Source organism: Schistocerca serialis, chromosome 3 (assembly GCF_023864345.2).
Source record: "Schistocerca serialis cubense isolate TAMUIC-IGC-003099 chromosome 3, iqSchSeri2.2, whole genome shotgun sequence".
NCBI lineage: Eukaryota > Metazoa > Arthropoda > Insecta > Orthoptera > Acrididae > Schistocerca > Schistocerca serialis.
The window spans coordinates 488,023,781-488,095,869 of NC_064640.1; the positions used below are offsets into that span (position 1 = coordinate 488,023,781).

Genomic DNA, 72,089 nt, shown 5'->3' on the forward strand with positions numbered 1-72,089 from the left:
TCCTAGAGTCATCACCTTCTTGAAACATGGTAAGCAGGCTTTATCGAGATAGTTTGAGCCTATCTTTAAGCATTCCAGTTCATTTCTTCGGCATCTCTATGAGAATATCACACGGGTCAAACAAACCTGTGACCTCTTGTGCTATCCTCTCTGCTTACGTTCAGTATCCAATGTTAGTCCTGCTTAATACAGGTCCCAGACACTTTAGCAATATTCTAGGATGGACGCAAGAGTGATTTTCAGACAATCTCCTTTGTGGACTGATTGCATTTCCCTAGTACTCTACCAACAAACCGATACCTTCCACTGTTTTTACGAAGGAGTGAGCCAATGTGATCGTTCCATTTCACATCCCTGCAAATTGCGTCACCTAGGCATTTGTATGAGTTGACCGATTCCAACAGTGACTCGTTGATACTACGTTTTTTCGGTTTACATATCTGAAGACTTAAAGCAAGTTGGCAAACTTTCCACCACTTTGAAACATTACCAACATCTTAAAGAATATTTGTGCAACTTTTTTCAGGCAGTACTTCATTATATATAACTGCAACATCTGCGAAACGTCTGAGGGTAACATTAATATTGTCTTAAAGACCATTAACATACAAGATGGACAGCACAGATCCCAGCATACTTCTTGTACACACCTGAAGTTACTTCTACACCTGTCGATAACAGTCCATCCAAGATAATATGCTGTGTCCTTCCCATCAAGAAATTCTCAGTCCAGTCACAACTGACACCTGATGTTCCTTGTAATAGTACTTCTGATAATAAACGTATGTGTGGTACTGAGGTAGTGCCTTTCGGAAACCGAGGAACACTGCGTCTCTGATTGCATTGATTCATGTTTCTCAGGATGCAATGTGAGAAAAGTGCGATTTTGGATTCTCGTGATAGATGCTTTCGGAATCCACCCTGGTTGGCATGGAGACGTAATTTTGTTGTAGACACGCGACTACGTTTGAGCTCAGTTCCTCTCATGTAGAGATAAAATTCTAATTGTCATTGACGCGTGATAATAGGAATATGGTGATTCATATTATTACTTTGGTGGAAAATGTGGAATTATGATTTCGTTCACATGATTAAGTAACAAATGGGAATATACGATTTGGATACTCCATTTATATGTAAATATACCCTAGTCTCATTGCTTTGCCACTTCCACTGGTTTCACTCCTGTGTCAAATATTTCGCAGTTTTCCTTTTAGCTTAAACAATGAACGCCAACAATGATTGTGGAGATATGACACTGAATGTATGATAACCCGGAAATAGGTATAAGCCCTAAACTGGCTGCCATTTAAATAAATCAACTTCAGTTGTGAATGGTAGTGGATTTTATTCAGCATTACCCAACAAAATACATAGCTTGAGATGGTTTTTACCTGCTAGCATGCTGATAGTGAAATGTATGTTTAACAGATTTTTTTTCATTTTGTTGGATCTTTGGGTGCATAACGTTTTCTGACAATAAGTTTTTACTCTTTCTTAATTACCGTTTAATTCTTACTTGTTAAAACACACAGTACGTCGTAAAAGTAATAGTTACTTCAAGACTATTTTGTGTTTGACTTTATGCTAGTGTGTTTTTATAAGACTCTGGAAGAGATGCAGGGCTATAATACTGATAAGAAATTTGCCTCTGTGTTAGGCGCGAGCAGCATCGTCAATCAATGTGTCAATGACATGAGACGGCCAGCATACGAATTTCAGATTAACCGACCGGTAATAAGAAATATACTTGATAGGATGTGGTGCACTGCCATCACTGCATGTGCGGAAGACAACAAAGGCTTGTCGTTTCCTTTGTGGCCTTGTGTGCTCTAAACATCATTAAGTTGACTCCTTATCACATCCCAACAGATAAAGCATCGCACGTCTGTCTAGAAGATTTTGTATATCTCAGCCAACATCCATACACGGAAATCCTACTACTCGCATCTCAGTCATGAAGCTTGATGTATAAAATGGTTGAAATTTTACAACTTTTCAATTATCATAACTGCGATAACTGTAGGCTGCGTGTGACTCAAGTAATAGTAATACAAGGAAATGTGCAAGCTGTAATATACACCGTATTCGATAATAATCACATTCCCTTTGCGTAAATTGCATTTTACTTTAGAAATGATAGAACAATATTTTCTCATTTGCACTACACGGATCAGACCGTAGAGACAGAAACTAAACACTCCTAAATTAATCTATTCATTTTACACCTTAACATACACCACCGACGTATTGATCCTCGTTACTAAACAGTTATTAATTTGCGTCGATTTGACAGGTAATACATCCAAAATACTATCAGAAAGCGTAAACCAAAGTCATCCATAAAAAAATCGACAGGAGAGAAGTTTCCGAAAGGTGTCCTCCGTTTGTGCATTGCAACTTCCACTGTCTATACAACGATAAAGTTCTCCAAAAATGTTGTTCAGACGAAAGTTTTATGGTTATTGGGAAAACACACGTGTGGTAGACGAAGACGGACAGTCATGGCTTTGATTGGCTCTCAACCCAAAAGGAAAGCAAAAATTTTGATTCATATAGCTTAAAACAATTATTATGTCTACCTGGAGAGTTTGAGAGAAAATAAGTTCAAGAATTCATTTAATGTTTATACAGAGGGTTAGTTGATAAAAGAGATCAACCTTACGAAAAAAAAATTCAGGAAACATATTCCACAATGATTGAAATGTTGCGGGGGATAGGCGTGCTTCAGAAATGTGTTCAACTATTTACAATTTGGAAACACTTATTCCTAGAAGATTTGCTTTATTCCTTCCAATGAACAAGTGTGCTGCGTAACTCTGAGCAGATGATTTATTTTATCCGGCTATGCGAAAGAGTAGCATATGGACTGCGTTTCATTACATCCTATGTATGAGTCCAAAATTAAATGTATTGCCTGAAAAAAGGATAATAAGCATCGAAACTTAGTACGCAAGCGAGACGCTTTACCCAAGGGACTCGGGACTCGTACTGGAGGGGAGCGAGACACAAATGTCCCCGTGGCCATACAGCTTTAGGTTTACATGGTTTCACTAAATCCCTTTAGGAAAATGCAAATTCTCGCCCACATTAGTTGCTCAGTTTCGCACTAAACAGTAGTGCTCCGTCTCTAGTCGACAGCCTTCCTTTTCGTTTTGTTATTGGTAACGGTGCAGAGAGGCGTAAAGTCATACTCTACGAAAATGCAACATGATTAACTAGATAATCAAGTTAGGTATTATTTATAATTCTTAGCCGTGGCAGAAATCTGAACGATTAACCTTCATCAAAATCTCAGAACTGAGTATCTATTGGCGAGCGTTTTCTAGGAGATTCTGATTAAATGAGATTTGTGACGTCAATCACTTCTCGCTCTTTACACATATTTTTAAAAATTGGATACTCCATTTGCTTATTCGAAATTTACTAACGGTAAAATAATGAATTTGTTAAAAATGTCGTTTAGAAACATCGACTACTATCAAAAGTAAAGAAATAAGTTGTAAAAGGACGGTGACAGACTCTGTTTTGTGTGTCACTGTTGTACTGTGGAGATTTGACACAGGAAAGGAGCTGTTTAAGTCAGCTTGAAACGAATTAAAATATTTTATGGTGTCACAAGTTCAAAATAGGTAATAACTATCCACATAGTCTGAAAAGAAGAGACAGAGAATCGAATCGATGAGGCCAGTGCCCTGCTATGATAATCACATTAGAAAATGAGATACTGAAGTACGATTCATTTGCCAAAAAGAAGGTAATACCGATGGTAAAACTTCGAAATTTCAACTAAAATCTCTAAATTACACTGTTGGGCTCAAGTAACGGGAAAAAGAACGACAGAAGAATCCATACAAAAAAGGAAATTGAGAGAAGATATGGAAACAGTGGATGGCATTAGAAGTACCTTAAAATGCAGCAGACAACATGATTAATACAGTTCCAAGGCTACATTCGACAAATAAAATCCGCAGCAACGGCGAATGAAATAATATCTTCAAGGAAGCTCATAATAAACGCCAATGTTTGCATTTTGAGATTCATCCCCAAAATTACTATGTATATTTGGATATAAGTAGAATCTCCTACCTATCGAAAATAGATGAATGAATCTTGCGACAAATTTTTCAACTGCGCTTTACTGTTAATAAATTGTGATTTATTTAAATTTCATAAAGTTGTTCAGATTATTCACGCTGACCAGTTTAGCCTATATAAAAATTAATACTGTGGTGAATACAGTATGAGGTATAGATGCGACGCGCTATGGACGACGTAGCTAGAACACTTATCTCAAAGTAGCAAACTAAAAAGTGCCGGAGATCCACTCTCTAAGGCTGTTAATAATTGACTGTGGCTCAATGGCCTGGTGCAAGTCTTCCCATTAGACGCCAATTTGGCAACTTCCGGGGCCCTTATCTACCCCAGATGTCAAACCTGGGAAAAGGGTCCTATAGTTTAACTTAGAATCTGTACTATGTGTCGTTCCTGGCGGCTCCTCACATCGTTGAGAGATGAGGGCTATACAGAATGACTATCTGAAAATTTCCGTGGACCGCCGACAGTCGATATCGCGACATCTCTGTTAGCATATTTTACCACTAGACCACGTGGCCCGACCTCTATAAGACATGAAGAGTGTGAACCGATCAGATCAGATAAATTAACATTTCGTGAGTGTCATTGCCCGTAAGGATACAGGAGACTCAAATGAAAATTATACCATAAATAATATACATGAAAATGCACAAACAATTATGTTCAGAGAACTGTAGATGGTTGCTACTGTGAGAATTCAATTTTGCGCAAAGCCCCCCCCCCCCCCCCCCTCTAAATGTGACTAATTATCAGAGGGATGCCCTTATGTTTCTGCGGAATCTCACACCATACAATTTATGTAAGAATCCGCTGTGATTTTGGGTTGGTGGAGGACGATAGCGAAAATTTGCCGACCAACCATTTTCCAAATATGTTCTACTGTCATCATATTTCTTACTTGTAAAGGCCTGAGTAGTCCAGGAATTCGTTATTCGTCGCAGAAAGCTTGAGTATTCCTCGCCGCATGTATCTAGATATCGCTCTGGTGAGATGTGAAATGTCAAGTTTCGTGACTAAAGTAAATAAACAGGAGTAGCGAGCGACGTCTCTGCGGGACAAGTTGAAGTACAGGTCCCCGGGTTAACCTATCCATTGGTACTCTGCTCGACGGAGTCTACGTACCTATCGCAATCTTGAGCCAAACTCAACGCACACGACCTATAACCACCTATAACCATTAGCTCAGTGGTGCAGTGTCGACTTCATATTTCATTCGAAGCTTCACGACCCGTTGCGACCAAGTGGACCAAATAGCGGTAATCCTGTGCTAAGTTGTGATAATATAGTGCAGTAACTGCTCGTTACTACGTATAAACCTCTTATATTCATTAGTTTCACATATGCGTCAAACATCAATATAGTTCAAATGGTAACGTCATATCTTGTTCCTGGCAATGGGTTAAGGGAGCGACAATGGAGCAATACCCTCTCAAATTTTTCTCTACCAGCCTTGGCATATCAACTGTTACGAATTCTAGAACCGCCTCCACACTTCGCAATATTGAAGACATCGTCCAACGCGAGTACCTATGCTAACTACTCGTCACAAATTATCCATATTATCGTGATGGTAGGGAAGTCGTCTATGAAAAATAAGCTGTCGCAAACAGTTGTCTCCTCCCGTCTAAGTCCTTGATACCATGTCAGTCTTATGAGATGGTAAAACCAACGTAGTTCCATGTAATCGTATTAGAAATTAAACAGACTAAACAACGTTAAGAGAAGAAAACACTAAGACGAGAACACCAAAAATGGTTGCCATAGTTGAAGTAACTGATAGGTGATCTTTCCATGTCGAATTGGAAGAAGTTCGTCCAAATCAAGTATTCGATTTAAATGCCGTAGCTCAGTGCTATAAAGCGTTGTTTTTTTTTTTTGTATGTGGTTGGGGGGGGGGGGGGGGGGAGAGACAGGGTGGAGGAGGGGCGTAGAGTAGAAAAATATCTCGCAAGATATGTAATAAACATCGGTTGACGAATCGTAGGATCAAAACAGGATTTGTAGATATTATGTTATCGTATATTGCAACTGTGACGCTTACTCCACAGACGAATTTGTATCTGAAACGGAGAGAATGATGAACTTACGTAACACTTGCATGTACACAGGAGATAAACAAAACTGAACGGCTTCCGTAATCATCAGTACCATTTAAGACTCCTTGAGTGGTGTGGTGTGATTTTCCATCTAACTGACTCGACCATGCGTGTTATTCTATCGACTGACTAGATAAATGTTTTTACGTTTTTGAGGAAAATTTTGACATTACTATTTGACAATTTATCTCTAGCTGTTTCATATATTATAACGTGTCAACATACTTTTGTTCTGCAGGAATCTCACTTTTTAAGTAACACCTTCCGAAGAGGTCCATTGTGTCGGACTGTTCGATTCCTCTGCTTAATGCCATAGACTTTTGGTTGTGGGGACAAATAAAATACGTGGTTAACAAAAGGTTCAAATGGCTGTGAGCACTATGGGACTTAACGTCTGAGGTCATCAGTCCCCTACAACTTAGAACTACTTAAACCTAACTAACCTAAGGACATCACACACATCCATGTCCGAGTCAGCATTCGAACCTGCGACCGTAGCGGTCACACGGTTCCAGACTGTAGCGCCTAGAACCGCTCGGCCACTCCGGCCGGCACGTGGTTAACACCAACATCCTTTAACCAAATATTCATAACGCTTGAAATTGGTCGACAGAGCACAGATATCATAGAGTGGCTTCGCGGATACTTGTCCGGGTGTTGTCACGCACTCATTGCTGGCCGAGATGTCACTATGAGCATCTCATGTTAGGTGGCTACCAACGCCACAGTATATAATCCAGTAACAACACATTGTACGAATTATATTCACAGTAACACTGTGTCTTCTTTAGATCCCAGAATTTTCGACCCTGAAGACTTTTTAACATTGTATATAACGAACATAAAGTACATGAAAGTAAAGCCGCAAAGTGGAAGTGCTGCAGAATTACCAAGTCATATTGGGCTTTCTACGAGATGTTGCATAAAATTGAGAGTAAAGGTATGTGCATAAATCAGGATACTGAATCTGCTTTCATCACAGTCACTCAGTCACTGTCTATGGATGCAGGGAACCAAAATACAGTAATCTTCTCCTAAATGAATCCTGGCCAGCGCTGACGTTACAGCAGTTACGTAACCGAAAACTTCTTTACCTTTAGTTAAGGATTTTGAAGAACCGTGCAACGCGAGTAAGTATGCTAACTGTACGTTGCAGACAACAGAGATTGGTACGAGCACACTTTGGTCGTCAGCGACTACTATTAACCTGAAAATCTGACTGAGATATGGCAATACATCTTTATATACATCGATGGCAGGTAGAGAGTGCACTGAATTTTCATGTAGAGACGAATCTCTCACGCAAGTCAATCGATACTGGGGGCTGCTTACGTGGGTTTGAATGGGATCTTCAGTTCGTCTAAAGCCATTCGTTCAAGTGCACTGTAGATCAAATGGTTCAAATGGCTCTGAGCACTATGGGACTTAACATCTGAGGTCATCAGTCCCCTAGAACTACTTAAACCTAACTAACCTAAAGACATCACACACATCCAAGCCCCAGGCAGGATTCGAACCAGCGACCGTAGCAGTCGCGCGGTTCCGGACTGAAGCGCCTAGAACCGCTCGGCCACCGCGGCCGGCGGAGGAACAAGACTTCCAGGCAGATGAGTAAAATTCTGTAAATACAAAACCAGTTAGGGTAAATGCAACAAAAGTCACCAATGTTTTGGGGGGATATATCTACCCAAAAGAGTTCTCATATAATAATAGTCCCGTGAGAGGCGCTGACGCTATTTAAACATCGTAATGTAGTTCAACGGTTCCCGTTGCTTCTTGGTTTCAAACTTACACCGGGTCTGGTCTTGCTAATCCTCTTCCCGTGCTCCTCTTATAGCGATCGCATCGCGAATATTTCCAGACCAGCTTCACACCTTCTAGGTGAACAACTACGTCCCCTTCTCTGGAAGACTCCACTACATACTTTTTCGGTAATTTCATTTTATTCACTCTTTAAAGTTCTCCTTACCAAAGTAGGTGATTCATTTCAATTCTTTCTATATTGTCACCTACATTCCATGTTAGTCTTACGTTTTAGTTCCACACCTAACCCTTACTAGAAAAGGAACTACTTTCGCTTCTTAAGTTCTTGTAGACCGGTTAATGAAGAGGTCGGTGCGAGGTGATGTATGAAACTTTTGTCCTTACCGATATTGTTAATTTTACCAGTTCATATACCGAACGTTGACGAGACGATTCAAATATTCTTAACGCTCTGCAGGCTTCAGATCTCTCAGCTTCGAACCGTTGCTTCATTGTTTTCTACCTGCTGATATTCTGTTTTCTCCTTATTGATTAGCAGAGTAATTTACTACACTCATCTCTCGGCTTATATCTTCCATCTTCCGTACCACCAACTGCAATTACTAGCCGGCGAAGAGAAGAGTGAAAAGGATCTAGTCAGCCAGCGGTATCCCCACATTACATTTCCTTCAGCGGGTATTAGGGTTATATTGGATTGGAGTCCATGCTTCATTCGGCCCCTTTCCGTTCTCAAGTAGAGTTGATCTACAAGAATTTAATTACTAAACGGAAATGTAAAATTTCATCGTGATATACCAGGAATGTTTTTGGGCTAATTCATTTGTCCCTAACTGTTTTCGTTTACTGCTCTGAGTCGTGCACAAACTAGGGCTCAAGGTGCCAAATCATAGCAAGGAAACACGAGCACCATTGCTGGAGATATTCACACGGCAAGATACTGGCGTATGAAACAGTGTAAGCCTCGGAGTAAGCTTTACGTTCCATGGTAGGCGTGGCACCGGATGCAGTACGGATTTTCTGTCTCGATAGCACGACGATGCTGCCGCATTGAGACTTCTAGTAAACCGCGAATTTATTTCTTAGCGTATCTGTGATAACATCCCCTGTGTACGAAAAGAAGGAAGGAAACTAAGAGCTTAAGGTCCTGTCCACAACGAGGTCATTAGCGACGGAACACATGCTTGATATGGGGGAGGATTGTGAACAAGGTTGGTCATGCATTCTTTAAAAGAAACCATCCTGGCTTTTGCCTTGAGCGCCCCAGGGGAAGAACTGAAAACTTAATTATGGATGGGCAGATGGGGGTGTGAACCGTAGTGAATGTGACTGTAGTGTCGTTCCACGGCTCCACCTCAGTCTGTTCATTAGGTACTTGAATTCAGTGGTCTATCTAGCCCAACGGGAAGGACACACGTAACAGTGCACTACTGTTTTTATATTTTTTGAGCGCACAGTTGGAAGATGACAAACAAGACAAATTGCATTACGGTGTTTGCACAAACAACTCGTGAACAACTGCCGCACCATGCAAGAAGATTAAACTTATTACTTCCTTACTACTAAGTCTACGCGCAACACTTTTTGCGAACAATATCCACAGACGTTGCTGAACGTACTTATAAAAATATGTCACTGTACGACACACTGTTCAAGAGTATGACGTCAAATACTGAGAAGCGCGAAAACTGAGGCATCATCCATGATGTTTTAACTTATTACTTATGTACTGCTAACTTAGCCCGCCCGGTTAGCCGTGCCGCCTAACGCACTGCTTTCCGGGCGGGAAGGCGTGCCGGTCCCCGGCACGAATCCGACCGGCGGATTAATGTCGAAGTCCGGTGTGCCGGCTAGTCTGTTGATGGTTATTAAGGCGGTTTTCCATCTGCCTCGGCGAATGCGGGGTGGTTCCCCTTATAGTCACCTTTCAATAAAAGTTCTGCATTATACAGGGTGGTCCATTGATAGTGATCGGGCCAAATATCTCACGAAATAAGCATCAAACGAAAAGACTACAAAGAACGAAACTCGTCTAGCTTCAAGGGGAAAACCAGATGGCGCTATGGTTGGCCCGCTAGATGGTGCTGTCATAGGTCAAACGGATATCAACCGCGTTTTTTTTTTTAGATAGGAATCCCCATTTTTATTACATATTCGTGTAGTACGTAAAGAAATATGAATGTTTAAGTTGGACCACTTTTTTCGCTTTGTGATAGATCGCGCTGTAATAGTCACAAACGTATGGTTCACTATTTTAGCCGAACAGTTGGTAACAGGTAGGTTTTTTAAATTAAAATACAGAACCTAGGTACGTTTGAACATTTTATTTCGGTTGTTCCAATGTGATACAAATTCCTACAAGGCCATGGTTTTATGAGGAAAACGTTTTGACCCATCGATGATTTTCACCATCATTCGACTCCGCATTAACCACGCTTCTTTTCCTCTGCAATTACATAGAATCAGAATTTACGGTTCTCGGAGTGTGATTCTGAGTTTGAAGCTGATGTAACTCGCATCTTATTATCGTGTCCCAAATTTCACTGTGAAAGATCAGAATTTTTGAAGACGTTGGTGAGTATGGCCTAGCATCTTCGCAGCATCTTGGTGTGAGGTCTTAAGGATTTTAATTTAGTGTGTCTTGGAAACAGTTCGAGACGCCTCCATAAAATCGTTAAAAATCTTCACTTAGAGTTCTATAAATCACTTCTCTCATAATGATACATATTTAACTTTGTGGAACAGCATAGTCCTCATTCTTTGAACCCAAAAATCCCAGGTGTGCAATAATTCCAGCAATGCTTCTCTCCATAAGATTTCCCAATGCTATTAAAGCACTATATAAAAAAAATTCGAAATTACCTAGCAAACTGTATCTTAGAAACAGCCAGCTAACGTAAAAGCCAGAATGAGAGCACTGCTGTAGTCTTTGTGCATAAGCACTGTAGGAAAGAAGTATAATCGATGCCTTGACTGATCAAGCAGTGTAAGTGAAACACAAATAGTAATATTTCACTACGCCCTTTATACATCTAACACCAAAATCAAGACTCTAATTCGTTATGGAGAAGTAGTACCAAACGTCTTTCTCATGAAACTATAATCGCAACAGAAACTATCAGAGACAGTCTATCGCTACATGTCCAAGTTCGAGATGTTCTGGCAGCACCAGTTCCTCGACACGGCTCCACCACTCTGTTGTGACTGTGATTCTGACAACTGTAGCTAGACGCTCTTCGGCTACAACAGCAGACAGAAAGAGACTTCGCGATTACAGCAGGAAGTGGTGTTAGGAGACGAAATACCAACGAACTCATGTCCAGGCTCGAATACCCGTACGTCTTAGTGTTATTGTGCGAAATAAGAGCATAAATAATATCTTTGCTGAATGTTTCAGCATATGACGACCATATGTCAAATTAACACCACCCGAATAAAGTACTGAAATAAGAGCGTTGCTGCGTTTCGTAATATAGTGGCCTTTATGATAATATTTTCGGTGGTATAATAAACTTATTTGATGCTCTCAGTGCCACCGTACATGTATGTATGTGTTTAACTTATGGCGGCTGATTTTATGGGTAATTTCCAGTAACTACTCACATAAAAACCAAACGTATGTAATGTAACGTCCTGAGCAATTCGGATGCAATAATTCGTTACTATATGATTACATGCTGAAACTACTACAGCCTTCCTATAGCTAGGTATACGTCCGAAACAAATCAAGGTGCAAGGACCAAATACAGCTAGTTAGCAACTACTCGTATAATTCATCACTGAAGGAGGTTTCGTGCAAAACCTTCGGTCGACTGGTTTTTGAGTAGTGTTCGTGAGTCGGAATTATTGAAGAATGGATACTAAAGATGCGAACCATTCATAGAGGAAATGCCAGTTTTCTCATTGATTAATTAATTTATTAGGAGAGCATCACAAAAATGGTCGACGACACACAGTGTCAGATGCCAGAAGGCACAACATGAGAATGATCAGTGCTGAGATTCCGAAATCATGTACGCTAAGTCAAGTCAGGCCAAGTATGGCGTCCTTCCATTTACGCATGAAATTTCAATGCTGATGATATCTCAGAAAGAAGAATTTATGTAACAGTTTACCGACAGTCTTTCATTCACATTTCGTGATTGGGATAATAAGGGCGTTACAGGAACTACGGGCAAAGACAGCTGAACACGAATTATGCTGACACCCAGCACACGATGGTTTATGACGTGTAGATGTTACTGTAGGCGTAGTAGTTAATACTGAACTTCCTCATTCTTTGAAATACGCTACTTTAAATGTGTAACTGGCATCTTTAAATGGTATTACATAGTACGGCGCTCGCAAGAGGGCGCAGTCGTCTGTGTATGATTATCAGTGGGTGGGAGTCATTTCAACCATTTATAATATGCTACCGCATATGACAGTCACTTACGTTACATTAGCAGTAGCCTGCTTCTTATTTTGTGTAGTAAGATGAAGAAGAACAACAAGAAGAAGAAAAGACACACTGCTTCCTCTTTCGAGGTGATGAATTTTAAAGTTTCGTCCCTTGGGTGTTTTCAAATTTCTCATGTGCACAAAATAATTGAAACTTATTTCTTAATTGCAATAAATTACTAATATACGACGATGTAGATGCAACAGGTCCTTCTCTGGAGAGTGATGAAGTGATGGTGGTGGCATTTTTATGGGAGGCTGGCTGGGGCTCTTTAGTACGTCAGGTCAGGTCTCGCTGAGCCGAGGATCAACGTGTCTCCGCGTGACATATATATCACCTAGCTAAGACACCGTGCTCGGAATTTATGGGAGGGATATGATATTTCTATGGCTACAACGTGCATGGGTCACAAATAAAATCCTTCCCCGAAGATGAATGTAGCCCTTTATGCCATCGTCAGGAAAACTAAAATTTAACTTCGTAACCTGCCACAAAACGTGATTCACGTTTGTCCTGTCGTATTCCTTAATGATTTTTCATTACGTTATTTGTAAAACGAAGTCACGCAGTTACTTTTTTATGAATGTAGGATGAATTCATTACATAGATATTTTAGCATCATAAAGCTGTACTTTCGTACGTAATTTCATTTTCTTTTAAGTATGAGAACTCACCAAGCCTAATTAAAGTTTCTCGAGTTCAAACTCCTTAATACGACTTATTTATGGAATGAGTACAAGAGCTTTCTACAGAACCATACTGAAACCAAATCGTATATTAATCTGAGGTACTGAGCATGTATTCTCCTTAATGAAACTTCTTGTAAATAGCATACTCGTATTTCGAGCCCACCCTTAGATTTTGAAGTCAATACTAGGAATAAAAATAATCTACGTTGCAGTACTTAAAAGCACCTACTTTGGGCTATAAGACGCTCTTCATTATTAACAGACACACATTTTCAGTAATTTGCCAGCAGCCATAAAAAAGTTTAGCTACAGACAAAACACAGTTTGTCGATTCTGAAGGACTCAGTAGTAACCAACTACCTCGAATCTCTCGAAGTATTTGTCAGCAGAGCTAAAATACGAGAACTACTTTTTAAAGCTCCGATCAGTCGCGAAAAGGAAACCGCTGTGAAAATCGGAAATGTTTTATTTCGAACATTTAGCTACACCTTCCAGCAACTTCTCTACTTAGTCGCTGCTCCGACTTAGACATTTGACTTACACATTTGTTGTAGCATGGTGCCAATTTTCCAGTACCCTCATCACAGAAGGCAGCTGCCTGTCCGTTAGGCCAATTATCTTCGATGGTTTGCAGCTCGTTGTCTGTGCTGAAATGCTGTCCTCGTAGCCAGCGGTTCATGTGAGCAAAGAGATGAAAGTAGAGGGAGGCAAGTCCGTGCCGTATGGTGGGTGATGAAACACTCCCCATCGAAAACGCTGTAGAATCGTCTTTGTTGCAGCTGCAGTGCGAGGCCGAGCATTTTCATACGGACAATGCCTGATGACAACACTCCTCTTCGCCTGTTCTGAATTGTTCTCCGTAGATGGTTTTCTAGAATTGCCTGATCCACTCGCTGAGCAGGATCGTCGGTTGCTCATTCCGTTCCTTGACGCCTGCGTTAGCAACGTCTGAATGTCCTGCTTCAATGTGCCTGCTCACTGCTGCACATTGCCGTCATACGAGACAGTTGCTTTGCGTGGGCCGCATGAAATCGGGCCGAAACCCTCAGCATGAAAAAATCGAATGATAGCGTGAATTTCACTCTTGCTGGGAGACTCTGCTGTAGTTGTCATCTCTACGTATTCACTGTGCTCTCAGAACTGAAACGTTCGATGTGACGCCATCGACGGAAAAATATGAAGACACTGCACAACACATCTGTCGAAAGCGCCATCGGATTTTTACTGGCTTTTAATTTCGTGGCCGATCGGACCTTGGAAACGAAATAGCTCTCGTATCAAATAACGTGAGGGACTAATGAAAATCGACTTCTGCGCATCAGAAGCACAGAAAATGATCAGTAAAACGTAGTTTCTTTCACTATTATCACCTGAAATACTTGTCTATAAAAGCAAATGAATTACCTTTATGTACTTTAGTGGGCATGTATTTGCTTGAATATCGCAGATGTTATATTACGTTATCATCTTAAATGACTTTTTTTACTTGTTCGGCATATCTGAGAATTTACTGAATAAACATTAAATCTGAGAATATGAAAGTCTTTGAATTGCATTATGAGGAAGCATTTTAATTAGCTGAGTTTGAAAGTACGATTTAAAGCTTTACCTACAGTTAGCAGTGTATGATATATTAGGAGATGTAATATGTTGTATTGGCAGCTATGGACGGTCATTTGATGGCCTAATGTGTTTGCTGGATAACTGCGAGAGATTTCAATTTTTGGTGAACATGAACTGATTTTTCCACCGTGTATACAGTAAGCACTTGGGTGTTCAGACCGGATCCAACAGCAGGAAGTACTGCACATGTCGCTTTTAAGCGCTTGCCTCGGATCAAATAGAGGACACTTCCTGACAGTATCTGCACACTTAGCCACCGAAATGTTCACAGTAGTAAAACATAGGCTAACTTTGCAGATAAGTAATTAATTTGATCGTAACAGATTAAAGTCGTACAGACTTACTTTGTAATGGTACTAACGCCGTGACTACTGTATCTGACTATCAGCTTAATAATTGGAAATAATTTCAGTTACTATTAAAATTATGAACGTAGGGCATAGATGAGACTCGTAATTAGGTTAGAAGGATTTCATTGTGCTGATCAGGAAGATGTAACTTGTTAATGACTGCCGTCGACACTCATGATCTGGTTTTTTTTTTCGATAGCACGCTTCGAGAACAGCAGAATTACTATCACAGATCTGGTTCTGAGCTGCGAGGCGTTAATGCAAATTCCTTTTGTCATTTGGAGCCCGAGTAATGACAAATTGAGTACAGTTGGATGTCTCTTATTTCGTAATTGTTTTAATTTTTTCATAATTTTTCTTGAGCTACTGCACGGATGAATTCTAATTTCACAGTTACGATGGTTCAGGGGGTTGAGGGGTTATAGATCCGTAGCCAGCCGTGTAAGTAGAGGGCCAGAGTGAGCCGAGCTGTAGCACTTGCATGAAATAATCGCCAATTTGGTAATGGAGGGGTTATTGAGGAGGAACAAAAATTGTAGAGTGGTATCAAGGTTAGACTACAGTACGTTCAAATTAATGTTGGATCAAGTAGTTATATAGACATATAGACGCTTGCATAGGAGAATTAGCGTGGAGAGCTCCATCGAAGCAGTCTTAAGACTGTAGACCAAAACAACAACAACGACAACGACAACAACAACAACACCGACAACAAGGATCAAAAGCAATATATGCTTACAACTGAACTAAGTATCTTCATTAATATAAAATGCAAAAAAAAAAGATATTTCGTCAAAGAATAAGTGTTTTTGTCAGAAAATGAAATTTTGTCTTTATATTTACCTATGAAACACCTAACGTGGTAGTGTTATGGAGCGTTTTAACTATTACATTAACACCAACAATCAGGTTCAAAATAATAAAGATATTGGTTAACCACATATAGTTCTAGAATATTTTCGACATAAATGTATGAGATTTTTACGTGATTTTTCGTTTTTCGATACACAGCGTTCGAGGGGTATTTATGTCCCATTTTCTAATCAGTCAAAGTATAGAAAAAAGGTATTTTTTCCTTCAGTACAACCAAACTGGGAAGTTAGACAGTGAACAAACTAATTTTGAACCATAACGGGCACCATATGGTATTGATTTATGGGCTCATCTAGATTTTGTTACCAATGGTGGTTGGTTGATGATGCGCGATCAAAATGTTTCCATTCGAAGGCCCCACCAGCAACTTGCCAGCATGTCGGTGCTCATACAATCCCATCGGAATTGCGCTGGGTTGCATATATGCTGCACAGCGCCCTCAAACTGAAACTTTGATGGCTCCCTTACAATAATGAATAACTATTCACTGTCACGTTACGGAAACGGGTGAGCTGTTGAGATTAGTGAACGTGATCACACTTAATCAAGCTTCGTTATATTGTTTATTCGAGCCAGCAGCTTTCTTGAGCTATGGCGTAAGAGTGTGTGGTTTAAGGTTTTCGGGCGCTAAACGGCGTGGTCATCAGCGCCCAATGGCGTAAGAGTAGTGACAGCTGTTTTACTTCTTACGGCAGGCCTCCATTATGTTTCACGGTGCAGGTGTGTAGCCATAACACAGTACATTGATGTGGAAAGGCAACCAACAGCACTTGTATCCTGTTTCGTCAGAAATCTTGCACGTCATCATGGATAAACTGCAGGTCTGTGGCAAGAAGGGTGTATTTAACTTAGTCTGGTGTAATTTCTAACATTCGAAGGTAACTAAATGCAGTTAAATTTATCTCACAAAATGTATTTTCCCTTTACCTCTAGGTAAAATGAACGTCACTTCTCCTTCTTCTCTTTCATGCGTCAGCATAAGACCTGATTTGTCAATATTGTTTCTTTCATCAGACTGCAGATATTGGTCCCTTAATTGTCAAGTTTATAGCAATATACCTTGAAGTGAATGTACTCAAAGTCTAATAGCCCTTGCTGACAGTTGACAAATTCCTACTACCCTAGTGGTTCCCAACCTGAAGGTATTTACCCCCTGAGGGATAGAATGAAATTTTCCGAGGGGTAATAATTAAGCGATTCCATTCTGTTTCAGTCACGAAATTAAATTATTTTTAAAAGATCATCACAATTATGACAGTTTAGTAAGACTCTAATACTGATTATATAAATTACCAGTAATTACTTTTTCTCGATTAGTAGCATTAATGCAGTGGAGGTTACAGGTTCCTCAGATCGTCCACCCACTACACACAAATGTTGTGGTTGGTTAGTCCCGTACATTGCTGATAATAAAAGTGAGACATACACATAACAAATGCTGACTATCTCACGAAAATATCTTCTCCAAGTTGTAGATAGTACCTGCAGTAGGCCAGAAATTGCCACATTACTCGCATCGAAATAGATAACTGAATTAATTGAGAACATGACACAGCAGTAACTAAATAAGGGCTACTATAGTGCTGTACACAGTATTATTATTATTATTATTCCTACTATTACTGGCTGTGGTCAGATGCAAAACATTAACAGCCTGAAGTATTCCAATTTCTACCAGTTCGGAAGTAAGGAGTGCAGTGATCATGCGATTTACGAACAGTAAGTATAGAGCACACGTTTTAACTTGGTTGAATTTAAATTTGGTTCCAGTGTGCAGGTCAAGCAAGTGCTGCGGTCGAGAGGGGTAATGCAGGATAAGTATTTTTGTAAGAAGTTTGTATCCGCACTGTGGACAGTTAGATTTCTTACCTGAGAAGGAGTTTTGAGTAGCTTTTGCTATGCACCACGAATTCCTTCTTCATTGATTTTAACATACTCACTCGCACATACACACACACACACACACACACACACACACACACACACACACACACACAGGCGCGCTCGCTCGCACACGCACAAACTAAATATCATTCATCTTTCACAATTTTAAAAATAAAGGTGTTCCAAGAAAAGTCTTTCGTTCCACAATTTAAAGGTGGTAAAGTTGGTGATAATGTCGGGGAGGGGTGGGGGCAACAGGCAGTAGAGGCGGGAAGGACGGGGGAGTGTATTGTGTGTGTGTTTGTGTATTAAACCGGGGACCTAGAAATGATGTAGAGGCTTCGTGCCGTCGTAGCCCTAAGTGGTTCAGAACCCTACAACAGGCCACAGCAGGCAACCCACCCCACCGCCGCCCCAAACCGAACACAGGGTTATTGTGTGGTTGCCCCCCCCCCCTCCACCCAGAGAACGTCTCATACCAGACGAGCGCCACCCCATCCGTATTCGCCGAGGCAGATGGAAAACCGCCTTAAAAACCACTAACAGGCTGGCCGGCACATCGGACTCGACATTAATCCGGCACGCCGTCCCGCTCGGGAAAGCAGCGCGTTAGCCCTCGCGGCTTGCCGGACGGGTGAGGACGGGGGTAATAGCTAATGTCAAATTGCACTCACGGATAATGGTCTACGAAAGGTTAGGAACTACTGTAATAGCCGATGTTCTTTTTGCTGGAAGTATTGGAGTTGTAATTAGCTCAGAAAAGTAGAAACGAGGGAATGATAATTTGGCTGTCTTGTTTTGCTATTAGCGCTTGATCTACACCGCTTTTACGATTCAGTAGAATACCTCTTTCAACTGTGGCTCAGGAACTGGGGACAGAGAGAAATGACAGTCGTAGGGCACTGATCTGGTATTCGGGAGGAGATGCTTCTAATCTCTATCAGGTCATTAAGATTTAGGTTTTAGGTTTTCCACAAATTCTCTAAATCATCTAAGTCAAATGCCGAGATGATTCACTTGATATGGGACAGCCGCTTTCCCTGCCCGATCCCAGCTTGTGCCCCGTCTTAATGTGATGGTAAACACCAGGCTTTCTTACTTCTCTTCGGCTCTGTATATCGTAGGTAATAGTCGTGTTCAGATCTTTTTGTTAAAGATACAGCGTTTCTCAGGAAAGGTAAGTATACAGTCTACGTTCTGTGGGTCTAAAATTTACCGCAGAGTGGCGTTCATCCACAGAAATGTAAGACAAATATTAAGAAATTAATGTCATCAGTATTTAGTTCTAATCAGCTACTATCGGTGATGGACTCTGTTAAATATGTATCCACATCACCTTTATGTGGGATGAAGGTCTCAGATTACAAGCTATCCGACATCCCATTCATCTACTACAGCGAAAAACGGTTTCAATCACTACTCAAACTCAGAGATCTCAGTGCACTTAAGACTTTGATAGAATACTGGTGGCTTGCAATATTTTTCTTGCATATTTCCGTAATTACAAGGGAAAGAATTCAATAAATTCCAGACTAACTGAACTATTTCATTTTATTTTATCTGTACATTTTTCTGTCTCTTGCATGCGATCATCAGTAATCGGTTATTACCTATAAAAATTTCACTGATGTTAATTACATATTTTCAAAGGAATTAGAAATATTCTTCGAATATTTTAATAATTTCTCTAGACCCAAGTCAAACCGATTATATTTATAGTGTTCTATGGATGCGCAGGATGAACCCTCAAACTTTCAGAGATCATTCAGGGGTACCAGCTGAATATTTTGGTGTAAAGGATCCACGGTCTCCTGCGGCTCGTAACAGATTAATAATGTAATAATTATTTGTTCGGTTTGTTTCCGTAGCAATCCTTGTTTCTGTGAAAATATCGTCACAACACTGAATTAGCCTGCAACATGCGATAATCACAACGTACAACACAAAACACAGAGTTATACAACCGCCAACTGCAAAAGCGATGTGACGCGTTTGCCATCGCTGCGGTTAACAAATGGTTCAAATGGCTCTGAGCGCTATGGGACTTAACATCTCAGGTCATCAGTCCCCTAGAACTTAGAACTACTTAAACCTAACTAACCTAGACACCACACACATCCATGCCCGAGGCAGGATTCGAACCTGCGACCGTAGTGGTCGCGCGGTTCCAGACTGAAGCGCCTAGAACCGCTCAGCCACCAGGGGCCGGCTGCGGTTAACAGCTGAGCGTAGTGTCGTTGAGTCGTTCTTCCATTGCGTTCAGTGAACCCATAAACGAGGTGTGTATCAGTCAACTCTTCATCAGTGAACCTACCCGTATCGCTGTTAACTCACAACCGACACTGCCAGAAGACAGAATCCTATACCGAACCAAGCGGTTCAAATGGCTCTGAGCACTATGGGACTTAACTTCTGAGGTCACCAGTCCCGTAGCAATTAGAACTACTTAAACTTAACGAACCTAAGGACATCACACACATCCATGCCCGAGGCAGGATTCTAACCTGCGACCGTAGCGGTCGCGCGGTTCCAGACTGTAGCGCCTTGAACCGCTCGGCCACCCCGGCCGGCCAAGCGGTTCCGAATAAAAATTTGAGTCAAGTGAGCTGTCAACAGTAGGTACCGTAAACGAATGGAAATAAATACACGTATCGCATACCTGCGAAACCGTGGATCCCTTATACCAAAACTGAACGTTTATCGATCGAGTTCTGGTTCACTCCGTGTGATAGGTCATATGTGAATGAAATATTTTTGTTAGAAAAGGCATTTTCAAACTAAGTGACTCCCCGAAAATGTTCATTTAATAGTATAAAGAACTTACTGGGAGTAGATCCGGTTGTTTAGCTGTTGCACTACGAGTTATTTATTTATTTCCTTCTGCACTGTCATTCTCCCTTTCTCCATATTCAACGTCTAATGTGTTTTCAGCCATTTAGTAGCGTCTTATGGTAAACGTAGAATGGTCAATAAGACGTTCCATTGTTAAATAGCCTCAGAAAGTTTCGATAGCTACTGCACATTTTTGATTTTACGAGTAATTTTCAGGTATAGACTGTGAATATTACCTAAGCTATAAATCTGAATAATGTGCGGAACCACTGAAGAAAGCACCCAGTATCCATGATTTTCAGCTGCACTACATTGAAACTAATGAATGTTGCAATTCTTGTCCTTGATAACGAGAAAATTCAACATATTACTTGAGGTAAGTCCCATAGTAAACCACCATCATATTGCTGCACAGAATGACGTAACGAAGGTCATACCTGGAAAAACACAAATGAAATTTGGAACAATTTGAAGTGCAATGTGTGCAGTGGTTTTTTGTTCCTTATTGTTCCATCTTTCTTGTTCAAAGACAAGAGTACAATGGAATATAATATGTTCAGGTTCATGCTGTGTACTTTATTACCTCCGATTACGCAATTACGTTCTTTCGAAGCACAACATGACACAGGACATCCTTGTTTCTCAGACACATACTTTGCTTGGCCATCTGTAAACCTTTCCAGGAAAGATCTCGGTTCTCTAGAAGGTAAAAAAGTTGTCAGCATTCAAAATACACCTAATTACTGCCTATTATTTATTAATTGTCTGGTTTTCATTTCCTCAGTAGTTCTGAAAATATTTCACGTAAACTACTTACGAGATTGGTTCTGGAAACTGCTTAAGAGACTCATTCTGCCTGGTCTCTTCTTTACTACGAACACTTGTTTGCAGTTGCCTTAAAAGAGAATGCAGTGGCTAAAGCCTGTCCTATGTGGGAAGAAAGTTAAATTCTTTACTGATATAAACATTGCTATCATTGTCAATACACCTAATTACTGGCAAATATTAAACATACATCTTAGTTAATTTCCTTAATCGTTCTGGTAATATTTGCTGTTAACCGTGTATCAGACTCCTTTGGTCTGTCTCTGCTAGGAAATGCATGTTTGCAATGATCTGAAAAGAACGTTAAGTGTGTATCGAAATGTCACGGCAGCATTTAATACCTCATGAAAAACTAAATTTCGTTTTTGTCTTTTGTTTTTGGGAACGTTTCTGAAATTCTTTCACTTTCCCTTCCATAAAAGCCGAATCGCTGCGTTTCAGGAAGCTGAAGTGGGAACATAAGCACTTAACAGCAAAATGGAAGCAAATGGAATACTTAAAACAGAATTCTCATGCCTAGAAAACCATTCAGACTAATTGTTAGCGCTATTGATTGATCTATGCGACTGCCAAACATCTAGTCACTCTCCTACAATGATTTATAGAAAAATCTGACACTTACATTAAAAATTCTGGTCAATTTATCGAAAAACTCAAATCCTTCAGGGTGAGTTCAAGTGCTATTATGGTCTGTTCTGATGTCGTATCACTATTCAGTGTGCCTCTTTTTAATGACTTGATGTCAGAGCTGGAAAGTATTTTTGCCAAGAACATGATAGATCCCTTTACACAATCTCACATCAACTTTCTTTCAATGGAACAACAAATTCTATGAGCAAACTGATGTTTTGGCTGTAGGGAACCCACTCATCACAGTTGTAGCGAATTTTAATGTGGCAAAATTTGAAGAAGCGGCCCTTCAGATGCCATTTATATGGACTCATGGAGAAAACAACTATCAGAATTTCTAAGTCATCTAAATAACATTAATTGTGATATTAATTTCACTATAGAAACGGGAAAGATGAGACGTCCGCTATGGTCGAGTGGTTCTAGGCACTTCAGTCCGGAACCACGCGGCTGCTACGGTCGCAGATTCGATTCGTGCCTCGGGCACGGATGTGTGTGATGTCCTTAGGTTATTTAGGTTTAAGTAGTTCTATGTCTAGGGGACTGATGACCTCAGATGTTAAGTCCCATAGTGCTTAGAGCCATTTGAACCATTTTTTTTTGAGAAAGGTGAAATTCAATTTTTGGATGTACAGGTACGTAGAAAAGACGACAGAACTTTAGAGCAAAGAACTATGTGAAGACCACTGACACAGGTAGATTTCTTAACAAAAATTTCAGTCACGATCCCACCCGGAAAAGAGGAATTATGAAATCGATGGTGTACCAGTACAGAAGAATCTACGAATCAGTTGGACAACGAAATGCCTTCAGAAGAAACGGCTACTATAAAAAAATGATAAATAGGGCACTACGGCCTAAAAGGTGTAGAGCTTCTAATGAAGAAAAGGAACCAAATTAACAGAAAGCTTTCCTTTCATCTATATAAATTGTCACAACTATCACAGACCGTATCAGCAAAGTACTCAGAAAACGCGGAATTAATACAGTGCTTAAACCAACAAGAACGGTGTCCAAATATTTGATCACTGTCGAGGACCTACGTCCGCTGCTTGCTACATCATAAGTATACAAAACGCTTACACTTGCTTTCAAGTGTACAAACACAAAAAAAAAAAAAAAAAAAAAAAAAACCATTAACTCCCGCCTTAACGAAAACAAGAGCTATTGTTACATGGGTAATACAGATAAATCAGAAGTATCGGATCATGTAAAGTGACAAGGGAACCATCAGATGCGTTTCTCTGATACTGTGGTTACATCAAGATCTAATCACTACTACGCTGGGATGTACAGAGAGTCCACAGAAATTCAGAAGTACAAAAACAACTGTGACAGAAAAGAAGGATTAAAATTACACAAGATGTAGGACTTAGTGCTAAATAAAACAAACAGCGCCAACACTTCTCCACTACAACCACAATAACATATTGTACATGGGCGTGACTCTGCGATCTTAGGCAGCGATCTGATGACGTCACCGACCGACAGTTGTGTGAATACTTATATAAACTGTTCAGTTTGCTGAACTTGTTTGATACTGTAAGAGCTTTTTGGGTAGTTAATGGCTCTGATGACGTCTCAAGCATTGGAAGACGAAAAGTAAGCAGGGAATTACTGCTAGAAGTATCGCCTAACGCCTATGACACCATTATCACCAATAAAACGGATCTCTGTTTGATATCCACAGTAGCATACTTAGTTATGGGTGTACTAGTCGTACAACAAGGATATGACAAGTGGTCGAGTGGAATAGGCGGAAGTCCCCCATCCAGGCGCAGGGGAGGCAGCTGCTCATCGTGCTTTATAGACGGCTGTGCTGAAGTCAATCGGCTGTGGCGCGGGTTGCCATCAAAGGAGGCGCGCGCTCCATTAGTGACGCACCGGGCGCCTATTGACCGGCGCACATTGTCTCACGTGCGATTGCCTGCCTGCTACTGCCCAACACCAGTTGCGCCCCGCCCTGGCCCTCGGACGCTTCTAATTCATCCTCCTCCTCTGGGCCCAGTGTGCTAGCGCCCGAATACCCCGCGGGCATATAACCCCATCGAAACTGAAGAACGATATCGGCAATACGAGGGGTATCCAGAAAGTAAGTTGGTCACGAAATGGAATTCACGGTGAAAATCCCATGAAGCGTTACACAAATTCGTTGGGCAGTGTTTCTATTATGCCTGTCAAGAGCTTCACCTTGCACTTCGCAGTTCTGAGTGCACAGTGAGCGCGTAACTGAGATGACAAACGGTCATGGGATAGCGGTATGCACATATGCAGATAGCTGTGATATCGCGTAACCAAGGTTCAAATGGTTCAAATGGTTCTGAGCACTATGCTACTTAACTTCTGGGGTCATCAGTCGCCTAGAACTTAGAACTAATTAAACCTAACTAACCTAAGGACATCACACGCATCCATGCCCGAGGCAGGATTCGAACCTGCGACCGTAGCGTTCGCTCGGCTCCAGACTGCAGCGCCCAGAACCGCACGGCCACTCCGGCCGGCTTAACCAAGGTAGAAAAGGGCTGTGCAATGGCGGAACTGTCATTTCTACTCTGGTTTCCGACGTTATTATGGCCGCATGACAGGAATTAACAGATTCTGAACGCGGAATGTGAGTTGGAGCTAGTCGCATAGAACATTCGGTTTCGAAATCATTAGAGCATCCCATATTCCGAGATCTTCTGTGTCAAGTTTGCGCCGAGAATACCAAATTTCAGGCACTGCCTCTCACCGCAGACAACGCAGTGGCCTATGGCTTTCACTTAACGACCGAGAGCAGTGGTATTTACGTAGAGTTGTTAGTGCTAACAAACAAGCAACGCTGCGTGAAATAACCGCATAAGAAAGAGCTTCTGGCCACACCTTAAATTAACCATGACAAATCCACTCGTAACCATACCGCCCTCGCGTAGATGCACCAGAATGGCACAAGGAAAAGAAGACGATTTTTTTTTTAAATTCTGCACACATATTGACGTTTTTCAAGAAAAATTTTACTGCTGAATTTCTAACGCTACTCTCCTTTCGTCCTAAATATGACAGAGATGGCATTATACATGCGCACTTACATGTTACTGAGCAGCTTACTACAGAATGAGCAGAATGCAGTCAACTATCTGTCTTTCTAAATTTCCTTTTGTCTTGAGATTGTTCGCGTGTAGTGGCACCGGAAGATATGCAATCCTCGGTTCACAATGACTCGTTACGTCATTACCTTAGTGCGTCCTCTGTACATGTTGTAAGGTATGACTTAAGAATTCATCGGCCCCCATTATTGTTATGTTGATGAGGCATAATGTAACTTAGTACGAACCTAGGGTGTGCCAGTATGTCAAACAACCGTGTTTCTGTTAAGCTACGTCGCGCGCACATCTAAGTCAATTCCGTAGTTTAGTTTGTTTGGAAGTCCACCTACCAAATCAGCTGCTATAAAAATTATTTGGTTTTTCTTGTCGTAAGTGTACTGAAAACTAAGGAAGCTACCCCCGGATGCGTTTCGCCTTATTAATGAAGGCTCCTCGGTGGTGATTCAGTTTACAGGTCATATTACGCACAAAGTCTAAAGCAGATGTTTCTGATTTGCCCTTATTACTGTGTTGTGTAGTGCTGCTTGGTGTTCCAATATTTTGTGGGTTTTGCCAACCTCGCGAATGCATTATTTGTAAGTGCAATGCAGTCTCTTGGAGGATTATTTCACTCCCTCCCACTCACACACACACACACACACACACACACACACACACACACACACACTCACACGCACACGTGTGTGTGTGTGTGTGTGTGTGTGTGTGTGTGTGTGTGTGTACGTGTACGTGTGTACAGTTGTATGTGTGCAGGGGATGCTCCTTTTGTAACACATGGTGAAAGTTACAGCAGTGATGTTAGGAGTGGTATTAAGGATTCACTTTGGGAGGGGATTTGAGAAAAAAAGATTGGGTGGGGTGGCGGTTTGGACGTGGTTTGTAGGGGACACGGGAGGGCTGAAAGGAAGATGATATTCAAACAAATTTCAGGATTGTAGCCGGGCGTCGGTCAGTAGACCCCACGATATTTAAACAGGTCACCTGTCAGTCACCTTCAGGTGAGCCATGAAAGATTACCGAATACTTGCTCCGTTTCCCAATATATAGCGGGCTGCGAATATTCTGTGCATGTATCAAAATCAAGTTGACGGACAGATCACACTTCCCGGTGTCAGTGCCATCACTGGTGGAACCCGGAAATTCAGCTGTCTTAGGCATTACTGCTCGCCGCTGCCGTTGGTGCACGCTGACGTCTTCGATTTGAACAGTGGAGGTGATGCGGCTCTATGTACTGTCTAATTGGTATCCGCTATGACGGCACGGTTCATCAGGTTTTCCACCAGGCGCATTTCTATAGATTCTGTAATAATGCAGTCCCAAAAAGATATTGCTGTGGTCAGGATCATTGTTTTATGATACGCCATTCAGTTTCCATTAGAAATTCTGTGTTCGCGTGTAGCGGTCTTGCTTGGTGGCAAAAGGTGAGTGCAACGTTAATGTCCAGTCCAGCATTTTTTCACAATACGTGTGGTCGGTCCTATGTAAGCGATACCATATTGACAAGATATTTTGTAAATCCCGACCCTCTACAATAACAAGTCGGCCTACACTGAGCCAAAAAGCTCTGCAATCTAAGATGGTGGACGAAAAATCACTTTCCCCTGAACTTTAGAGAGGATTTTTGCTATTTTAAACGAAATGGTGCCCACAAAAGGAAGAAAAGCGAAAGATTTTGCCGTTATGTTCTGTTTATCCACTTCCTGATACTAGGTCTGACAGTGTCCTGTTGATCTGCAGGGTGGGATATCCATTTCCTATCAACAGCGTCTTTAGGTGGCGAGCTCTTTAGGCAAACTATATGACACATAACTGAATACCTCAGAGACCAATCATTCTTTCGTCCAACCAAGAATCCAAGAAAAGCAGCAAGGCATCTTTCTCTATTTCCGTACATTTCAGGTGAAAGTGATTTTCCCTCCACCATCTGAGATTGCAGACATCTTGGGATCTGTAAAGGACGGTTTTATTGCGGAAGACCGTAATTTCATAATACCTTGTCATGTGGTATGGCTTTCATAGGACAGACGACACGCGCTGTGAAAGAACGCTGCACTGAACATCAACGTTGCACTCGCCTTTTGCAACCGAGGAAGTCCGCGGTTGCCGAACACTGTATTTCCTCTGGACAGTCTACGATGTATGATAAAACTATTATTCTGACCACAACAATATCTTCTTGGGACTGCATTGTCACAGAATCCTTGGAAATACGCCCGACGGAAAAGCTGTTGAACCGAGATAGCGGCTACCAATTGGACAGGGCATGGAACCAGGTGATCTGCACAAGTTGCTCTAATTGAAGACGACATAGTGTGCCAACGGCCTCGGCGAGCGGTAATGCAGGGGACAGCTGAGTTTCGCCACCAGAGAGAGCACTGCCGCCGGGAAGTATGGTCCGTCTGTCAACTTTATTTTGATACATGCGAGGAATACTCGCAGCACCTGAAGATGATTGGAAGGTGACTAGTTGAAATATCTTGTGATGTATTAAACTTCGATCGCTCCAAGTCTGAAAATTGTTTGAAAGTTCAATTCGTCAGGAAAATTTTAAATTTCTCAGCAAGAGGATAGACAGAAAGTTATCGGAGGGTGAAATGTGACAAGGTGCGAATTAAAATTGTATGGTCATGTTTAGTAATGTTCTGTGCGCTATGCTAATTTTTAGTATACTGTTTGCTAGGTTGAATCTGGTGATTTCGTATCTGTCTCTATTAAAGGTGTGGTCATTTTCTTTTTGGTTATGAAAACATTTTTTATTGCATACTACTATGATTTTCTTCTCTGTGTCTCCTGTAGTCATTTATGGTGGTGGTCTAGTTGTTCTGCCAAGGTAGAATTATTTGTTCTACCTTATAAAAGACTGAGTAACTGTTTGTATGAAACCCACTTTGGGTTTTGCACTAAAATTACTTTCATTTTATTACAAAATTTGTGATCCTGTGAAGTCGGCCTCATATCTGATTGGTCATCACGTCTGACTGACATTAAATGGACTCAGGTTCGATTCCCAGTCCATCGGAGATTTTCTCCGCTCGGAGACTGATTGTTGTGGTGTCCTCATGAATTCATCCTCATCTACACGTAAGTCGCCAACTTTGGGGTCAACTAAAAGACTTGCACCTCGGCCGCCAAACTACTCCAGGCGGGGACTCCTGGTCCTCAGTGCCGTACGATCACTTCCATCCATTCACCCTGACAGGCACTATATTGGCAAAATGGAACATACCACTTGTAATACGCCGCTATCGTACATTTAATACCCGGTGTGGTAACCGTATGCGTTAAAGCCACAGCAGGCAACGGCCTGATTCGAATCTGCCCAGCGGATTATCGACGAGAGCCGGTGTTGCAGTCAGTCTGGATGTGGCTTTTAGGCGGGTTCCCACATCCCACAAGGTGAATAACGGTCTGGTATCCTTTTTTTGCCTCAGATATAGGCAACGTAAATATTTAGAAAACTTTCTCTCACTTGTATGTACAGTTTGATCTACACATAAACGGATGGGGTACGCTGATTCGGATCCTGGAGGGTGAATAGCAGACTGATAACCTTAGATGATAAATCTCCTTAAACCCGTAATCATCAGCTTATATTTAACAGAACCGGCAAGAGCAAGATATAATAAAGGCTGTTATCGTTCAAATCACAACTGAAATAAAATGACTTAATCGACAGAATGAATAGCAAATAAGGTACTAGCTCGTCACTTTGGCACATACAAGTATTCACTGACCTGAGTGTACAGTCTCAACAGCGTAACCGCTGGGAGGACCGCTGGGTGCGCTGCTATGGCTGTGTGGATGTTCGTCCTCATGGTCCCCTTCCAGTAATGCCTTGGTCGCCACATGTTTACCGAATTCTGAGATGGCTTCACCCTTGGCAGCCAGGAAGCGTCCCTTTGCCTCAATGACGTTTCCCTTTGCCTTAATTAGCTGGCCCTTAAGTGCAATTATGCCGCCCTTGATGGCCTTTACAGCCTGCAGCAATGAAGACAGCAGTGCACGCTTGAAACTCCAGATGTCGAAGGATTTGTGGTCATAGCTCTCCTGTGAAAAAAAATGAATACATTATATCCTGATCTATGAGGTCAATATACAACCTTGCAAAAGTAGTTTCTCGTGATAGCGCTTTAAGAAGGTAATGTATCATAAATATTTAAAGCAGTTCCATTTATGAGATTAAATTGAGAACTGTGAGGAATGACTAGATAGTAACTTTTTTACACTTTTCCCATACAACTGCGTATTATAAAAAGCTAAATATTACTGTGTTTTCAACAGGTGGAATGTAGACATCATTTAACAACGTCAGCTGACTAACGATGACAAAAACTAATTAACCAGGAAATATACAGCACGCTTCTGCTAAAACACACACACACTAACACACACACACAAACACACACACACACACGCACACGCACACACACACACGCTTGGGTAATCAGAATATGCACGGGAAAAAAATAATGACTGTAATTGATTTATAAAAGTAAGCTCATTGCAAATGCATTCCGCTGAAAAGCGTAAAAGTATGAAATTAGCTTCAAACACTAATGTTCATTTCAATGTAAAGAAAGTGGATCAGTATCATTCATCGTATTTCAAGGACAACTGATGTATTAGATAAAAAAATATAAATAAGAATATTAACTAAGCTACACTACTGGCTATTAAAATTTGCTACACCACGAAGATGGCGTGCTCCAGACGTGAAATTTAACCGACAGGAAGAAGATGCTGTGATATGTAAATGATTAGCTTTTCAGAGCATTCACACAAGCTTGGCGCCGGTGGTGACACCTACAACGTACTGACATGAGGAAAGTTTCCTACCTACTTCTCATACACAAACACCAGTTGACCGGCGTTGCCTGGTGCAACGTTGTTGTGATGCCACGTGTAAGGAGGAGAAATGCGTGCCATCACGTTTCCGACTTTGATAAAGGTCGGATTGTAGCCTATCGCAACTGTGGTTTATCGTATCGCGACAATGCTGCTCGCGTTGGTTGAGATCCAATTACTGTTAGCAGAATATGGAATCGGTGGGTTCAGGAGGGTAATACGGAACGCCGTGCTGGATCCCAACGGCCTCGTATCACTAGCAGTCGCGATGACAGGCATCTTATTCGCATGGCTGTAACGGATCGTGCAGCCACGTCTCGATCCCTGAGTCAACAGATGGAGACGTTTGCAAGACAACAACCATCTGCACGAACAGTTTGACGACGTTTGCAGTAGCACGGACTATCAGCTCGGAGACCATGGCTGCAGTTACCCTTGACGCTGCATCACAGACAGGAGCGCCTGCGATGGTGTACTCAACGACGAACCTGGGTGCACTAATGGCAAAACGTAATTTTTAGGATGAATCAAGGTTCTGTTTACATCATCATGATGGTCGCATCCGTGTTTGGCGACATCGCGGTGAACGCACATTGGAAGCGTGTATTCGTCATCGCCATACTGGCGTATCACCCGGCGTGATGGTATGGGGTGCCAGTGGTTACACGTCTCTGTCACCTCTTGTTCGCATTGACGGCACTTTGAACAGTGGACCTTACATTTTAGACGTGTTACGACCCGTGGCTCTACCCTTCATTCGATACCTGCGAAACCCTACATTTCAGCAGGATAATGCACGACCGCATGTTGCACGTCCTGTACGGGCCTTTCTGGATACAGAAAATGTTCGACCGCTGCCCTGGCCAGCACATTCTCCAGATGTCTCACCAACTGAAAACGTCTGGTCAATGGTGGCCGAGCAAATGACTCGTCACAATACGCCAGTCACTACTCTTGATGAACTGTGGTATCGTGTTGAAGCTGCATGGGCACCTGTACCTGTGCAAGCCATCCAAGCCCTTTTTGACTCAATGCCCAGGCGTATCAAGGCCGTTATTACGTCCAGAGGTGGTTGTTCTGGGTACTGATTTCTCAGGATGCATGCACCCAAATTGCGTGAAAATGTAATCACATGTCAGTTCTAGTATAATATATTGGTCCAATGAATACCCGTTTGCCATCTGCATTTCTTCTTGCTATTTTAATGGCCATTAGTGTTAAATTATGGACTTACCTGATACCATCCTCGTCACCTATACACATTACCTGATTAGCGATGTGCAGGTCCAGATAATTATAAATACGAGGGATAATCAGTAGGTGTAGGATACCGTAGGTTACTTTTTAATTACTATTCACTAGATAGTTCCTACCAGTTTACTGCTGCTCACTGTTTTCTTCTTTAGTATTCACTAGATAGCCATTAGCAGGAAAATAAGCACAGCTCTAGCTTCTACCATACATTTTCATTGCTTTTCAATGTTGAGTGTCATTTCTGCCAACTAGAGTGTAGCTGTTAACCTTGTGTGGCAGTAGGTTTCCTTAATTTTCTTACAGTAAATCACATATTAGCTGGATGGATAGGGACTGTGTCTGTTGTGTACGGATGCAGGATGTGTTAGCCACAGTCCTAACACACCTGGAAGCTTGGTTGGCCAGAGTCAATAGGCTCCAGAGTGCTACCTTGAGATGAGGTGTGGATGGGGTGCCTGCGGCACCCTCTGCTGTACTAGATGAGCAGGGGGGATGTGACAACTCTCTGTCACTGAGCCGACCTCAGGCACGACTCAGCCGGCCGGCCCACTCTCACCTCTTTTGTGATTGGCTCACTGTGTCGAGGTCTCGAGCCGCAAGGCGAAGGCTGCATGGGGGACGCAGGTTCCTGCCACATCCCATGTACTTTGCCAATAGATTCAGTGCGCTATCTGATGCTGGGGAGGGGGGGGGGGCTGAATCGGATCAGAACGCACAATCTGCCAGGATAGTGGCTGCTCCTTCAACAAGGTCCGGACAGGCAAGTGGGGATAGGGGTTGGTTAGTTATCGGGAGCTCCAACGCTAGGCGGGTCATGGAGCCCTTCAGGAACATAGTGGCCGGGGCGGGGAAGAAGTCCAACGTTACCTCGGTGTGCTTGCTTGGGGCCTTGTCTGGGATATGGAAGAGGCTCTTCCGGCGGCTATCGAGCGTGCGGGGTGCAACCAGCTACACACTGTTGTGCATGTCGGCACCAACGATGTCAGTCGTCGGGGACACAACCTTGTGTCCTTTCGACGGCTGACTAAATTGGGGAAAGCGGCCTCCGTCTTTCGAGGAGTAGAAGCCAAGCTGACGATTTGCAGCATCGTACCCAGGGTGGACCGGGGTCCTCTGGTTTGGAGTCGAGTGGAGAATTTAACCAGAGGCTACGTCAACTCTATGACGAAAATGGTTGTAGATTCCTCGATCTATACTTTAGGGTGGAAGATTGTAGGACGCCCCTCGATAAATCAGGGGTGCACTACACACAGGAAGCAGTTACATTGGTAGCACAGTACTTGCGGCTCGCACATGTTTTTTTAAGATTAGGTTCCTCCCCACGGAAAACACACCGTTGGCCTGAAAAATTACCAATTCATGACACTGATGTGGGTGTGCCAACTGTAAAAACAGGTCAGTCCAAAGGATTTAAATATGCTAAATCTCGTGTTAGTAAATTATCGAAGTGTCTGTAGCAAGATCCCCAGGTTACTCTCCGAAATAACCAGTAGTAATTTCAATACTGTATTAGGTACCGAAAGGTGGTTGAAGCCAGACATAAATAGCAGTGAAATTTTGAACTCGGATTGGACAATGTTTAGGAAGGATAGGACTGATGCTATGGGAGGTGGTGTGTTCATTGCAGTTGAAAGCTGTTTAAACACAATTGAGATCGATACTGGCTCGGTATGTGAAATGGTCTGGATAAAGCTGTCAATCAGACAAGTAGTGATCATTGTATTAGGATGTTTTTATAGACCACCAGCATTCGCAACAAACGTCTCAGAACGTTTCAGGGGAAGTCTTGAGTACATAGGAAACAAATATCCAAATTATCCATTAGTTACAGGTGGAGACTTTAATCTGGCGTCCATTGACAGGGTTCAAATGGTTCAAATGGCTCTGAGCACTATGAGACTCAACTGCTGAGGTCATTAGTCCCCTAGAACTGAGAACTAGTTAAACCTAACTAACCTAAGGACATCACAAACATCCATGCCCGAGGCAGGATTCGAACCTGCGACCGTAGCGGTCTTGCGGTTCCACACTGCAGCGCCTTTAACCGCACGGCCACTTCGGCCGGCCATTGACAGGGAAAACTACACGTTTATCACAGGGGGCAGAAGCAAAGACTCGTGTGCAGTTATTTTAGGAGCGTTCTCAACAGACAACCTTGAGCAATTGGTTAAAAAACCAACTAGAGATGAGAACGTATTAGATATCTTGGCGGCAAACAGACTCATCTTTTTGAGGAAGTTAATCTAGATAAAGGTATTAGCGACTGTACTGTCATTGTGGCTCCTATGTCAGTGGAAGTTTAAAAAAAAAAAAAACAAAGAAACAGCGTAGAGTTTTCTTTTTTGGGAAAGCAAATAAAAGTTTCATTAATTAATATCTTCATATATACATACAGTTAAGGCTCACCGGCCGTTTGACCATCTTCTTCTGTGAGGATGCACAAACAGTGCCCGAACTCTTACGGGAATCGGCAAAAAGCCCCGAGTAAAGAGTATAATGGACAGCGGCACTATTAATATAGTGCGGGACAATAAGTTGGGAATGTGGGTCTCAAGGGAGGCGTGCCAGAGATAAATCTCTGCAGTCGCACTATCCTCTGTGTCCTCGGTGGCTCAAATGGATAGAGCGTGTGCTATGTAAGCAGGAGATCCCAGATTCGAGTCACAGTAGGAGCACAAATTTCAACTGTCCCTGTTGACTTATATCAACGCCTGTATCCAACTAGGAGTATTCATTTCATTGTAATATCTTCATAGTCAGCTCCTAACATTCACCGCGGGACACAAATATATTGAGCATCTTTGGTCGGAATTTAAAGTCATTGTCCACCACGTGCTAGAGAAACATTTGCCTAGCAGTATTATAGGGGAGGGAAAGGATCAAGCTTGGTTCAACAAACATATTAGGAAGTTGCTTAGAAAGCAGAGAATTTTGCAAAGTCGTATCAAATGTAGTCACTCCCTCGCTGACAAACAGAAATTATGCGAAATGAAAGCAGCTGTCAAAAGGTCAATGAGAAATTCTTTTACAGAATTCGAAAGCAATATTTTATCTGCAGATTCTAAAAATAACCCCAAAAATTTTTGGTCGTACGTAAAATCTGTTAACGCTACAAATACTTCAGTACCTTTTCTTCCTGACAGTACGGGTAACGTAACGGATGATGATAAACAGAAGGCCGAAATTCTAAACCTAGCTTTCAAAAACTCGTTTACGGTAGAGGACTGCAGCACCGTTCCCCCTTTAGTGAATCTGGGACGGTAAAACATTTAAGATTATTAGACGCCAGGAAGGATCTGGCGCAGACGGTATTCCCGTAAGATTTTTTGTTGACTATGCTACAAATATAGCACCATTCTTATCCGTCAACCATCAGAGATCATTGGAAAAGCGGAAAGTTCCACAAGACTGGAAGAGTGCCCTGGTCATAGCAATGTATAAAAAGGGTAGAAAATCGGATGCACATAATTACCGGCCAATTTCACTCACATAGATTTGTTGTAGAGTCACGGAACATATTTTGTGTTCAGATATAATGACCTATCTAGAAGCTCATCTGCAGAAACAAACACGGTTTTAGGAAACAGCGGTCATACGAGACACAGCTGGCCCTTTTTGTGCATGATATACAACAGGCTCAAGATACCGGCTCCCAGGTTGATGTCATATTCCTCGTCTTTCGACTGTCAATATCAGGGCTGTTAAACACATGATTTGACCCAGTGTGGTCACCACTTATACGAGTGCAACAGTCAATACACATAGGTTCCATTCCACATGCTCAGGTTAAAACCAAGCTACTAAAGTCGTTAGATGCCAGCACAGTAACCATGGACTGTTTGATTGAAGAAGGCAGAAAGATTTGTGTTAAACGTCCAGTCGACAACGAGGTTATCATAGACGTTACACAAACTAAGAGTAAGGACGGATGAGTAACGAAATCGGCCGTGCCCTTCCAAAGGATCCATTCCGGAATTTGCCTTCAGCGATTTAGGGAAATCACAGAAAGCCTATATCTCAATGTTCGGAGAAGATCTGAACCATCGTCCCTCCGAATGCGAGTCCAGTGTGCTAACCACTAAGTTATTTCGCTAGGTATTGCTTGACAAAGAAACACACTAAGACGCTCAAGCAAAAGTCAATTTTGCAAAGATTTGTTTGTCTCAAATTAATAAACACACAGGAAATTGAGCCTGAGATTGCATGGGCACATTATTGTCTATTTTTGGATATTAGCAGGCTACGTTTTGAAAAGACGGTGATTGTTTTGAAACAAATAGTTAAGGGTAGGTTATGAATTAACTCTGTAAATGATAACTATGACAAAGTTGCTCATAGTTAAAAATGGATTAGCTTTGTGAAAATAATACCAACTGTGATTCATCTTGACAGCAATAGCTGTTTTCTTATTTTGAGTATCATTGATATTCCTTTGATTTTATCACATGTAAGAGTCCTGTTTGCAAATATTTGCTACACTAAGGCACCTACCTGAACTTTTGAGGGAATTACACATTGGAGTTTCCACCTTACCAAATGGTTCTTATAAAGTATTCTCCTTATCATCAAAATATTATCAGTGTTTGCTGTAGTTGCTGGATAATTACTAGCTTTATGGTGCTTTCTAGTCAGTGGGGGGATTGCTTTCAGATATTATGAGTATTGCTCCTTCAATGGTCATCAACCTAGATATCAGTGTTACCAGCACGTTCTAATCCCATCAGTTACTAGATATTACATCCCGTCAGTTACTAGATGACAATGACCAATTAATATTCGATTGAAATCTAGTAGGATTTTAACCATCTGACATAGCTAGAGCCCTAGAAATTTTCATTTACTCAAGTCGTCACGAGACAATTGATTTGTATATCGTGTAAATAAATTTATAAAAACTCCCATACTGGTGGAAAGAGAGGAATTTACAATGGGATTCCCTTTTGGGAATCTAGAAGGCTGAGCGCGTGGGCCTGGGATGCACCTGAAGCCTGGCCGGGCCCCTACTACGGTACTGTGGCTCCCACCTGTATCATACAGCCCATATCCTGAAGACTTTTCTTTAAAAGGGACTGAACAACGTATAGAGACCCTCGGAGTAATAAAAATGATCTTTCAGTGGCGCTCTACAGGGCGAAGGGACGCCGGAGAACTTTGTTCTGTAAAAAGCATGACCGTTAGGAATGCTGCTGTGAGTGTCAGGACAGATAACATCTTTTCCACAGTCTCGTGAAAGCTTAGGGCACTTACAGTATTATGTTTGGGTTTTACTTTGATCCTTGTGATGGTGAGTTGATTCTAGGGGCTCATCTTCTTCAGGTGGGAGCATGTTCCATTGGCTCTACTGTGCTGACTACGCTGCTGGGAGTTAAATATTATTATCATTTCTTTTGACTGGGACCAGCGGCTAGCGAATGCCTCTTTATTGACCGTAATGGTTGAAAGAACGCGCTACTCTGAGCACAGGCGGCGAGCCATGCAGAGCGAGTCTTTCTTATTCCCCAGCGAGATGTCTTAGAGTACAGTCTGGTTTCTAGAGAGCAGTTGATCGTATTTGGGATTAGGAAGTTTTTGGTGAGCAACAGCTTGCCTTGATACTGCACTGGGCGGTGTAGTGGTATCAGACTATCAGCGACAATAGTTTGTGGAGACACACCAGGATATCAGCCAATTTGCATATGCTACTCGCAAACGAAGTGATGGGATGAGTTGTAGCAGCATCGGGTCATAAGCAGCCGCAATCATTGAATCTGCTATGGTGAGAACAGGGTGCAATTCGAAGTTCTCAGTCAGTTACAAGGGTTAGGACGGTTAGATTTCGCTCATGCATTGCGGAGGGGGAGATTAGATTACCAGTAATATGTGTTTGCGCGGAACACAGAGCTTAGGCTTCTACTTAATTATCTTTTGACCTATTCTCCTTGAATTGTTTGAGTCGAGTAATCACTGATTTTGGCAGTTAAAGTCAAGCGAGTACGTGTGATTGAGTAATGAGGGAGATAACCGTATTAGTTGACTTAACCATAACCACCATGGTCTTTCCTCATACTTCAGATGAATGTTAGGTAATGTCTAATTCGTTATTACTGCTGTTTCATTTCCTGTGTTAGAGGGTTCAATACAGTTAGTTTTTACAAGCTTGTTTAGCACTTTTGACGACTGTGTTTTTCTGGTGCTTTTGTAAATAAATTGATATTGTTGAGTCATTGATTTTCATTTAGTAAATAGTGTGGCCAGTTTAAATATCGTACTAACAAACACACCACCATAACTTAGCAGTTACAGCCATTTCTTTAATTATATATTAATTGTCAAGTGGGGATTTAGGTGCGTTTCCTCATGTTTGCAACTTTGTTTTTCTGCTGTTTTTGTAAATAAATTAATATTGTTGGATCATTGATTTTCATTTAGTAGATTGTGCGCCCACCTTAAATATTGTACCACCGTTACTTAGTTGTTGCAGCCATTTCCTTAAATATTCATTGCTTGTCAAGCAGGGATTTAGATGTGCTTCCTCAGGTGTGACAGTTCGCCTGTATAGCTGAGTGGTCAGCACGGATGACTGGCATTCAGGGGACACAGGTTTGATTCCAGGTACTGGCAAAGGTTTATCCTCGGTTTGTGGACTTGTACAGGGTGCACTCCGTTTCGTGAGGCTATCTGGGGAGCTGTTCGAACGATTACTACTGGTTCTAACGTCCAGAAACGCGGCAATGGCCAGGGCAGTAGTGTGTTAGCCAGGTGCCCCTTCATACCACATCCAGTGATGCCATTGCTAGAGGATGGTCAGTTGGGCCCGATTAGCCCGTCTAGTGCCACAAAGCGAAACTTTTCTTTACTACCTCTTGTACAACAACTGGTAACCACTAGGTTCATGAGATCTCTCTGCAGCAGTAAGTCCTGAGTATCTGGCAGCAATATAAATTTTACTTTGTCAGCCCAAGGATATAGTCACATAGATACTGGCTTTTCCTTCTAGGATTGTTTTAATTAGGATGTTTGGGTGCTCTGGATTGTAGTCAGAAATTTTCTATGCTACGTAGATGCGGCAAATTCCGATGACTGCGGTAGATGGTATGGATGAGTAGCTTTTTAGAAAATATTATGATTATTTAAAGAATTTTGAAGCGGAATAGTTTGTATAACTACTAATAATAATTTGCAGAACATTTAATAATTTGTATTTTTATTTCAGCTTGGAAGCTTCGTCCACTCTTTGCTTTGTTTCTGTATTTATTGTGTCTATAAGGGCGTTAGCGATTCACTCGCTATACATCAGAGGAAAGTAAGCAGGTTCGACAAGAGATTAGGCAAAAAAATCAGCGTGGGCAATTTTCAGAAGATCAGGACGATAGGTCAGAGTACGAGTAGACCAGAGGTTGAAAAGATTATTGAGGTAGTGCATGCACAGGTCAGATAACGGGGGGAAGGAGAGAATACATTGAGGAAAGGAACAGGCACATTGAGACGCAGTGATGGAGAATGAAAATAACGAGAGTGCAGAAGGAGCCAGAGAGGAAGTGGTCAATGTAATGTCGGAAGCTGTGTATATGTGGGGAGATGAGAGAGTAGATAATGTATCAGGTGATAATGCTCAAGTGAGTCAGCTAAGTACATCGACTGCTGTTGTTAGGGAAGAGAATGTGAATGATAATATACACTCCTGGAAATTGAAATAAGAACACCGTGAATTCATTGTCCCAGGAAGGGGAAATTTTATTGACACATTGCTGGGGTCAGATACATCACATGATCACACTGACAGAACCACAGGCACATAGACACAGGCAACAGAGCATGCACAATGTCGGCACTAGTACAGTGTATATCCACCTTTCGCAGCAATGCAGGCTGCTATTCTCCCATGGAGACGATCGTAGAGATGCTGGATGTAGTCCTGTGGAACGGCTTGCCATGCCATTTCCACCTGGCGCCTCAGTTGGACCAGCGTTCGTGCTGGACGTGCAGACCGCGTAGGACGGCGCTTCATCCAGTCCCAAACATGCTCAATGGGGGACAGATCCGGAGATCTTGCTGGCCAGGGTAGTTGACTTACACCTTCTAGAGCACGTTGGGTAGCACAGGATACATGCGGACGTGCATTGTCCTGTTGGAACAGCAAGTTCCCTTGCCGGTCTAGGAATGGTAGAACGGTGGGTTCGATGACGGTTTGGATGTACTGTGCACTATTCAGTGTCCCCTCGACGATCACCAGTGGTGTACGGCCAGTGTAGGAGATCGCTCCCCACACCATGATGCCGGGTGTTGGCCCTGTGTGCCTCGGTCGTATGCAGTCCTGATTGTGGCGCTCACCTGCACGGCGCCAAACACGCATACGACCATCATTGGCACCAAGGCAGAAGCGACTCTCATCGCTGAAGACGACACGTCTCCATTCGTCCCTCCATTCACGCCTGTCGCGACACCACTGGAGGCGGGCTGCACGATGTTGGGGCGTGAGCGGAAGACGGCCTAACGGTGTGCGGGACCGTAGCCCAGCTTCATGGAGACGGTTGCGAATGGTCCTCGCCGATACCCCAGGAGCAACAGTGTCCCTAATTTGCTGGGAAGTGGCGGTGCGGTCCCCTACGGCACTGCGTAGGATCCTACGGTCTTGGCGTGCATCCGTGCGTCGCTGCAGTCCGGTCCCATGTCGACGGGCACGTGCACCTTCCGCCGACCACTGGCGACAACATCGATGTACTGTGGAGACCTCACGCCCCACGTGTTGAGCAATTCGGCGGTACGTCCACCCGGCCTCCCGCATGCCCACTGTACGCCCTCGCTCAAAGTCCGTCAACTGCACATACGGTTCACGTCCACGCTGTCGCGGCATGCTACCAGTGTTAAAGACTGCGATGGAGCTCCGTATGCCACGGCAAACTGGCTGACACTGACGGCGGCGGTGCACAGGTGCTGCGCAGCTAGCGCCATTCGACGGCCAACACCGCGGTTCCTGGTGTGTCCGCTGTGCCGTGCGTGTGATCATTGCTTGTACAGCCCTCTCGCAGTGTCCGGAGCAAGTATGGTGGGTCTGACACACCGGTGTCAATGTGTTCTTTTTTCCATTTCCAGGAGTGTACATGGACTTTTGTACAGGTGATGAGGGAATCTAAAGAGAGATAACAGAAGCAGAAGAAGAAGGCAAAGGAACGATATGAGAAACAGAAAGCACAAGATAAAGAGACAAGAGTGACAGGCAGGAGGAAAGGTTGGCTGAAATCGGGCTTAGGTTGAAGCAGTTTCCGGTCATGCAATCAACGAAGCAGAGCGATGAAAAGAGGAAAAGGATAACCACACGGTGCAAGCAGAAACGAGGGCTAGAAGAAGGTGTGCATAATATACTAGTGGTAATCGAGCAGAAACAATGTGGGGCCACGGAACAGATGAAAATTAACAGCCACAAGATGACGAGGGAAACTATAAGAAATGAACGTAAAGGATCTGATGTTTTGTGGCCGTACCAGTCTCTGAAACAGTGGAGGTGCAGGAGTTATTGAGGTTTAAGTAATGGCAGCAGAGTATAAATCAAAGACATATACAACAATAGGAAATAATAAAGGAAGAGACAGGCAATTTCGAAGTGAAAGTTACTGAGTATCAGGAATAGCGGAATGAGGAGCTGAGGTGTACTGCAGTGCACACTCATTTCTTAACTACTCTGTAGCAACTAAGTTGCCTCGTTCATTGATCAATCAAAGAATAGAGCAGACTCATGCACTGGGTGCATCGTGTATCAATCCTTGATCACTGATAAGCAGTGTAACGAAGTCATCAAACGATGGTTCGTTCTATTACAATCACTTTCTAAGATTCAAGTACTTAGAGATAACAGCAGTAATCTGCATCCATAGGCTTGGAATGAACAGTTAGATTTTTCGTTACTTCCAGCATGGTCAGAAATCCATCAGGCAGAGTATGTGTGCAATTATCTGTACCATGCATGCATGTGTGAAGGAACATTGCACATCGTGGATTGTCAACGCAGACATTGTACAGTAACATAATAAGATAGTGTGATGAGCAAGGAAGATATCTGATAAAAATCATGAAAAACTACGAAAGATAAATCATGAGGAAAAATATGAAAATTTTTGGCAAACATTCAATACGGAAAATAGCTGAAGACAATATACATGAAAGGTAGTAAGGTGAATAACAGAAACACGTGGGAGAAGTCTAGGGTAGGCATAACAGTTTTTTACGACTTAAAATTTTCTTTTGCAATTGTGAATAACGTGTGAAGTAAAGATAAATAAAGTGTTTTAAATATTAATGAGAGGTAAAACTGAGGAGCTATCGAAAAGAGTAGGATATGAAGACGCAAGGTACCTCAGAAATTTTATGCTGCAGAGGCAGCAACATGATGTACAATTGGACGGCTAATTTGGCGTCGAATGAAATGAAAGGATAGTCTAGGAGCAGGAAATGAGGAAACGTGGGATGAAAAGGTTGGAAGTAGACGATGTATAAATGAAGGAAGACCAGAGATGATGTGGAATCGAGAGTGATACCAGTACTTAAGTATTTCCTTTTGTTGGATGATAACGATAATTGGAGCGCATAGCGGCGCATGAAGCATGACTGGGGCCATTTGATAACGTGAGATTAGATTTAAGATGCCTGTCATAAATTTAAATAAAGATAAGCGAGTTTGGAAGCATGACATTACATTTACGATACATGTATGTAAATGAACATAAGGATCAGACAGTTGATCATGAGACAATGCAACCACAGGACTCGCATTCGGGAGGACGACGGTTTAATTCCGCGTACGGCGATCCTGATTTAGGTTTTCCGTGATTGCCCTAAATTGCTCCAGGCACATGCCGGTATAGTTCCTTTGAAAAGGCAGGACCGATTTCCTTCCTCGTCCTTCCATAATCCAATGAGACTGATGACTTCCCCCACAACAACCCAACCAAACCCAACCATGCAACTATAACAACTGTGTAAGATAGGAGCATGGAGAAGATGTGTTTGCATTAGACTTAGAAAGTGATGGAGTACTAATAACAGTTGCTGAACAGAATTGTTTAATCAGTAATCTATTAGAGAGTGAGTGAGTCAATGTAGGATCACTAGGAGAATATTTATTGTAAATTTAGATTTTCGTGAAAGTCATGATCACAGGTTAATACATTATGTGAAATGAGCAGTTTCAGTAGTTTTTTCGTAAAGTTAAAGATTTTGATGAATATTATGCTTCTTGCTCCGCTGCGCTCCGCAATATCGTTTCTTTCAGGAGTGCTAGTTCTGCAAGGTTCGCAGGAGAGCTTCTGTGAAGTTTGGAAGGTAGGAGATGAGATACTGGCAGAAGTAAAGCTGTGAGGACGGGGCGTGAGTCGTGCTTGGGTAGCTCAGATGGTAGCCGGCACGTTAACTCAGCGTGTTCGGTCAGAGGGTTAGCTGCCGTCTGTAATAAAAAATACTGAGTTAATAGATCAACGACGAACTGAAACGGGTGTCTTGCGACGTCAGCGACGGGCAGATGCAACGAACGAAAAAAAAAGAAAAAACCAACAACAAAAATGAGATTAAAAAAAAAGAAAGATGGTAGAGCACTTGCCCGCGAAAGGCAAGTGGTGAAACCAGTATCATGAAATAATTAATAATAATAACTACTTATGTGTAAATATAACTTAGGAGGAACAAACAGATAATTTTATTGAACAGTTTGGTTCATGATATGTATAAATGCATGAAGTATTAAGAGGCATTGTTGGTAATTCTGCTTGTGATTTTATGTGCAGGGATTTGAAGCAGACAGTCGCATGGAGACACTGACACACAAAGGACCCATCATCACAGAGATGAACAGCCCAAGACAAATGAACTAGGTAGAGGGGAGGACATGAGAGCTGTAATCCCAAGGGGTCGAGCGCGGCGACAAGAGGGATTTCAGCTGGTGGCCTTATCGCAGAAAAAGGTGCGCTGAGTTCCTGCGCATGGCGCCTGTGTAAAGGTAATTTCAGGTGTATCCCAAGCAAACATGACGGGACCGCTACTATTTCCAATACAGCTAACTGAGTTGGTGGATAACGTCGGGATATCTATGAGGCTGTTCGCAGATGATGAGATGATGCAGTCGTCTATAAGAAGGTAGCAACGCCAGAAGAGTGTATCAGACTGCACGAATACCTGCACAAGATTGACTACTGGAGCACGGATTGGCAGTTGACCCTGCGTGTAGATAAAAGTAAGATACTGTTCATAAATAGACGAAGAAGAGCGTTATTGTGAGATTACACCATTGGTAACAAATAGCTGAAAGCGGTTAAGTGCCATTAAATACGTAGAAGTAACCATCCGGAGTGACTTAATGTGGAATGACAACATAAAACAAACAGTAGGAAAAGCTGGCGCTAGCCGAGACTCATAGGAAGAATCTTAAGGAAGTGTAATTCATCCACGAAAGAAGTGGCTTACAAAACACTTGCTCGACCGATTCTTGGGTATGACTCATCAGCCTGGAACCTTACTAGGCTTCATTAATATGAGAGATAGAAAATATCCAAAGAAGAGCGGCTCGTTTCGTCAATGGATCTTTTAGTCGGCTTAGAGCATTACGGAGATTCTCAACAAACTCCAGTTTCAGACGCTACAAGGGAGGCGTTGGGCATCATGGGGAGCTTTACTGTTGAAATTCCGCAAAAATACGAGTACATTCCCATGCGCCATTCGCGAATGGACTGGGGAAGGGAGAAAATGTAGATTCTTCCTACTATAGTGTAAATGCACAATAAGTAAAATTTCATTAGTTGTTATACGTCCTGGTGTTGCAGTTTTAATGGTCCGTATGGTATTCCCTTAGTGAATTTGTCGTTGGAGAATAACTTGAGTGCAATGGGAAGGTTAGAGGACTCGTGAATGGGTGTTTTGCAGGCCCTACAGAAACACACATTGGAAAACTTTTGAAAAACTGCAGTAACTTAAAAGATAACTTGAAAAAATGGTCGAAATTTTTGGTTAATGATTACTGTCAGATACAGAATGATACATCTTTACCCATGCATGTGAAAGACTAACTCAATACTAAGAACAAAAAACTGCACTATTTTTCTCACGGCTGCACTACAGCAACGGTTACAAAACAGCTGGTATAAAGTACAGCTAACCAGTTGCAAGAAATGGTTGTTTTCAAATGATCATGACCACGGTCTCGACGGATCTAAACCCGTTTTCTTCAGAAGAACAGACAACTTCGCATTAGTAATTCATTTAGTAAAAGCTGTCTCCACATGACATTTATCGTCAACCACCTGTATATTCATACACTAAGTGATCAAAAGTATCCGGACACCCCCATCAGCATACTTTTCTATGTTAAGTGCATTTTGCTACCACCTACTGCCAAGTACTCCATATCAGCGACCTCAGTAGTCATTAGACATAGTGAGAGAGCAGAATGGGGCGCTCCGCGGAACTCACGGACTTCGAACGTGATCAAGTGATTGGATGTCACTTGTGTCATACGTGTCCAAGCGAGATTTCTGCCTGCACAGCGTCCTGACAAGAATCCAATAGAACATCTTTAGGATGTTTGGGAAAGCCGACTTCGTGCCAGGCCTCACCGACCGACACCGGTACCTCTCCTCAGTGTAGCACTCCCTGAAGAATAGGCTACCATTCCCAAAAACCTTCCAGCACTTGATAGAACGTATGCGTACGGGAGTGGAAGCTGTCATCAAGGCTAAGGGTGGGCCAACACCATACTGAGTTCCAGCATTACGGATGGAGGGCGTCACGAACTTGTAAGTCATTTTCAACCAGGTGTCCGGATACTTTTGATCACATAGTGTATGTAAAAATTGAGGCCCCTAGAATCAAAGGCTTGTCATATCAGTAAAACAATCACTTAGAATAACAAACGATGTTTATAGCTACATGCCGAGTCGGCAATCACTTAGAATAATATACCATGTTAGTAGTTACATGCCGACTCTGTTGGCTGTCGGCTGTCCTTTACTCCTGCTGACAAAAAAATTGTTTTTAAGCGCATCAGTGCAATAATGTTGTGTCTTAATGTCCGATGATCAAATACTGTTAAATTGGTTGTATGATAAAGTTGTTAAATTTAATTTTTGTGTTAAAAAAAAGTCAGCCGTAGAAGGAACATTCCGCTACTTACGACCGGCGGCCCGTATTCTGGTGGCGGCTCGTGGTCGCTGCCGGAGGACGAGGAAGCTGACGCAATCTGCGCGATTTTGCCGGAAACTTTTTCCTTGATGTAGCTGAGTATTCCTCCGGAGCCGGACCCCGAGCGCCGCGTGCGCGGGCCCTCGTCTGGCTCCGGCTCCCACGACGCGGGGTCCTCAGGCAGCGAAGCCGCCATCGCCGTTGCCGCCACGCCCACCAACATCAGCAGCCAACACACCTGCACAACACATATTTTATCATGCAACAGTCTGCGTTACTGCTACCAAAGAGCGTGCCCATTGGCATCCATATGATACTTGGCCGGGTATACCATGTGTCGAATAGTATACTGGATGTATAGTTACTGTGTCCTTCTAACACCTTTCTACTTCTTGAAGTTTACTTTCATGTTCAACACGAGGAAGAAGTGGAGGGGAATAATATTGTATTCCAGTGGAAGAATTTCAGCGTAAGACTCTGAGTGATGAACGACACATCATATGGTTCCCATTGGAGTTGGTTGCATATTTCTGTGACGCTCCAGCACTAACTTAGCAAATCAATGAAGAGATGTGCTCACTATATTGGTATCTTCGCTCTCTCTATGTCTCACAGTCTCTCATCTGCACAGGGTGATTCAGAATTCGTTTTACACGGTTACAGATGTTGTAAAGGGGACTTAGAACAGCAATATTTGGAATGAAACCTCTGTCCGGAAATGCGACGTTTGGAAGAGCATTAAAAGTTACACTGCACATGCACCAGCCCACTCGTACCTGCGTAAACTACAACATATGCTGGAAATGGCGACCGCGATTGTCGTTGCACGAAGTTTATCTGCGAACACTAGTCACATACACACGACATAAGTCTTCGAGTGTCCTGAATGACCTCCGCTGCAGGCATTACACGCGCAAGAAGATCGTCCTGCGATTCCACAGGCACCTCGTAAACAGTACTTTTCATGTAGCTCTACAGGGCCAGCCTGAGTGGCCGAGCGGTTCTAAGCGCTTCAGTCTGAAATCACGCGACCGCTAGGATCGCAGGTTCGAATCCTGCATCGAGCAGGGATGTGTGTGATGTCCTTAGGTTAGTTAGGTTTAAGTAGTTCTAAGTTCTTGGGGACTGATGACCTCAGATGTTGAGTCCCGGAGTGCTCAGAGCCATATGAACCATTAGTACCTTCACAGGAAAAAGTCCAGAGGTATTAAATCGTGAAACCGTTGTGACCACCGAATCACGATACAGGTGTTGCGCTAAACAACCACTTACACCGTAGATGAGCAACATGTCAGCGTACTCGGAAAACGAGTACTCTGCCAGTCTGTAATGCACCGCCTTCTCGATAACTCAATGGCGGCTAATGTCCATGCCCTTCACTTCATTCGGTTGTTCTATGATGACACGTGACATGTCACACAAGACGTTACTTGACACGAGACACCGACCTCTGACCATATGTATAGCCTTTATTCGTTCAAATTATATGCAATCGGCGCATTTGCAGACATGAGTTTATTAGCAGTGCCTGCTTTCCTGAGCCCCTGTTCAACACATATAGCTGTGTAACAGGAGGTCTGAATCACATTGTATATATTTCGCATGCTTTAGTAAATTCCGTATTATGAATACATGTTTCAAGGATAGCAAAATACACAAAATGAACTGGGTAGTGAGAAGGTATCAATCGACATTAGACTTCATTCTAGTCAATCGGAAACCAATCATGACGTTTACAGTGGTAAAAATACACAGAGGAGCAGAACTGAACACGAATCACCATATGCTACTAATAACAGAAAACATTAAAGCTAGATGTATGAAAATTAATCCTGATTCGAGTAGTCATAAAAAGCAGCGGGGAAATCAACCTGCCCAAAGAATCCGTCGCTAGAAAATTGCACGCGTACCGACTGAATAAATATAGTGACGAAATAAAGATAACTAAAGATTTGCAACAATCGACATTAGACTTCATTCTAGTCAATCGGAAACCAATCATGACGTTTACAGTGGTAAAAGTACACAGATGAGCAGAACTGAACACGAATCACCATATGCTACTAATAACAGAAAACATTAAAGCTAGAGGTATGAAAATTAATCCTGATTCAAGTAGTCATAAAAAGCAGCGGGGAAATCAACCTGCCCAAAGAATCCGCCGCTAGAAAATTGCACGCGTACCGACTGAATAAATATAGTGACGAAATAAAGATAACTAAAGATTTGCAACAAGAATCGGAGAACGTTAAAAGTATAATAGCAAAAGCCACCTCGTAATCTACTGGATACACGAATCAAGGGAAGAAAACAAAAAAATTAAAGTACTACAATGATATATGAGAGACTGATTAAAGAGAAAAAGTTGCATACCTTAAAACACTACATAACAAGGTAACCTAAAGTAAATATGAATATAAGAAGCTAATGGCAGAAGCGAAGCAACTATGCAGATCCGTTAAGCAGGAGCGTTGGGACTGATTCAGTTTAGAAGTAGAAAAAGATATTTATGGGAGGAAAGAATTTTCGGGTAAAACAAAGAAGCACTTCAATAAGGGAACAAAAGATTCTAGGAGCATCGATGCTATAAGTAATTTACAATGGTTAGATTAATATAAGAAGCTTTGTACGAAAGCGCATGAAGTTTTCATAATTGAAGAGAAGGAAAACCCAAGTTCAGACAAAATAAAAATGACGGAATGGGAGGAAGTGCTCAGAAAAATGAAAAATAGGAAGCCGCCAAGAATGGACAACATCAATACCGTATTGATCGAATGTGAGTCCCCTCTAGTGAAATATACATTCCTTTTCTTCATGAGCAAATGCTGAACAACGAAAGAATTTCTGACCACCTAGAAATTATCCATCGTAACGTCTATGTTTAAGATAAAAGGTAGTAAACACTGTGAGAATTACAAAGCCATTTCTTTACTCAACAATAAGAATAAAATATTTTAGATCACAATTACTCCAAGACCAACAGCAATATTTTTGGAGGATCTAACTGGGTTCAGGAAGGCGACGTCATGCTCAGACAACACGTTTGTCATTAGACAAATAATTGAAAAGAGTATGGAATTTATTAGAAAGAAACATCTGCTCATTCTTGACTACATGAAAGCCTTTGTCGATTTAGGAATGTCGTGGAAAATAGTAGAAAGGAGAGCCATGTCCCACCAATTACTAAGAGAATTCAAAAAAATGTACCAAGATTCCAAATTTGCCATTGCTGGAAAAGATTATGTTAAAGTAATGACAAATTTAGGCTTACGGTATGGAATCAGTTTGTCTCCGATAATTTTTAATGTCTATGTTGATGATATGTTAAGATAATGGAAGAAAGGAAGTTTTACACCCATCACTTTAAGGAGCGAAACTATCTAATGACAACACTCTTTGCCCGCATCTCGTGGTCGTGCAGTAGCGTTCTCGCTTCCCACGCCCGGGTTCCCGGGTTCGATTCCCGGTGGGGTCAGGGATTTTCTCTGCCTCGTGATAGCTGGGTGTTGTGTGCTGTCCTTAGGTTAGTTAGGTTTAAGTAGTTCTAAGTTCTAGGGGACTGATGACCAGAGATGTTAAGTCCCATAGTGCTCAGAGCCATTTGAACCATTTGAACAACACTCTTTGCTGATGACCAACTTCTTTTAATTTTATTGAGAGAACAATCTTCAAGAAGACATTAGTAAATTAGATATTGCTGCCAGACGCTGTTACTTAACAATTTCGACACGAAAAGCAAATTTCGTGGTTTTTAAAGATAAAGATTTAGTACTACGCAAATTTGTAATAAATGACCAAAAAAGAAAAGGAGTGAATGAATTCAACTTCTTGAAAAGTGTTCACAAACGAGAAAGACACACCGAAAAAACTGAAAGGTTCAGTTACATTAATGAAACCATGTATAGAACACTGAACAAAAAGACGAGCAAAGAAATCGGCATAAAGTTACACAAAACAGTTCCATTATTACCTATATTTTATTTGTGATATAAGAGATACAACACTCTAAGAAGAACTGGGAGTTAAAAGCATTAATGAACATATCAGGGAGTATAGACACAAATGGAGAGATCATGTCAGAAGAATGAATGGAAACAGGAAGCCTACAATAATAATGAATTACCGACCAGAAAATTTCAGTAGTAACCACAGACAAGAGGTTCTGAACATGACGACGTAACAAGCAAATGCCTAACACCTGAAGAGAGAAGAATATAGCCTACACCCCCCTCCCTTTCTCTCTCTCTCTCTCTCACACACTCTCTCTGTTTCTCTCTCTCTCTCTCTCTCTCCCTTGTTTGTTAGGACACCTCTATGAGGGTCTCAGAACGACAAACAACATTTGAAAATTGGTCGAAGGTATAACAAGTGCTCTCCTTCATCACTGGATAGTATTTCATTGACCTTCTTCTGGTAATTTCTAATCAGGACCTTGCCATTCCCACACCAAGATTCATGTGGTCTTTTTAGCTGTTGTCGCTTCGTACAGAAAGGGCTAGACAGATGGCAGTGTTGACTGACTGGAGATCCCATAATCAACTGATATGGAACCTTTTGTCTATTACGCTTATTACGAAGCGTTGTTAATCTTAATGTGCTCTTTCAATGGGTAATAATTTCCTAACAATGTTTATCCCATTACAATGTAATATCGTTCATGGGCCACTCTCGTCGGACCGATCTCTGACTATTGAGGACATCATCGCCCAACATTTCAGTGTATCTGTTTCTGTAAACAAAGATTTTTTTACCTTACCGCGGCAGCTATTTTATACCAGCTCTGCTCCATGGTTAAACAGTTATTTATCAAAAAAAGCTTGTATTAGTCCAAGTCCTCCTTCGCTCACTCTCTGTCCATCCCCTCCACCCTCCACTCTCTGTCGATCTCCTCCTCTTCCCCTCTCTGTCCGTCTCCTCCTAACACCCCTCTCCCTGTTCAATTCCTCCTCCCCCTCCCTCTGTCCATGTCCTCTTTCTTTTCGTCTTACATCACTCCCTCTCCCCTCCCTTGTCCATCTCCTTCTCTTCCCTTTCTCTGTCCGTTTCCTCTTCCTCCTTTCTCTTTCCATGTTCTCCTCCCTCCTGTCTGTTAATATCATCCCTTTCCCTCTCTGCCTATCCATCTCCATCTTCCGCCTTCTGTCTCCACGTTATCAGGCCCATCCCCACCACAGTAGGAGGCTAGTAGTTCTTACCCATACAATATTTATTTCCAGATCGTAACTAAAACTAAGGTGTAACAAATTTGTTTGAAAACCTTCCATTGGCTTAGGAGGAGGTTTTTTTTACCCATGGCTTTGCCCACGTACTTATATATAAAATATGTTTCACATGTATTTAACGTATTTCACACATATTTGTACACCTATTTCACCTATATAACTAGGGAATTTCGCCCTGCATTTTTATTTTCACGTAGCTCGATGTTTATGAAAACGTATCTCCTGAACTATGTATCGTACAGTGATATAATTTTGCACGTACATCCAGCGGTGTATGTGGCTACTCCTTACGAAATGTATTGGGACCAGAGTTAGTAGTAAAGAAGTAATAAATTAAAACGTCATGCATGATGCGGCAGCTTTTCATTATTCTCAGTGTTCATGACGTCATAACTCCTGATCTATGTGTCGCAGAATGCTGTAATGTTGCTGGTACATTCAGTGGTATACATGAATACTGTATTAAAGATGTGTAGAGAATACAGTTAATAGTAAAGAAGTAATAAATTGAAACGTCATGCTTCATGCGGCAATTTTACTGCATGATAAGTGAAAATGTGGTAAGTGATAAACTTTTTTCCCTTTCATCATTTTGCGTGGAGCAAGAAAAGGTTTCGTAAATGTTTGACATTTCTTGCAAATGCCAAAGCGCTCTCATTGTCAAATATTGGATGAATAAAATATGGGTATTCGCGTGTCGCGGGCTGCAATTCTTTTTCACACACAACCTTTTGGTAAGTAGATATATATAAGAAGCCCAAGTGGTAACTCATGGGATAAACCATCTCCATTCCAAATTTAATTCGAATCCTTCCAGCCGTTTCAGCGTGTTGGAATAGCAAACACACTATCTCTCTCTGTTTCTGTCTGTCTCTCTCTCCCTCTCTCTCTCTGCTGCGCGGGATTAGCCGAGCGGTCTAGGCGCTGCAGTCATGGACTATCAGGCTGGTCCCGGCGGAGGTTCGAGTCCTCCTTCTGGCATGGGTGTATGTGTTTGTCCTTAGGATAATTTAGTTTAAGTAGTGTGTAAGCTTAGGGACTGACGACCTTAGCAGTTAAGTCCCATAAGATTTCACACACATTTGAACATTTTCTCTCTCTCTCTCTCTCTCTCTCTCTCTCTCTCTCTCATACACACACACACACACACACACACACACACACACACACAAACATAAGCATTCATACTAAATACAAGATTCTAGCTGAACATTACAGGAAGTACCAGAAAGTAGTTATATGTGGTGACTTCAATATTAATTTTGTACATGATTGTGCAAGAAAAAGGATGTTGGTAGATCTCCTAAATTCATATGATCTGATGCAAACTGTGTTTTTTTTTCAGCTAGCGTGAAGGGGGACAGTAGCACAGTCATAGACAATATATTTATTCATTCTTCATTACTAGATGGGCATTCTGTTAGTAAAAGGGTGAATGGCCTTTCAGACCATGATGCACAAATTTCAACACTAAAAGGTTTTTGTACTGAAACCAATGTCGTATTTAATTACAAACTACGTAGGAAAGTTAATCCAATAGCAATAGAGAGTTTTTCAAAACTTGTCAAGGAACAAGAGTGGCAAGATGTTTATAGTGCCGATAATATAGATGATAAATACAATGCTTTCCATAACACATTTCTCATGTTCTTTGAGAGTTGCTTTCCATTAGAACATTGTAAAAGGGGTACTAGCAGTAATGGACAACCCGGTTGGCTGACTAGTGGGATAATGATATCATGTAGAACAAAGCAGGAATTATATCAAAATGTTAGAAGTAGTCACAATCAAGCTACAGTAGCCCATTACAAACAGTATTGTAAGGTGCTTAAAAATGTTATTAGCAAGGCAAAAAGTATGTGGTATGCAAATAGAATAGCTAATTCACAGGATATAATTAAAGCCATATGGTCAGTTGTGAAGGAAGTGTCTGGTCAGCAGCACAAGGTTGATGATATAAAGTCAGTTCGCAATAATAATATTTCTGTTACTGATAAATCAGATATATGTACAGTATTTAACAACTATTTTCTGAGCATTGCTGGTGAATTAAATAAAAATTTTGCTTCTACAGGAAATCATATAAATTTCTTAGCAAATGCCTTTCCGAGATTGACGTCTGAAATACTCCTCTGTGATACAGACAAGAGGGAGATTGAGTCAATAATTAAATCACTGAAGACTAAGGACTCTCATGGTTATGATGGAGTGTCTAGTAGAATATTAAAGTACTGTGCTGCACATGTTAGCCCTGTATTTAGCCATATTTGTAATTTTTCCTTTAGGAATGGTCGGCTTCCTGAGCGATTAAAGTACTCAGTGCTATACTACGTCGTGTGACTAGGGCCTCCCGTCGGGTAGACCGTTCGCCGGGTGCAAGTCTTTCGATTCGGCGCCACTTCGGCGACTTGCGCGTCGATGAGGATGAAATGATGATGATTAGGACAACACAACACCCTGTCCCCGAGAGGAGAAAATCTCCGACCCAGCCGGGAATCGAACCCGGGCCCTTAGGAATGACATTCTGTCGCGCTGACCACTCAGCTACCGGGGGCGGACAGTACTCAGTAGTAAAGCCGCTTTACAAAAAGGGAGGAAGGGATAATGTAGACAATTTAGACCTATTTCTATGCCATCAGTGTTTGCAAAAGTTATCAAAAAGGCTGTGTATGTAAGGTTAATTGATCAGTTTATATCACACGATTTGCTATCAAATGTACAGTTCGGCTTTAGAAGTCGTTGGACAACTGAAAATGCTACAGTCTCTTTTCTTTGTGAGGTAGTGGATGGGCTAAACAAAAAGTTTCGAACGCTTGGCGTATTTTTTTGATTTAACAAAGGCATTTGACTGTGTTGAGCTCACAATATTGCTCCAGAAGTTGGACCATTAAGGAATAAGGGGAGTAGCTCACAATTGGTTCACCTCTTACTTTAGCAACAGGCAGCAAAAGGTCATTATTCACAATGTTGATAACGGCTGTGATGTGGGATCTGAGTGGGGTACTGTCAAGTGAGGGGTGCCCCAGGGATCAGTGTTGGGGCCGCTCCTGTTCCTTATTTATATAAATGATATGCCCTCTCGTATTATGGGTAACTCTAAAATATTTCTGTTTGCTTATGACACTAGCTTGGTAAAGGAAGTTGTGTGCAACATTGACTCGGTTTCAAGCAGTGCAGTACATGACGTCTGTTCATGGCTTGTAGAAAATAAACTAACGTTAAATCACAGTGAGACTCAGTTTTTACAGTTTCTAACACACAATTCAACAAAACCTGACATTTTAATCTCACAGAACGGGCATATGATTAGTGAAACTGAGCAGTTCAAATTCCTAGGTGTTCAGATAGATAGTAAGCTGTCGTGGAAAGCCCACGTTCAGGATCTTGTTCAAAGACTTAATACTGCCATATTCACTATTCGAACGGTATCTGAAGTGAGTGATACTTCGACACGTAAATTAGTCTACTTTGCTTATTTTCATTCACTTACGTCGTATGGTATTATATTTGGGGGTAGCTCTTCCCATTCTAGAAGAATATTTTTGGCTCAGAAACGGGCGGTTCGGGCAATAAGTGGTGTGAGTTCACGAACCTCTTGTCGACCTCTGTTCACGAGTCTGGGTATTTTGACACTGGCCTCTCAATATGTGTATTCCTTATTGTCGTTTCTTGTTACCAATATTAGTTTATTTCCAACAATAAGCAGCTTTCACTCGGTTAATACTCGGCAGAAATCAAACCTCCATTTGGATCGGACTTCCTTAACTCTTGTGCAAAAAGGTGTGCAGTATACTGCTGCATCCATTTTCAAAAAGCTGCCACTCGAATTCAAAAATCTTAGCAGTAATCCACGAGCTTTCAAATCTAAACTGAAGAGTTTTCTCATGGGTCACTCCTTCTATTCTGTCGAGGAGTTCCTTGAAAAATTAAGCTGATTTTCATTGTATTGCTGATAGCGTTTGCTTAAACTTATGGACTGATTTTCTTTCAGGTTCATGAACATTTATTTTTATCTGTTATTACTTTTATGTTGTAAGTTCATGTACTGACACGTTCCATGACCTTGGATATTTGCTCCTCAATTTGCTCCTACGGAACTTGACATGTAAATAAATAAGTAAATAAATAAATCTTTTCATTGGATGCTTTCAAGTTCATTGTCCAGTGCCTTGCCAAGCAGAAATGAACGGTCTAACGAAGACTAAACAACGACTCGGCGATTATCGCAGATGAATTGCAACGCGATTAACGTTGTAAGTATACTTTGTTTGATGATTGATCTCGGTAAAGTAATGGCTACATTTTTCCGTAAAGTTTGATATCGTCATTGTCGTCGTTGTCTTACGTGAAAGGATTAGGCGTCTGGCTGTTCTGCCTCCGCAAAGTTTACGTCCATCGTTTTCTTAATCGACCAATATTTTTCCTTCCTTTCAGGATTTTATTTGCTGGTCTTTCATCTCTCCTTCTATTCACATGCTGTTTCCACCCTCTCTGTACTCAGTTAGATCTTCATTAATAGAGTGTTCATTCAACTCCCTTCGAACATCTTTATTCTTCATTAAATCTCTTTTCGTGCAGCCCCTTACTCTCGTTCAGTATCGCTTTTGTGCTGCTTATTTTTTGCTCTCATCTTTCCTTTTATTTACCCACCACTTTATGTATACAAGCTACACTACTGAATGAGTAGTGGAAGTGTACTTTTATCTTTATTTCTTTGCCTGGTAAACGTTTATAACTCAACAAAAATTGGTGCTTTTGTGAGCCCGAGTATCTTATATTGATAATTTAATGTGGGTACTGAGAACAGAACAGAGCTGGTAATTTTTATATTGTTATATGCACAAATTTTTGGAAGGAATCCTTAAACAGTACAAATAAGCGGTACAAACGTCGGTTATGGTTCAAATGGCTGTGAGCACTATGGGACTTAACATATGAGGTCATCAGTCCCCTAGAACTTAGAACTACTTAAACTTAACCAACCTAAGGACATCACACACATACATGCCCGAGGTAGGACTCGAACCTGCACCGTAGCGGTCACGCGGTTCCAAACTGAAGCGCCTAGAACAGCTCGGCTACACAGGCCGGCTAAACATCGGTTAAACTGCTTGGAACTACTTCAGTATTCAACTCATGCAGGAATGTTATTCGGTGTTATGCGCTTTAGGAATCTTAAGCAACGTTTGCAGCTAGCAGCTAATGTCTTTGCACATCGCCGTGTTTCGTGAATAACGCAGTTATGTCGCTGAGATAATAGAATTCATGAACTTGATTATCCATTAACGTACTAAAATCAAAGTATATTTTAGTAGTTATCACAATTATGATTTCAGTTACGAAAATACAGAGCCGCGCAAGCGAAAGACATCGTAGATGTTTAGTCTCCATAATATGTGAAAGGGAAACGTCTCGACGACAGTGTCTTTAGAGATGGGGCACAAGATCGAACCAAGGATGTCCGTGTAACTTTTCTATGGAACCAATCTGGCATTAACCTTAAGTGATTTATGGAAATCACGGAAAGCGAAAATTCACCTTTTAGGACGAGGGTTAGAGCTCATACGTACCCGAAGTGTCTTAATCGCTATGTCATCTCTCACGTTGCTGAAGTAAGATCCAACTATCATGTGACGTTCCTGGCTGTGACTGCCAGCATTTTATTTTGCTAGAAACTCGCCTTGATGCAGCTTGATACACGTGAAGTAACATTTGGTAGAAAAATGGAGTGAGGTTCAAGCGACACATGGTACAGTATGTACCAGTCGCGTCGGAGAGTCCATCAGTTGTACTGAACTTGCTTCTGATTGGTCGGCAATTCGGGTGCTATTCGCCAAAACGCATAAATTCTCTTATTAATTATTTATATACTTTTCATTGTATTTAACCCAGTTTTTAGTATGACGATGTCTTATGGTTACCCTATGAGTCTATCGTTTTTGTTTATTAAATTTCACTAATTTCGAGAAACATGAGAGTAACGATATTGCAACCGAAGTGCTTCGGACACCTTCGGGTCGCTTTGGAGCGTCTTAGAGACGAAGTACATCGGCTGCGCTAGTCACTCTGTTTCGGGCGTTCAGGAAGGCCGGACACGTATCTGTGTTTCTGGTGTTCTTCAGTGAAGGACATGGTGTACTTTATATCTGGCGTAGGTTAGTTGTGAATACGTAATACTCACTCTGCCTAGTGCGTACCCGAGAGCCAGACACGTGTCTCACTTTTCGGAAGTTGTATGAAAAAATTACCAAACAATTAAGAAAGCTATATTGAGTGTTATAAAAGAAAGTCTAAATGTGTGAATACTTGGATAATAACCACACAAGATACATTAATGAGACGTGTCGTCTACTATTACTGTCAGTACTACAGATCTTGCTCTCTGTAGATACAGAGACTAACCTGGGCGAGTGGCATCCCACAAAATGCACAATCACAGGTTCGAACTGAAAGCGTAGTAGCCTCCGCCGAAGAATATCCCACGACCAACGAGCTGTCTTCTGTGCTGGGGACACTTTAGATGACGACAGGTTGATGGAAAGAACGATCAGAAACTCTTATTCAGTCTCTCCAGCTTCCAAATCTGACTTCCAAAGGGACTCATAATTTATAATCATCTTGGCAAATATGTTCCTATTATCTGTTGTTACCTGCTTGCTTAATTTTCGTCTTCGTCTCCTTCCTACTTACATTCTTCTTTGTCGTTATCTTCTTCTTCCTTATTCTCGTAGTGCACTATTATGTTTTACATGCGCCATCACTGCATCTACCTCTGCATTGCTAGTTATGCTGAGAAGATGTCTACTAGACCAGGTAATCAGAAAATGAATCAGCCAGGTTTAGTTAACAGAAAGTGATGAAACCCAAGTATAAAAAGTGTAGAGAAAATAAAATTTTCCAGGGAAATATTTCGTTCACCTTAAAACAGGAAAAACAGAGTATGTTATCTTACCTGGCTGCGGAAGCTGTAAATTAGGTTGTCTATCATAAGACGCATGATATACTTTCTGGGTCAGTTTATTTTACGCACCTTGTATAATACTTGGAACTGAAACCACTACCAAAAAACTAAATACATTATCTCATTTTCCAAAGACAGGCAAATGAAACCCACTATCAGATATTAGTTTTGTAAAATCAACTATCAGAGACATAAAGAAAATCATGTCACTGAAAGCATTAGCTCTTCCCATTTTGATGGCATTTCTACTCAAGTACTAAGGTAGTGCGCTGACTAACTAATCCATTGAGTTATCTTTATAGCCTGTCGATACATCTTCTTGTAAACGGATTTGCTTGTAAGGATTGCACAATTACATTTGCTGAAACACTGAATTACGAATAGTGATACCTACGTATAAAATTTTAGATAAGTACTGGAGCTCTGATTATCGACCCATATGCCTTATTCCCATGTTCTTGTAAGCTTTTGAGATATTAGTTTATAACAGAATACCGAGCCGTCTTCATGACAATATACCATGTAGGTTTAGCAGTTTGATATTAGTGAAGGCTTCTTTCCATAGTAACCAGTACCTGACCTCACAAAATTTGGTCGTGGTAAAACTGTAGAAAAAAATGTATCCAAAAGACGTTTTTCTGAGCTCTCTCTAAGGCCTTAAATTGTGTACGTAATAACATTCTTCTTACAACACCAAAATGATGGCGTTTCAGTTATTCTTTTAGCGCCCATTTAGTCATTAACAACAGAAAACGTGTGGTGAAATTACCAAATAATGTCTCAGGAATGAAAGGAAATTCTGTATTGGGGAATAAAAAATATATTATGTCACACCGAGATTAAAGTTTGGCCCCCTACTGATCTTGACCCACATAGACTTTGAAAGTGAAACATTGTAGAATGATAGAACGGGCTTAAAACTGGATTACATCTAACAGTTTAACCCTTAACCTTGTAAAAACTCATATCATGCCGTTTACAATCAAATAAGGCTGACTTATAAATGCTAGAAATAGAGATCAATGGGCACTCACTGTATGAAGTTGCATGTACGAAGTTAAGTCGGCATCCGAAGGGATAGTGAACTAAGCCGGTAATAGCGCGTGGGTAACCTCAGTCACACTTAACTTTTCTTAAAAAACCATTTCTTATTGTGGTGACGTGTAGACAGTATTGCTTGCATATTTTCACTCAATGCTGTTCTGTGATACAATCTTTTGGGGATGCAGCTAAGGTGAAAAAAGTGTTTGCTCTAAAGAAATATCAAATAGGATTCATAACCGAACTTTTTGCAGAATTCTCTTTACAGAGCACTGGATTTAAAAATTTACGTGTCATGGGGCGAAATTTTGATCCAAAGACATTTTCAATTACGACTGTGTTTGGCACGGGATAATCGAGATATTAATCGAGGCTCAATGGAAACGTGTCGCCTGGTCGGATGAATCACGTTCCTTGTACCACGTGATCGACAGTCGTGTTTGGTTATGCCGTCATCCAAGCGAATAATTGAGTTTTGGTGGCCCCATCTCTACATCTGATCACAGTTCGGCACTCTTCCCAACAAACCGTCTCTATTGAACAGTGTGGCCAAATTTTTCCAGGAAACAGTCCTCTCGTTTTTAGAGTTCTTCCGTCAACGCTTTGACTTCTTTGATCCTTATTTATTTGAAATATGTCGCACACAGGATACAGTGCGCTTCAATAGCTTGCAAATAATTTACAGCTCCCTCACAAATCTTAGCTTGATAATATTTACCTCTGTTTAAATCTTCATTTTGGTGTTTCTGTTCATATTTAGATAACTCGAATTTATTTTACAGTCGAATGTATAGATGCTTTCAGTCTTTTATCGACTGAAGTTACTTTCTGCGAAATGGAAGCTTGTTTTTCGTTATGTTCTCATGCCATGAACATTTACGATTATAGACTATACCTAGCTGATGAGTTTATCGACAGTGAAATACGAGAAGTTTCACTCTTACTTTTTATGTTGTGAACGAGCTCTCAAAAGATAGTAGTTAATAGTCTTACGAGCCATTTAGCATACTTAATCGTAAGGATTAATTTTTCCCAATAATAATAATGATAGTCATAAAACACATTGTAACATACGTCATCTACGTCGAATCACCATCGTACATTACCGCGTGTGTGGACTGAAACGGAATTCCTGCGTATCATCACGTTTCATCTCAATTACTTTGTTTTAGAAGCACTGAAGTAGATAAAAAATAAAATTTTATTTCCAGTATAGAATAAAATAAAAATTATTTAACGGCTACTAATACACTTACTTAACTTTTATTAAGTACCTAACATATCGGATATTTTAAATGTTAGTACGGGACTTGGTAACTGATAGAGCTCTCGCCCACTAAACTGCATAAAACAACTAGTCAAGAAAATGTATTGTCGTATTCCAGTAGCTAAACGTGTGTTTGGATTGTAAACCAAACCCAATTTTGCTAACTAGAGAAAATTTAAATGTTTGAAGCGGCTAACAGTCATGATGAGTTGAGTGCGAATACGTTTAGTGCACATATGCTTTCTAAAGTGATTCAGTCCTCAAGACTTTGAATGAAATGCCTTATGTTGCAACGTTTAGGTGAAACGTATCTCGTCTTTGTTGATGAGTTTGTGCCGCAAGAGGAGCTACTATTACACATGGATTTCAAATCGGTGAATAGATTCATGTTCTTGATTTGCGCCATTGCAGACCACCGCCACCCCGACGACGGTCCCAAGCCTCAGTGGTATTTTTGGAAGGTGTGCGAACGGCATGGGAGCTGATACACTATTTTATCGATAACTATAAGGGATGGGGGCTGGCGTATTTTCCTAAATCTGGAATTCCTTCACTGTGCGCCGAATTCACATTGTTACTCGAGACGTCGTTGGACAATTTATAATCGTTGTTTTGCCATATACGGAGGGGGTCAGTTTTGTTGACTAGCTGGAATGCCTGCGGACGAGAGATCTGCTAAGAAATCCTCATATACGGTGTTGACTGGTCAAGAAGCTAGGAGGGGCCTTTAATACGTAATCTAACACTTATTTTTCTGAAAGCAAGTTGGTTTTATTCGGGATTCCATTACACGGCTGAGCTACTCCATGGTTTGCCGCTTTGTTTCCGGTTTTAAGTAATGAATCCATGTTTCATCACCTACGCTGATGTTTGACAAAAATTTTCGTGATCAGCCTCGTAACGCGAAAGCAATATGGCACGTGTGATCCTTCGTTTCTCTTTACGGTCTTCCGTTAGGTGGCGAGGAACCCAGCAGGAAGACGCTTTCAAGTGCCCCAACTGGTGAAAGAGCGGGTCAGCACTACTAATTGAGATATCCAGCTGGCAGCGAAGTGTTTGATTGTGACCAGTCGATCACCTCCAGTGAGACTATCGGCACTTTCCAACATTTCAGGAGTCACAGCAGTGCCGGCCGGCACGCTGGAGATCAGACAGGTTTTTTTTTGCAACCATGTTGCGGTTATCACAGACACCTTGATCACTGTCAGCTCTCCGTAAACATTCTGCAAGTGCCTGTGAATATAGGCGATGTTCTGGTTTTCCACCGAAAGAGACTCAATGATAGCTCTACACTTGGAACTAAGCTTTGTTACAGACGCCATTTTGAAGATTACGTATAGCACTGCCATCGGGATTTCATGAAACTGTAGAGGCTGAAACGGGAATATTCTACGATTTCTCACAACAAATGCCGCGTTTTTTTCAACCGAAATTGCCCGAGAAAGAAATGGGTTGCGTAACTTATTGAAAGCCTCTAGTAAAAGTTAACAAAATGTTAGGAACTGTTCAGATTTCGCGAGTCGGTCAAGATCTCTCATGGGAGTAAGAGGTAAGGTTCCGTTTTATCGGCTTTTCACAGTTCCTTAGAAAAGTTTTATCCCTTTATTGCATTCGCAGGTGATATGGAAGCTGTGACTTTGTCGTTGTATGAACTTCTCAACGGAAGTGTCGTGAGTGAACAGTGATTCAGTCTAAGGTGTTTTTTGTAGCTAATAGTTACCTGTATAATACTGTAGCCTAACGAACGGACTTCATGAGAATAACAGAAACGAGAATAAACTGCATTGTTTCCGAGGAATTAGTAGGAGTTTGATTTTGGATCTTGCTCTCTAACTTCCTCATTTTTAAGTATTATTTCGAGGCTTTCACCTTTGGTCAGATGGCTGAGGACAATACAGACAGCTAGTTAGATGCAATACAGAGTATTTTATCACTGTATGTTTCTTGTCCAACTGTAACAGGTCTGCAATCTGTTGTACCATTGACGTAACTTTTAACCATGTCAAACAGGTCACTTTAAGTGTGGTTACCCTTGTAAAAACTATTATAACTAATATAGTTATGCAGGGAATTGATGTGGCTCGGCCGGTTAACAGTTACTTCGGCGACAATGATTTAGTTATAAGAAGTAACCGAATCGCGTGATTCGTAAATACCTCTGGTGCTTGGGTTGCAATACTGAAGTTCTTCCTCATAAGATGCCAAGAAGAGGATTGTCTATCTTCTCTACAAGTTGGCCTCAACAGTAAATTCTCAGTTTTCATGTAGTTAGGCTTATCGTTTTATTTAACTGTTTATTCTTCATTCAAATTCTTCCACTTCAGATTTTTTTCACGTTTTCTTGTTTGGGTTCAACTATGCATGTTAATATTTAAATTCTGGTTCTACATTGTGAGAATGTTACTTTTGTTTCCAGTCGCTTGGGACACTCGGTAGTATATCTCCATCTACATACTTATTGCGCAGGCCAGCATATGGTTCATAGCAGAGGGTATCTTGCATCGCCAATAGTCATGCCCTTTCCTACTCCACTCGCAAATGGAGCGAGGCAAAAACGACTGTGTATGTGCTTCCGTATGAGCCTTAATTTCTATAGTGTTCGTGATCCGTACGCGAGATGTACGTTGGCGGATACAGAATCGTTCTTCAGTCAGCCGCAAATGCCGTTTCTTTCAATTTCCAGAACAGTGTTTCGCGAAAAGAATGTCGGCTTTCCTCCAGGGATTCCCGTTTGAGTTCACAGATTATCTCCGTGACAGTCGTGTGTTAATCGAACGTACCGTTGACAAGTCTATCAGCATGCTTCGGAATCGCTTCGATATTTTCCTTGAATCCGATCTAGTGAGGATCACAGTCACGAGAACAATATCCAAGAATGACTAGCACTAGTGTTCTATACGCGGTCTTCTTTATAGCCGAGCCACTCTTCCCAAGAACTCCCCCAATAAACCGGTATCGACCATCTGCCTTCCGTACTACCGACCTTATGTGTTGGTTCGATATCAAATCGCATTACAACGTTACGCCTTGATATCTAATCGACGAGACTGTGTCAAGCAGCTCACAGGTAAAACTATAATCTAACATTACTTTTTTTTCTACCCGTCTATGTTATCTGCCATTTTTCCACATTTAGAGCAAGTTGCCATTCATCACAATAAGTAGAAATTCTGTCCAAGTCGTCCTGTATCCTCATACAGTAACTCAACGACGACACTTTCCATGCACTGCAGCGACATCAGTAAACATAACTAATGATCCAAAAATGATTATTTATACGTTTTTCATTACTCGTGGAAATAAGAGATAACCAGGGATTCGGGACACAGACGCGAAAAGCCACCTGAAAGCCTTTTTCAAGCGATCGATGCGAACTTCTGTTTAATTTTCGCACTTAATATAACGCAATAAATTATGAGGAAGTCTGGTTTGAGGTTTGCATTTTATGATTACTGCTTTGCTGTGTCCGGGAAAATGAATTCCCTTACAGTGATGCAGATACACCTGATACAGCATTGTATTGTAAGCTAATGTAGTTGTTAATACAATAAAACATCCGAGCTTTTGGAAGGATAGGCAACCTAGGGCTCTTAAGGTGCTCATAAAATTGCAGCTTATCCCTCTCGTGGTCGTAAACCCACAGCTTTATTATCCATTCTCATCTCTATTTTACGGTCAAAGAGAAAAGATAGTTTCTTTATTACACTGTCCTTACTGTGACGCTGAAGGCACTACACAGCATTTGGAGAGTGGGTATATTTCCCTCTGAATGTTAGGTTCACATATAATGGTGCCGAGATTTCTAAACCATTCGCCGCGAGTCAGAAACAATGGTATATGAACATAGTAAACGACGTCGTATTCTTTTAATATGGAGCCCTTAAGCTTCTTTGAATTGCAAGTCTTGTTTTAAAAACTTTCAAATAGCAAAGATTAGAAGGAATTTGGGTTGATAGCTTTAGTATTGAGTGAATGTTCCTCGAGACTGTCATTACAATGGTACACAGTTCTAACCAAGCGAAGTGAAGTCGTAGTTAAATGCTGCAATGAATTCAGAAGAAGTTTTCATGAGCCAATGAAAGTAGCACCAGCAATTCTCACGCGATTTTTCTGAAAATCTCTTTCGTCCGATACTTAGGTAATTCTCGTCACTGTGTGACTCTTCTCAGTTAGGCTCAGAGCAGTAGATTGGGTAGATCGAGAGCAGCATTGCACTTTTCATGGAGGATCCTCTTAGTGGTCAACAATGCGTCACGGTGATGCTCATTCAGCTGCAGTGCCAGACAATGCAAAGAACACGATGTGCATCATTGAGTGGCTTACTGCTGAAATTGAGAGAGAGCGTGTCTCACGCTGTTCAAGCAAGTTATTTCCTACTTCCATACATACCTCGTTAATTAATCATGACCGTAAACGTATATAATCTACAGCTCATGTGCAGGCTTCCCGTAATTTCATCTTCCGATCTACCATAGCGCGCGGTACAGAAAGGGGAGGAATGTCAATGATTCTCAAAGTGCCTCCCTCTACAAATCATTAGGGTTTCTTCCGGAATGTAGATGCATATTTAGATTTAGACACGAGAATAGCCGCGCGGAATTAGCCGAGCGGTCTGAGGCGCTGCAGTCATGGACTGTGTGGCTGACCCCGCGAAGGTTCGAGTCCTCCCTCGGGCATGGGTGTGTATGTTTGTCCTTCGGATAATTTAGGTTAAGTAGTGTGTAAGCTTAGGTACTGATGACTTTAGCAGTTAAGTCCCATAAGATTTCACACACATTTGAACATTTGAACACGAGAATAAAATTCGAGAGCGTAGCCCATTGTTTACTGGAGTACATTCAACGATGACGCGTAGCCAACGCGTTTATACTACTGCGACTGAAATAACCTACTTAATTCGGAAGACATCTACCAGAAATTTAAAAGCAGAGGAGAAGACACAAAGTCTGCAAATAGTGAGTAAGCGCTTAATTGCACGTTAATATGAAAACTGAAGCTAAGCAACAAAAATAATTCACAAGCATATCCTTGCAGGCTACATCGAAGTCAGGCTATCACTTCTCCTAGAGAGAGCATACCACAGAACAATCTTGGACGCTATTATATGTCAGGCAGCCATTGCGTGGATGCAGCAGACCCAGTCCAATGTGGAACAGGGTATCTGTGAGGTACCCTAAAAGACGAGTGATTCTGAGATTATCTGACGCGTTTTGTGCTATTCCATTAGATTAACTTTGAATGTTTCTTGAAATGTACTGAATGGGACTGATTGTGAGATACAGGACTGCACCGTGTTGGCTGACGAAGAATACCTCTACGCATTCCAGAGAATCACCCAATGATACATCAACAACATAGCTCAGTTTAAAATCTGTTGAGTGGATATACGGTAAAGGAGGGGACAAGGGGAGTCACCGAGTAAGAATATACCTGTTATTAACCAACAGCAGTGTGCGGCTATAGATAGTTCATGTCAAACCCAGTCGTGTCGTAGTACACTTCTTAACGAAAATACAGACCGCGTCCACCATATTTCTAGCATATGAAATTCAGTCGGAGAGAAGTACTCTATTTTCCTCTGGAGAAGAAGGAATGCATCAACTGTAGGGCAGAGTGTAGGAAGCGAATAACAGGAGTTTCATACATTGATCTGGTCACTTCCCTACGACCTCCCTCTATCTGATAACGCTGCAGACAGGTTCTGAAATAGGTTACTCACGGACTATCGGGAGGCGCGTTGTAGAAGGCTTAACAATGATGGTGCAAGTGTAAAATATGAAAAACGTGATCAACGAACAAAGTGAGAATAGTGACCCATCACGCACTCTATAAATCAAGGCCACGCAAAAGATCATGCAGAATAGTACGTAAACGGTACATGTTATGCCTTTAGTTAGACCAACGTAATTTTTAGTTATTGTTTTCAGATTATTGAATTGGATTATTGAGTTTGTTACATAGGTCATAAGTCAAACAAGTACGTAAAAACGAACACCGAAATTTCTAGTATTTATCAAGAGACCTACAGTCAAGATACTGACTCTAATACATTCAGAGTCACGACGAAGCCTGTAGATACGAGCTGGGGTTATTAAGGTAAGGAGCCGCGGCGTATCAAACACGATGCGTATTCCGAAGATGCCACCTATCATGTTATTCTCTCAGTGCCAGTGTAGTCAACAAAAACTGCTCTATACCCAAGAATAAGATAAAACGTTTTTGCTCTTAAATAACGTTAATTTACTACACATTTCATTCCACAGTTACTATAACAGAGAGAACAAGTTGAAAAAACCTACCAATTTCTCAGGTTCATGTTACATCGTGGGTAACACATTATCCGCCTTTCGCTGGACGCAAGACAGAAGGTAGTAAAGTTATAACAAGCAAAAAAAGAACAGAAATATAAGCATAATATAACTCGAGAGTATTTCACCGACGTAGCAGCTGAAACTTTAATTTCTGTTGTGAGTGATGGCACATATTACGAAACGATTACATTTATTGTTCGTGCTCTATTTCCTAACTACTCACAAGACGGGCTACACTGCAGGAGAATGTTATATAGTAATATCAATTTATTACATCCATAGTAACGTTGGAAACGAGGTATAACATTTAATAATCTGGTGGGTTTATTTGTTTTGTAAGGTTTGATCGCAGCTGAATGGTATGCCCTTCACTTCGCTATACCTGCTAAGTAAGCCATTTCTGTGGAGTTTACGGAATATATCGTTCTCTTTATAATAGAATTGGAGCAACAGAGTGACTCAGTTTTACATACTGGAATGAACAAAGAGTACGAAGTAATCTACTGCTTATCTGGGTAGCAAAATGGTTCAAATGGCTCTGAGCACTATGGGACTTAACTGCTAAGGTCATCAGTCCCCTAGAACTCAGAACTACTTAAACCTAACTAAGGACATCACACACATCCATGCCCGAGGCAGGATTCGAACCTGCGACCGTAGCGTCTGGGTAGCAACCTTGACCGCTCGCGATCATGCAAGTCATGGCCGGCCGGTTTGGCAATGTCAGGGCAGCACTTTTCCTCGTTCAACGAGCTCTTCCGCTAGGCGTGATAGTCTTCTGCTTTCAAATACCAAACGAATTACGCAGTCTGAACCTCTTTGTCTGTTAATCACAGTTAAGATAAAAACCTTTAAGCTCTTTATACGTAAATAGCAGGTATGATACGTAAAGTGCGGTTATTTTACTATTATTTATATTGTAATATTCATATAACAAAACATAATTAAACACTATATTGTTACAGACCTTAACATTGCTCATATAACGTATTATCCAGTATTAAAAGGTAGGGACGGTGGACCATCACTACTGAGATCTTGTTCAGTTCAAATTTGATAGATTTTCTCGTCGTTCCCAACGCTCAGGGAGTACTGGAGTATTTAGAACACTGTTTGACGTACCACCGACAATGAGGTGGTAAGAAGCTAAGTACTAAGTTTAGTACTTTAGTACTTTCAAACAGAAGTACGAAATAACGGAGACTTGTAAGCTCTAGTGGATCATCACATCTGCCTGTCTTGGTAGGAGAAAAAAGGGAGGAAAAGGTTCAAAACAGCCACAGCCAATTTAGAAATACAGCACTTCAGCATAAAATTTCAACTCGTAAATGCAGCACAACATCTCGTGATTAATGTTTAACCTCGTTTTCGTATGTAACATACATTTTATGTACTAATGATAAATCAGTCGTAATTCAGACAGATGCTTCAGTGAAACCTTCCTAAATACCTCATTCGAGCTGAACAGCGTGCTGTAGAGTGCCGCCAACCCACTGACTTAGGGCAACAAACATGCGAGCTCATAACACATTTTCCTCACTAGGAATATCACTGTATGCAAACAGGAAATAAAAGCGTTGCAAATACATATCGAATGTATCTACATTACATGTTATGCAGCTGGACACTAATACTTTATACCGAAATACTATATGAATTTATTATCAAATAATTCAGCTGTAAGCAAAATCATTAATGCCAGTTTGAATCAGAAATACATTTCAAATAACTCGAAATGTAACAAGATGTACAAGGATATTGCGTATTTTTAGTAACAGGCCGTAACTGGGACCTCGCATGCGTCGATTTACATTTGGGAGACTTCTACATACTACGTGTAGTGATATACGACATAGGATCCAAGAACAAGTTTCTGTAAAAGTTATAAGCTAGGACGAATACTGACAGTTTACAGTAGAATATGTAAAAAAAATTACCAAAGACAATTAATTTCAGCTTTAGCGTCACTTGAAATCTCATATTTCTAAATATCTTTTTTCCGTTTATAGTTCCTGGTGCAAGTTATTTCACATAATATGATGGTAGCCTGATTGTTTTACGTTATTCGTGATCACAAGTTCAGTCTTATGAAGTTTATGATAACCAACTCTTCCAATTTAACAAATATTGTATTCTTCACAAAATATTTCGTCATTGCAGCTCCTAATTTAACATAAACTGTGTTTGTAACAACAAAGTGCTGCAGTCAGTTCCTAAAAGACCTGAAGTTTCAAACCTCTGAGACAATGTAAAAATGAAAGTGAGCACTAACTGTAACTTATTATGATTCATTTTGATGAAGTTCTATTATACGACCATTTTATATTTCAAAGAGAGAAATATCATCTGATTTTGAGCTAGGTACAGGACGGGCGGTAGAAATGGTCCATGGACAGGCTAAATGAGTCGGTATAAGAATCGTGCTGAACCATGTAGGAAGCCAATACGGTAGGACTCTTCTATATTACGAAGGTGGCTTTTCACGATCAATTTAATACATTTAGTACCAAAATTCATGTCACTGAGACACGCGATAAATCTGGTTAACCGTTCAACATTGAAAAACAAACAAGTAATAGACTACAAACGACTATTGTGACCCATAATATTTATTTTAGACGTAACAACTCAAAAATAACTTCAAATTACATAATTATGATTACGAGAAGCTTGACGCTTTTATCTCTTTTCTCTAATCTCTGCTACTGCTATTTGGTTGTTCAGTGTAACGCAGAAAATTTTCTCAATACCATAAATTTACGCTCCCGCATACCAACTTCCTAGAAATAGTTTATTAGGTCAAAACAGGAAGCCTTTCATGACCTCTTGAAGGCGAGAAACGCAAAAAGTGATTACCGAGAGACGCACTATGGATTTTTTTTAATAATAGCCCCTAGCACCTCTGTAACGGAGCTGGCTACTTGTGGGAGAGTGAGAAGCTGAGGGTCAGAGAAAGCTGGCCTTGCTCCTCCAGTCCGTCTCCCCCACTTTCTCTTTCGGGAAGAGCTTAATATCTGAAAACCGTACCTAAGAATCGAGGGATTTTAAAAATTACAAGATGCGTCATGTTAAAGCACAATGTTCACGCACAAAACTGTGACATGTACTAAAAGTATTTTAGTCTGGGTTCAAACTACCGGAGAGTGTACTCTCCTCAACTGGTGTAGTTCTATGTGCAACCTGATTAGGCAAAATCAGTCACTAGGATTTTAATAGTAGTGAGTCTAATTCAACTCCATTTCAGTCAATATTTTTTAGATATATTCAGCTGCAAAGTAACCATGTCTTCCTCAATGGTGTAGCTACTGGCACATTCTTTTGTCTGTTGTCTCTGGCCACCTGAACATCTATGAAACGTTATATATCCATGTACATAACAAAAATGGATGTACATATGTATGTACATACCTTCTCCTAAACCACTGGACCGATTTCAAACAAACTAGGTATACATACCACTTACTGTCTGTAAATCATCACTGTGGCGGTGACAACGACTTGCCTACCTCGTATCAACGTGATGGGGGATAGGGGGTAAAAGCAATATAGTCCAGGATGGGCTGATAGCCTTACTTCGGTTATCCAGTATTTGAGAATGAGGGCTCTTAGTGACTCGCAACGAAATTTACACATAATTTGAAACCTTTACGATACTTTTTCTCGCTCACGTACCTCGCAGAATCATGAAAGGGGCAAAGATTATCTCTTACTTCATTTTATCTCTTCATTCAGTATAACTGCGCACTAAGCATGATGATTTATTTTATTCTTTCTTCGCTACTAAATGTATCCCCGATATATTTTGCAGACAGTATTTACATATACCACAGAGTATAGCAGCATAGTTGTATGATTGTACAACACATAGTTGAGGAGATATGACGTTTCAAACACTGCAAATCGTGAAAAACTGCCGCACCATGCAAGACGATTAAACTTATTACTTCCTTACTACTAACTGTATTCGCAACACTTTTTGCGAACAGTTTCCACAGACGTTCCTGAACGTAGTTACAAAAATATTGCACTTTACGACACATTGTTATGACGTCAAATACTGAGAAGCGTGAAAACTGAGGCATTATCCATGATGTTTTAACTTATTATTTTTGTACTATTAACTTAGCCCGCCCGGTTAGCCGTGGTGTCTAACGCATTGCTTTCCGGGCGGGAAGGCGTGCGGGTCCCTGGCACGAATCCGCCCGGCGGATTAGTGTCGAGTTCCGGTGTGCCGGCCAGTATGTGATTGCTTTTTAAGGCGGTTTTCCATCTGCCTCGTCGAATGCGGCCTGGTTCCCCTTATTCCGCCTCAGTTCCACTATGTCGCCGATTGCTGCGCAAACACTTTCTCCACATACGCGTACACCATAAATAATTACTCTACCACAGTAACATTGGGGTTCGGTGTGGGGCGGCGGTGGGTTGAGGGCACTGCCGTAGCCTATTGTGGGATTGTGAACCACTGAGGGCTACGGCGGGAACGAAGCCTCTCCATCGTTTCTAGGTCCCCTGTTCCATACAATACAATACTACTAACTCCAATCACAATACAATTCCGCATACAGTAGCGACATTGGATATACCTGCACAATTACATTATTACACAGCACGTAGTTCAAGAAATATAACGACATAAAGATAAATGTACAGATATATGTGAAATATGTTAAATAAATGTGAAAGATATTTGAAATCTGCGTACAGGGGCAAAGTCACAGGCAACAAGCTCATCCTAAACCGATGGTACACATATTAGTTACTATCTGAAAAACCGAGCGAGGTGGCACAATGGTTAGCACACTGGACTTGAATTCGGGAGGACGACAGAACTGTCCGAGTCCAGCCATCCTGATTTAGGTTTTTCGTGATTTCACTAAATCGCTTCAGGCAAATTCCGTGATGGTTCCTTTGAAAGGGCACGACAGATTTCCTTCCCCATCCTTCCCTAATCGTAGACCGACCTCGATGTTTGGTCCCCTCCCCAAAATCAACCAACCAATCAAGTATTTGTAAAAGAAATATTGTTGGGGTAAGAACCACTAGCTCCCTTTCGGAGTGAGAGTGACAACGTGGATAGAGAATGGCCAGACCGTGAAGAGGAAGAAGGAGATAGAAGCAGATATTGAGGACGAGGAGATCCACAGAGAAGGAAAAGCGAAGCATGTGATGGTGAGAGACAGGAGGAAGAATCAGATAGACTAGTAAGATACTGGAATCAGTGCGTACCCAGGCTACTCAACTAATATAAAATATAACACGAGATTTAGAATTTAGGAAAAATTGGTCGTCACCGTTAACGATGGTCGTTTGAAGGAAAAGTAAAAAACGTAACACGGTTAAACAGAGTGCGTACACGATTAACATCGATTCACTCAGTCACTGTGGATCGATATTTTTACGCTCCTCATCCAAGCTGTCTCATCGCTATCAGTGGTCTGTATTGGGAGTTACGGTCAGGTACAACACTAGTTATGCAGCCCATCGCGTCGGGCTTTATGTTGTGACAGCAGTGGGCCTTGTTTATGGTCCTTTATGCCTCAGGGTCGGATATCTCTCAGAAATCTGGATCTGAGCAGGTTCGGCCGCGTACGAGTGGCCTTCGAAATGACTATGTCGGGCTCCGCGCCGTGATTTGTGTTGAACAACGAGTGTGCGCGCTGATCGGCTTTCGGGTACCTCGGGTATTTGCGGTTCTGTAACGGGCAAAAGTGCAACAGTGTCCACTGTCCACTACCCCGAGAGTGTCTTTATGACGCGTTTCTCGCGGATTTAAAAAACAAACAACTCTTACACAGTTTGTTAGAGCTCGCGGGGTTTCCCTGATTATTGGCGTGAACTGGTATTTTTCATCTTCGAACAAT

The 72,089-nt window shown here is 41.5% G+C and overlaps 1 protein-coding gene across 1 annotated transcript; it reads right to left on the minus strand.

Annotated features, from left to right (window-relative positions):
- Nucleotides 1-28,914: 28,914 nt before the first annotated feature.
- Nucleotides 28,915-50,215, minus strand: LOC126470944 (uncharacterized). Its single transcript, XM_050098994.1, has 3 exons — nt 50,183-50,215; nt 45,419-45,664; nt 28,915-29,235 (listed from the first exon to the last, which is right to left on the minus strand). Exons 1-3 carry the CDS (start codon nt 50,213-50,215, stop codon nt 28,915-28,917), a joined length of 600 nt encoding a protein of 199 aa, XP_049954951.1.
- Nucleotides 50,216-72,089: the final 21,874 nt, after the last annotated feature.

Bases quoted from the DNA above. Each gene is read 5' to 3' on its own strand.
- LOC126470944 (XM_050098994.1), bottom strand. From the start codon at position 50,215: ATGGAGCAGAGCTGGTATAAAATAGCTGCCGCG. The intron at 45,665-50,182 runs GTAAGGTAAAAA...TGTGTTGTGCAG, and splicing joins GGTATAAAATAGCTGCCGCG to GTGTGTTGGCTGCTGATGTT. The intron at 29,236-45,418 runs GTAAGTAGCGGA...TTTTTTTCACAG, and splicing joins CAGAATACGGGCCGCCGGTC to GAGAGCTATGACCACAAATC.